A 51,598-nucleotide genomic window follows, 5' to 3' on the forward strand; every position below is an offset into this window, starting at 1 on the left:
CAGGGGAGTGGATGGAGGAGGAGGGGCATGGGGCAGGCTTGAGAGAGCAGCCATGTGCCCTCCAGTGCTGTCTTCCTCTGTGTGTCTCTGGAGACTCAATTCCCAATCTGAGAGAGGAACATGCAGTCTTATGAGGGAGGCAGGATGCGTGCAGCTCACTCGTCAAGAGACGGGGATCCGAGAGGGCATGACCCACCCCGTTCCGGCCTCCCTTTCTTGGTCCTTCCTCATTTGAACTCTAGACCCACCAACCTGCAGCAAATCCAGGTCCTACCTGGGCCAGTCGTTCTCTGAATCCCAGTTTCTTTACCTCTAAAAGGTGGGGATACCCACCTCCCAGGACGTAAGAATTTAGTACAGTGCCACCCCCACACTCAAGGCTGCCCTGTATTCTCTTCTAACAAACTCACACCAGATCGTCTTGCTCCTGCATTAGATCTCTGTGGTTCTCAATCTTGGCTGCACATTTTAATTCCCCGAAGAGCTTTTTAAAAAATATTAATGCCAGGGGCACCTGGGTAGCTCAGTTGCTTAAGGTGACTTCAGCTCAGTCATGATCTCTCAGTTCGTGAGTTAGAGCCCTACGTGGGGCTCTGTGCTGACAGCTCGGAGCCTAGAGCCTGCTTCGGATTCTGTCTCTCCCTCTTTCATGGCCCCTCCCCTGCTCGCGCTGTGTCTCAGAAATAAACATTAATTTTTTTTTTTTAATCAATGCCTGACGCCATTTCGGAATTTCCAGGGGTATGTCCTTGATCTTTATTGCAAAAATCTCCCCAGGAGGTTATGAAACACAGCAAGGGTGGCGAGCCTCCACCTTAAACCACAGATTCCCATACGTAGATAAACAGGAGAGTCACCCGGGACGCATTAACGACAACAAAAAGCAAACTTCCAGGACCGCCCCTAACATTCGGTTTCAGTCTATCCCGGGGAGGCGGATGTCCAGAAATCCGTCCGCAGCTTTGGGAAGCTCCTCGATTTGGACTGCTTACTTTTAATAAGGAGGAAAATGTCCCACCTGCAGCTGTGGAGGCAGACTGAGAGGAGTCACGTGCAGAGCGGGCACTAGGACCCTCCAGGTCGCCCAGCTGTCACCTGTGCATCGCCCCGGCTGGAACACCACGCGGCAGTACGCCCACCTGCGCGCACCCTCTCCTCACCTAGCCCTACCTGCGGGTTCCTCCCGCCCAGCCAGCCCGCACTCGGAGAGCAGAGTCTAGGTCCCCGGGTGCAGGTGGCTCGGAGCCCGTGAGCCCCCATCCCCGTCCCAGCCGGACGTCGGTCCCGGGCACGCCTCCGGAAGACCCGGGGACACCCAGCACCGGGGCAGCCAGGACTGCCGCGCGGAGGCGCCCAACTCGCGCGAGAACTCGTCCGGACGCGCCCGCACTTTCTTAGATGCCACTGTTGGCGGAGAGGAAGTTCCGGAGGACCGCAGCACGCAGACGCCAGAGCTCGGGCTCGCGCCAGCGCGCCGTAAGTGCGCAGGCGCGCCGGTCGTTCTCTTTTCGGCTCTTCCTTCTCCCGGTCTCCGGACGTCAGCGGCCGTTGGGTCCTATGTCGCGCCGGGCCCTCCGGAGGCTGAGGGGGGAACAGCGCGGCCAGGAGCCCCTCGGGCCCGGTGCCCTGCAGTTTGCCCTCCATGATGACGATGATGCGGAAGAAGAAGGTCCAAAGCGGGGAACAGGCGGCCGGCGCCCCCGGGGCGCAGGGAAGGAAGGCGTCTGCGTCAACAACCGGTTCGAGCTGGTGAGAAGAGGGGCTGCCTGGGGTGGGGGTGGTGGGAGGGGGTGCTGTGCCAGGCGGGTCGTGACGTCAGGGGGCGGGGCACACAGGTCTGTGCTGCGGTGGGGGCGGGGCCAGGGGGCCAGTGGGTGGAGCAGGCGATGGGGTGGGCGGGGCCACGGCGGGTTGGGCGGGGCTGTCGGGGGGGTCTGGGCTGCAGGGTGGGCGTGGTCTTGACGTCGAAGGGCGGGTCCGCATCACAGTGGGCGGGGCCTCACTTCCCCAGGTCTGGGCGCTGTATTTCAGGACCGAACATTGCCTACGTTAAGCTGTTGCAGGGCCATTGCTGACATTCTTGTTTACTTCTCACAACCCAGGACTTGGTGTTTTCCTCATCGCTGCATTAGCTGCGATGGTGTTTAGCTCATCTCTGCACCCACAGCAAGTGTCTGACACAGAAATGACACCGTAGATGTGAATTGAGGAGTAAACGCCCACCGGGGTTTCTTTAGCTGGCCTCAGTCTGTACTTTGGCATGTGCGCGCATCGCCTTATTCTTGCTTTCTGACCTCTGGCGGGTAACGTGTCCGTTTTGCTCACCTTGTATCCTCTCCTCGATGTGCCCGAGTGGTTGAACAAACAGCAGTAGGTCTGAAGATCATGGAGAAACCAGTGACTCTTTCTTGGTCTTGTGATTGCTGCTTGCTTTATGGAAAGTTGGCAAGTTAGACACCCATCATAAGATGGCGGGGCGTGTGGGGCGTGTGGGCTTCCAGTCTGGGAGATTGGTTTAGAGATTATTGACCTTCCCTCTTAAGGTGAGAGACAGCCTCACCCTGTAGTCTCTGGGGGAGTTGGGACGAAGCGCTTTCTTCATATTCTCCAGTCTCCCTCCACTTGTTCCGATTCCGAGATGAAAAGTAACTCCTTCCCCGCTACCTGTCTCTTCTCATTTCTTTCTTCCTTTTTGGCATTTTTATCATAAAAAATTTCAGACATGTACAAAAATAAAAGTAGTATCAACCTTCACGTGCTCATCTCCCAGCTCCCACAGTTGGAAACACGGCCAGTTGTGTCTGCCCAGTATTTCCGTCACATCACGTGTCCATAAATTTGCCACTTTTCTGACTTCTCTCAAAATACTGAAGTCTTCCTTCTCATCTCCCTTGTCCACGGGCTGAAATCAATTTGTGCTGTAGGCAGCCATTTCCACGGGCGTTTTATCTGCTTGTGCTTTCTCTTTCCCCATGTCCCCGAGATTTAGCCCTTAACACCAACAGCTGCTCTTTGGAGGACATTGAACATTGCAGGTGCTGCTCCTGCATCATATGATTCTCATAGTCTGGGAAGGAGATCGTGTAGTCCCCCCTGTGCAAATGACATGCTAAGTGACACTTGGAGAGTAAACCCAGGCTTTCTGACCTAAAATTTGTACCCTTAACCATGTCATGGTTTTTGTCTCTGAAGCAAAGTTAATGTTCCTGCTGAAGAAGAAAGGAGGGTAGATGGACGGGGGGGGCAGAGTGTTTGGGAGAAATGAAAAAAATGGCAGATGCTTGCCTGTGTGAATGGAGGAAAAGAATTCTGATGTGGACCTCCCCATGACATCATGTCAGAGGGACTCAAGGTCTGTACCTGCTCAGGACTCTGCTGTTTGTGTGTTCCCTTCCACTTTCTGACACTGGTGTCTCCAGCTCAGATGTCCTTCCTGGTCTTGGGATTCATACCTCCGACTCAACGTCTGTCACCTCTTAGACCTTTCACAGACATCTCAAACCCAGTGTGTCCAACTGTTAACTGCTCTTTCTGCCTCCTCCAGCCTTCTCTATCTCCGTTTTTCCTTTCGTCCACACCAGCAACCTGAAGGTATCCCTGATCTTTCTCTCTCTCAACAGTATACGAGACCATTCTGAAGTCCGGTAGCACCTGGGTGGGGACTGTTGCCTCTGGCCTGGATCACCGTCATCCTTTGGCCCAGTCCTTCTCTTGTCGTTCCTTTGCCACCTGTCTGAATGCAGCAGCTACAGTCACACATACGTCTGACCTCAGCCCTCCTTTCTTCGCAACCCCCCAATGATCCCACGCCGGTCCCGTTCACCCCATGAGCTCTGCCACCTCATTTCCTTACAATCTTGCTCGCTCTGCTGTAGCCATAGTGACCTGTCCCCTTTGCTGTCTCCTCTGCCTTTAACACCTTGTATTCAGATGTCCCGTGTCTCACTTCTCCTTCCTCAGGATTTGCTCAGAGGACGCCTTCTCAGTCTTGCCTACCCTTCCTACCTGCTTTCAAAGTGGAGTTATCTGCACATTCCCATTCCCCTTCTTCTGTTCTCTCTCAGTTTTCCCTGGCAGCTATCATAGAACATACCGTACAGATTCTCTGTCGGTTCTTCCTATTTGGTGTCACTTTCCTTCCTTGCTCTCTGATGAAGTAGAAGCTTTGTGGGAACAGAGACTTTGCTGCTCCCTAACATGTCCCCACCACCCTGTGTCTGGCACCCGGGTATGCAGAAAATTTACTGCATGAATTAGCATTTCCTCTAAGCGGACCAGCATGTACTGTCTCCAGCCACAATGTATGTGCATAGGCGTTGGAGTCAGAAGGACCTAGGTTTGGATCCCAGCCCCATCTCTTCATAGCTGTGAGAACGTGGACAAGATATCTAACATAAGCTTCAGTTTCCCTGTTTCTTGGCGATGATCTCACTTCATGGGATTTTCATGAGTGATAAATGAAGTAATAACGTGTGTCGCCTTTAGCCCATACTGGGCAGACGGCACTCTGCAAATGTAGGTATTAAATGAAATTGAAAACCACGGTAGGAACGTGACCTGAAGTGGTTTACTGAGAAGCCTTTCCGGGGCACTTAGAAGTGCTCTCCTGGAGAGAGGGAAGCGGAGCAGGAGACATTCTTCGTTGTTGGTTCATGGATTTATCCTCACAACTAGCCCTTGGGTGATTTTGTTGCTGTCGTTGCTGTCGTTGTTGTTGTTTTGGCTTTAGATTAGAAATCCTCTCACTCTCTTTTTTAAAATTCTGCATATAAGTGGACCGGCACATTTCAAACCTGTGTTGTTACAGGGTTAACTGTATGTGTATATATCTCTGTTTTTATGTTCAATATAGTGGTCATGCCTGGAAAGTAATTGAAATAAGCATCTAAGTTGTAAAATTAAATAAAAAAACAAACTTCTTCCAAAATAAGTTTCGGTGATTAGGCTGCTGCTGTTTGGCTGGAATAAGGACTTGAAATTGTTCAGTGATCTTTGAGTTGGTGTTTCAACACGTGTCATCTTTGATATCGAGTTGATTTTGATCCTTTGTGTTTTGGGGTTTTTTTTTTTATTTTTTTTAATGTTTATTTATTTTTGAGACAGAGACAGAGCATGAACAGGGGAGGGGCAGAGAGACAGGGAGACACAGAATCTGAAACAGGCTCCAGGCTCTGAGCTGTCAGCACAGAGCCTGACGCGGGGCTCAAACCCACGAACTGTGAGATCATAACCTGAGCCGAAGTCGGACGCTCAACCGACTGAGCCACCCAGGCACCCCACAGAAACAATACTTTTAAAGTAGTTTTTCTTAGAGAGCATGCAAGCAGGGGAGGGACAGAGAGAGAGGGGAACAGAGGATCTGAAGGGGGCTCTGCGCTGACAGCAGTGAGCCCTATGCGGGGCTCGATCTCACAAACTACAAGATCATGACCTGGGCCAAAGTTGGATGCTCAACCGACTGAGCCCCCCAGGCGCCCCTCAACATAAATCTTGTGTCTTACAACCCAGTGATTCTACCTCTGCATACTTACCCAAGAGACTTCTGCAAAAACGCTCACACAGTAGCTTTCATCCAAACAGCCGCAGATGGGAAGACCCTCAAGCGACTTCCTCTGCCTGATGGGTAAGCTAACGTAGCGCGTCCACACAAAGGAGTACTGGTGACCAATAATATGGGCACCAGCAGGATAAGCGTCAACACATTACACTGTGTGAATGGAGCTAGACACAAAAGAAGGCATACTCTGGCTCTTTCTGCACCAAGTTCTAAGACAGGCACAGGCCATCTCTGGTGGAAGAAATCTTAGCAATGTTTGCCGGAGTCATCAGGAAATGTTAGTTGGAGATGGTAGGAGGCATATATTTCTGGGGTAATGGGAGCATCTTACATCTTGGTAAGAGTGTGGGTTACATACGTATGCAGTTTCCAAAACTCATACTGTGTGTCCGTTTCAAGCCACATAAATTATACTCCAGTTCCGTGCTCCTCCCCCCAAAAAAGACGAAATTCCCACCCGGTGTTTATTGAAGTATCGATCAAGCCTTATCCCCGTGGAATAGCAGAGAATATGTGTGTAGTGAACAAGAACCTCTTGAAATTGTTACCCATTTGAGACCGTGAAACTGATGAAAGTACCAGCTTTTGGATACCAAATGAGATTTATCTCAGGATGGTGGGTGGAGAGTCCTTGAGTGATGGTGCCTGCTGATACAAATAGCAATGAATCATGCACAGTTAGCAACTCTTTCCAGTAAAGAAACAAGACTGAGTATGTATATCGTTGGAGGTTTGCACATGTGCGCACAGACCCAGAATATTTCAGGTGAAGCTTAGCTTGGCATAGAGCTTATGCATTTGAATTTCTCTGAACATCTCAAGTTTCCAGAAGGGGCTCAAAAATAATAACTTAGTGGGGCGCCTAGCTAGGTCAGTCAGTGGAGCATGTGACTTTTGATCTTGGGGCTGTGAGTTTGAGCCCCATGCTGAGTGTAGATATTGCTTAAAAATAAAATAAAAAATTCTTGGGGCACGTGGGTGGCGCAGTTGGTTAAGCGTCAAACTCTTGATTTTGGCTCAGGTCGTGATCTCACAGTAGTGAGGTCTAGCCCTGAGTCGGGCTCTGTGTTGGACACGGACCTTGCTGAAGATTCTCCCTCTCCCTCTGACCCTGCCCTGCTCTCGCGTGTGCATGCACCCTCTTTGTCTCAAAAAATTTTTTTCTTAAAAAAATTTCTTTCAGGAAGTGGACGTGACTTGAAGTAAACCAGCACCCGGCTTCACTAGAGGCATTAGGGGTAGAATTCCGTTGAATACCGGAGAAAGTGTAGGTGCCATTTCCCCAGTGCATCCCCCACTTGTTTAGAGGAAATGTCCCAGGAGGCCACGTTCTGGTTTTCTTCCTTTGCTCCAACATCCAAACCAACCAGACCACACATGGGCCTCTGGCTTTACAATGCCACCACTCAAAAGAAGGTGTCTGCAGTAGGAGTCCCCGCAGTATCGGCGACGCGGGGACAGAAACTATTGTGCTAGAAGTCGAGCATTTTTGAGTCAGATATGGATTTGTAGACAGATTGGCATCACGTACTTCTGGGTTGTGTCCTTGGTAGGCTCCGTTGGTAAAGAAAGCAAAACCAAAGGACACAAAAATTTGTTCCCGTGTTCTTTTCTTTGACACTTTCCCAGCTGAGACAGTAGGCCAAAAGAGAACCATCACTGAAAAACTCACCGGCTGCGGTGTGACCTCAAGTTTAACAAGAAATTGTCTCAGGGTTGTGGGGGTCAAAACATGTTATTTTGGGGTGCCTGGTGGTTCAGTTGGTTGAGTGTCCGGCTGTTGATTTTGGCTCGGGTCATGATCTCGCCATTCGTGGGATCCAGCCCCACATCAGGCTCTTGCTGACGATACTGAACCTGCTTGGGATTCTCTCTCTCCCTTTCTCTCTGCCCCTCCCCTGCTCGTGTTTTCTCTCTCAATAAATAAACAAACAAATAAATAAGTAAATAAAAAAATAGATGTTATTTTTATTTTTTAGCTTTATATTTTTCAGAGGTTCTAAATTGAACGTCCAGTTTTATTTTTGTGTATTTTGTGTATTTCAGTGTACTAGATTGGGTCCATCCCATCTCATCTGGTTTATGAAGCATAGTTAGTATTCCTGCTAACCTCTCTTATCTGTTTGTTCATTGACTGGCTAAAGGGCCAGAACTTCCCCTGTAGCTTGTACCCACCCCTGCCCCTGTCTCGCCTCCAGGGTGTGTGTTTAGGGCGTGCGGGAGTGTGTGCATGTGTGTATCCTTCCTTTTCGCTACTATGTAAGGTTCTGTCCTGAGTTATTTTTATTATCGTGTGTTACTTTTTATCAGGGAAGAGTTTCCAGGTAGGTCAGTCCTTGGGTACTGTTTCTTCCCCCAGGTTCTTGTCCTGTCTGCTACTGTAGATGAGCTACCTAGTGTCTCCAGTAGGAGGAAAGAATATTAATGCATCGACAGAACAAATGTATATACGAATCTTTGTGCTAGGGTTCTGTTCCATAAGGGAGGTAAGTTGTAACGTTTGGGGGTTCTTCATTATGTCCCCTCTGAAGACAGAGACCCCGTGGGGCCACGCGGTGCCCAGCATTCTCTGGAGTTTATTGACTAAAGTAACCGTGAACCAGAGCTGTTCAGGTGAGCAGTACGGCTCTGCTAGGCACACAGACTTACGTTTCTTCCTCCTGTGACCTCAGGGTGATCCTGAACGTGTCTCCCCGCCTCCCCTCCCCACCCCCGCCCTGTCCTGCTCTCTTGTCTCTAACACAGTTCAGTATCACCATGGGATCTGTGACCAGGACACCCGTAACACCCTTGTTCTCTCCCATCTGTCTTCCAGATAAACATTGAGGACCTTGAGGAGGGACCAGTGCTGAATGGGGAGAGACCCGAGTGTCTGCTCACAGGGAACAGAAGGAGATCCCAGAGTGGAGGTGCAGATGCCAAGAAAGCTGGAGAAATGGCTGGCAAGGCAGCACCCCCAGAGCAGGTGTGGGGACTAGGAGGTGCCAGCCACATACACCCTCTGCTGTCGTTTTCTGGGTCCCAGTCGTCCCCACTTTTCCTTGGGACCCCTGATAAGATTTGCATGACACCCTCAAGACGAGTTGTGGGCATCGAGGAGGCCCCACACAGCGTCCCCGAGTCAAGTTTTCTTGGCACAAGAGTGGCCTCCACACTCTGGGAGGGTCTGCTCCTCCCTCCCCAGGGGGTGTGTTTTTTGTGACTGTGTGTCTGGAGCTCTGGTCAGGTGGTCAAGACCCTGGGTGGACGTGCCTTGAAGAAGTACGTAGGTCAGGTTAGCGTTGGGGTGTGGCTGGTGTGCACGACGGCAGTGCGGGAGAGGGTCCCTCAGGAGATCTTTTGCTTGTTTACTCAGTAAGTGCTTTTTGTCAGCCTACCGGGTTCTGGGGACAGGTCTGCCTTCCTGGGGCCTCTGGTCGAGAGAGCGACAGATGAGGACAGACAAGTGCAGCTGGAGGGACCCTGACTCGTGGCGTAGAGAGGGGCACCTGCCTGAGCTTGGGGTGGTGTAGTGCTTCACGTTGCGGGGAAGGAGGTGGCCAGGTGAAGGGGCGAGAGCGATTCGGGCAGAGGCACCAAGGGTGTGGGGGAGTGCAGTGCGGGGTCCCAGTCTCCAGGGTGGCTGAGCGTGGCAGGGAGAGTGGTTGACAAAGTGAAAGATGAAGGCAGAGGGCAGGTGGGTGGATGCTTCACACCCTGTGAGCCTCTTGAGGTCCTGGGAAGCCACGAGTTCTGTCAAGAAGGAGAAACTTGGAGGGAACCAGAGTTGTGGGCCAGTGGGAGGTCTGTGTTGTTGAAGCAGGTGAGCTCACAGGACGTTCAGGGCGGGAGGGAGGGGACCCAAGCCTGTGTTCCCGTGTCCCTCTGTAGCTTGCTGCTTTAGTTGTCAGCAGGTAAGATTTTATCGTCTCTTTCATTGACTAAAATGTGCTTCTTTTGTTAGTCTAATATAAGTGGCAAACTCCGAAAGAAGAAAAAGAAACAGAAAAATAAGAAAAACACTACGGGAGAAATTCTGGTATGTGCATCTGGCTGTTTCTCAGGGCAGTTCATTTTCATTTGATATTTTGATTCCTTCCCGTTAGGAGTCTAACTCGGAGGTCAGGGAAGGTCACTTACCAAATCTCACTCGTGTTTGTTCACGTTGTTCCTTGAGGGTCAGACCTCCCTCTGTGCTTTCTGTTTGCTGGTGACATCTGAAATGATGCTCTCTGGGTGGTGCAGCCTCTGTCACTGGACTGCCCCCGTGCCCCGACCTTTCTCTAGTGCTGATGGACTGATCAGATGTCGAGGTGTGAGCCTCCAGCTCCAGTCGGTTGTCAGAAAATCCGTTCTCGTTGTCGCCTGCGGCCCTCATCACCTGATTCTGTGTGTCCTGAGGAGGCTGTGGCCCTCTGTGCCCGTCACTGGCAGCTACAGCCCCAGTCCCACCTGAAGAGCTTGGCGGGCACATCCGAAAGATGAGCAGTGTAGGCTTGTGACTTGGTCATTTCAAGAGTCCTTCTGGTTCTGTGATCTCGCCGATTCTGAGCTTCCTCTAACGAAGCCTCTCTCCTTTTTTTCTAAATATGTGTGCAGTGCGGCGTTCAGGAAGCAGACCCAATATAATGCTTCTCCTTTGTAAAAACCGTTTTATTGTTGATCTTACACTTAAAGTAAAGTCTGTGTGGTGATTAGATGTTCTTCTGGGGCTTTTAGGAAAATGGGCTGGAAGATATTGATCGCATCCTGGAGAGGATTGAGGAAGGCGGTGGTTTAAGCCGCCCAGGCCCGCCTCCCCTGAGCTCAAAGAAGCACGTCCTGTATGTGGAGCACAGGTTAGCCCGTCCCCCTCCCGGCTGACACAGAGCCTCTTTGCAAAGGGAAGGTGATATTTCAAAAAGAAGGAAACTTACTGTCTTGATCTAAAAGTGATGTAGGTTTATCGCCAAACGTTGAGGCAGCAGGGGCAAGGACAGAAGGCGAGGGAGGCCCCTCTGTTTCCAAGGACCCATCACTTAGCTTTGTAGACCTCTGGGAGTGTTTTTTTCTCGGAAGGTGCTGAAGTCAGAGGTCATCCTGGGACGGGTTATTCCTGTCCTGTCCTCATAGATGCCTATGAAAAGCCTGTCCCTACTGAAGAGATGTCGCCAGTGTTGAAAAAGCCATCTCTTTTCGTGAGTCAGTGAGCACACCTTGATCTAGTCGCAGGTCTGAGGCTGCTCTGATTTGGCCCCAGGACCGGCTGCCTCTGCTTCAGGTTAGCGTGGTTTTGAAGGAGGCGTGCCGGTTGTCTTCCTTCCAGAATGGCTGTTCCCTCTGCTGGGTTTTATGTGACCTTCCAGAATTCCCAGATTCAGTGTACAAGAACTCAATTTCCTTTCTGTTCGTGAAATTTTCACTTCTCTAGACACTTGAATCCAGACACAGAACTGAAAAGATATTTTGGTGCTCGAGCTGTCCTGGGGGAACAAAGGTAAGATCAACACTGGCTGCGTTCCCAAGGAAGGGAGGGAGGTTCTCCGGATGGGTTAGACCCTTGGGGAGGGGAAGGGGGAGGGGGTCCTCGGGGAGGGGGAGGGAGTTTCTCCAGGTAGGTTAGACCCTGGGGGAGGTTAGGCAAAGGGCCTTACAGGAGGAAACCCTAAGGACTTCTGGTTCTGAGGGATCTGAAGGGGGCTGGGGAGAAGTTGGTGTTTGACCTTTTTGATGGCCATTGGGCTCCAACCCTCACACTGCCTTTATTAGCCTGTGAGCCAGCGTTTTACAGGGATTCTGGAAGTCCTAAAATTTTGAGCTTCTAGCATGGAAATCTTGGCCAACTTCATTTTTGTTTCTTAGCAAGCAAAACCAACATGAGGTTTAGGTTCTGGGATCAGTTTGATCTTTGTTAATTTAATGGTTCTTAGTGGTAAACCCAGGGGGAAATGCTCTGTTTGCAGACCTTTCTGTAGGAGGTGTGGGTGTTCAGCTTTCCCAACGCTCCAGCACCGAGTCCGTTCTGACCAGGAGCTGTCACGCCGGCAGAGGCGTTGTCTTTTCAAGTACTGTCCGTGTGTTTTCTAAATGTAGAATGAAATGCTTTTTATAAAAGAAAAAACTGAGGCAATTCAGAATTGTCTCCTCTGACACCCCTGAAGATAACCAGTCAGGACAGCTTGCTGCCCCTCTCCGGGGCCCCTCTGCACACACTCCTCATTGCCCGGAACCACAGGGCGCTGCTGGCGTCTCACACCGCATGGTTCTTCATGGTTGGATTCCAGGCACCATTTTCACGCCCGGTGCACGAGGGGAATGCCCTCGCCCCGGGGGACAGGTGCCGGCTGGTGTGCTGGCTGCACTCGTCCTGCGTCCGTGTGGTCTTTTCTGGTGCAATTGCACAGGAATGGGTATTCCCCTGTGGTGTTAGCACCACGTCTCTCCGCTGCCTTCCAAATACCTGTGTGCCTTACCCTACCCACCGCCTGAGTGTTTCTGCCTCCTCTGACCTGTCGTAGAGTTAGGGGTTTTAGATTCTGTCATAATGTACACGTGGAGGACTTTTCTTGTTATTTGCTGGTGGTTTTTGGTTTTATCTCTGGTGTTAGGTTATTCAGGACACAGGGGTTTCTGACTTTATGTCTTCTTGTGGAATATTGATGAAAAACATTTTCCCTTAAAAATGTTCCTCTTGGGGAGCACCTGGGTGGCTCAGTTGCTTAAGCGTCCGCCTCTTGATTTCAGCTCCGGTCATGACTTCACGGTTCATGAGTTTGAGCCCAGCGTCAGGCTCTGCACTGATAGTGCCGAGCCTGCTTGGGATTCTGTCTCCCTCTCTCCCTCTCCCTCTCTCTCTCTCCCTCTCTCCGCACCCCCCCCACTTGTGCTTTCTCAAAATAAAGAAACTTAAAAAATAAATAAATACATAAAATGTTCCTCTTGGTCTGAACATCGTGCCTCTCCCCAGCCTAGCTCCATTTGTTTGCATGTGCTTGGCCTGTCTTTGCCGTTTTCTTCACACTTATGCCTGGTCTTGTTTCTGTGCAAATGATACTTAATGTAATTACATTTATTGTTTTTATAGTATTATTATACTTCTTAGGGTATTGATTTGTTTAAAAATTTAAGTCCCACCGAAGGCTTCCCTGAGAAGCCACGGTTCCCTCGTACCCCTTGTGTGCAGACGCACTCAGTGTGTTTCTGATTGTCCCTCTCCGGTGGCCGTCTCAGAACGTGCAGATGGCCTGTGCACAGCTCTTTCTCGGAAAGCTTCCTATGACAGACGCATACGGCATACTCGCCCTCCTGCTGCTCTTCTCCCCCCCCCCCCCCCGCTGCCCCCCACCTACCTCCCTGCCTCCTCTCTGTTCTGTGTGGACAGCTCACTGCAGGGCCGGGCTGTCCCTGGGCTTCCATAGACCAGGCAGTTCTGCATATCCAGTTAATTCTCCTCTTTACACCCTACCAAGCTCCCGGTCAGAACTGGGCTCCGTGCTGGAGCGTCTGGAAACTTGAACACCCACACCTCCTACAGAAAGTCCTGCCAACGGGCCTTCGTGCACAGAGCGTTTCTTACTGCATCTACCGCATGATGCCAACCGCTAAGAAGTGTTAAGTGGACAAAGATCAGACTTACCCCAGGTTCTAAACCTCACGTTGGTTTTGATGCCGGTTGAGAAGCAAAAATAAACCTGGCGAAAGTTTCAGGGCCAGACACTCAACATTTTAGAGGTAGTCATTTGAGTGTTCTTCACACTATGACTGTGCTTTTGAGGCACCGTGTTTTTTTCTCCTGCATTTTGCCTTCTTGGTGGGATAAGAAACCTGCTTTTTTATCCTGTTTGTAATGCAGGCCAGATTCTTACTCATCTTTATTTTCTTAACGAAATGGTTCATATTATCGAGAAAATACACAGAATCACATACACATGTCCACATGCTCGTTACTCAGCTCAAGAAAGAAAGCGTCAGTGACGGAGCAGAAACGCCTCCCTGCAACCACCGCTTTGCGGGGGGCGGTCTGGTACCGCCGGAGACATCCCCGCCCAGCGAGGCAGGAGCACCGGGCTGAGGGATGAGGGCAGTCTGTGGGCCACATCTCGGGGAGCTCAACCTCCCTCCCCTGCCACCCAGTGGTGCTGTCTGGCTCGTTCTCACCCAGGAGTGTGTTGGTGTCAGTGTCCTGATGCCCCCCCCCCCCCACCGGTTCCTTCCGTGGTTCCCCTTGTTCCCTTTTCAAATCCTGTTCTTGCGTCGCTGGCGTCTTGAGAGGCGAGGAGAGGACCCGCCTCAAGACAGAGCTCTGCCCTCTGCCCTCTGTGCTCAGCCAGCGGAGCATCTGTCCAGCCCGGCCCCCAGGGAATTGCGTCCACAGGCTTGCTCTCCTCCTCATCTCTGTTTTTGGTCTTCAACTTCTGTTCCCTTTTTACCTCTCTTTCCTGCCATTTTGCTAGACCCAAAAACTTCCGGCTCTTTCTGTCTCTGGTTGTTTGGTTATTTAGATGCGGCGTTTAGTTTGGCTTGGCACTGCTGACGTTCTGTGAGTGCTGTCGCATTCTGTCCTGTCCGTGCCCTTCCCTTCCCCTCCCCGCGGTTTTGCTTCCGAGCTCCCTCAGAGGTCAGGCAGCGAAGATGAAGCCGTGACCGTGTCCGTTCTCCCCAGGCCGAGGCAGCGGCAGCGTGTGTACCCCAAGTGTACGTGGTTGACGACCCCCAAGAGCACCTGGCCACGGTACACCAAACCAGGTGAGGGCCGGCACCGGGCCGCGAGGATCTGCGCCCGTTGTGCCAGGCCGCTGCCCTGTTTGTGCAGAGCCAGCGTGCGGGCGTGTGAGCGCGCGCCCCGGCCTCGTGCTGGAGGACGGAGGGCCCCCCACCCCCCAACACAGGCCAGCTGCGTGTTTTCTCAAATACGGTTCAATGCAGCTTCTGTCTACCTTTTTCTTTTTTTCTGTGAATACTGTACCACGGGAGGCAATCAAGTTCATCTTTCAAGCGTGGTATTTTATTTTCTGTTGCCATGTAATAAGTACGCGCATCTGAAGAGAAACAGCCACAGTGCAGAAAGCCTTGCTGTGTGCTTGTGGTTGGCATCATGACACCAAAAGGAGGAGCACCCTAGAGCCCTTGGGCCGGTCAGGGGGGACAGAGGGGAGGGGCCGGGGTGCCCACTGTGATGGGAGCGTGTGACAGCCACGCCCTGCTTCCGTGTCTCTGGGGTTCTGCATGATTCCTGTGTGCTGGCAGCGAGGACACCCCCACTTAGCTAGCAGAAGCCCCCGAGCCACTTTGAACAGACAAAGCTCCTGGCTCTGTGGCGGGGCCGTCAGAAGGGACTGGGTCGAGGGTAGCCTGGAACCACTCACCTGTTCTGTGGAGGTAAGTGGTTCCTCAGAAGAAACTGGGCCTCTACCCAACACGTGGTACAAAGAGAAAGGCCGTCCACTCGTGGGGTGTAGATCGCCGTTGCTTCAGAGGCCTGGCTGCAGCCCCTGCACGGTCTCCCGTGCCCACCTGGATCTGGGCTCCGACCGCTGTTTAGGCCCAGCCAGATGCCATGGGGGTGGCGCCGTGTGTGTCCTCACGTTTGTTGTCCCGGGACATTGGTGATCGATCCACACCCCCGGGGGTGGGGCGGGGGGGGGGGGGGCGGACATCTTCCTAGGAAAGGCGTAGATGGGACGTGGTGCCGGTGTGGACCGAGCCGTGGGCGGTCAGCCCCAGGCATCCCGGGGGAGCCGACGCTGTGACAGGGACTCACGCTGGGTGCACGCAGAAATTCCTGTCCAGGAACACCACGGGGCCTGATGCCGCACTCTCCCCAGGTCTGTCGATGCGGCTGCTGGAGTCCAAGAGAGGCCTGTCCTTCTTTGCGTTTGAGCACAGCGAGGAGTACCAGCAGACACAGCACAAGTTCCTTGCCGCCGTGGAGTCCATGGAGCCCAACAACATCGTGGTGCGTGTGTCCCCACGAGAGGGTCCGCGCCCAGCCCACACCCTGCCCAGTTACCCAGGGTGCCCCGGGCCTGGGGCCCAGCCTGTGCTCACTCCGCCCGGAAGCACCTTGCCCTCCTGGCCCCTCTCACGTCCGGTATGCGCCCGGGTCATGGGGGCTGAGGGCCACGGCAGGATGCTTCCGAGGACTCGCCTCATCTTCCAAGGGCTGCTTGTGTGGGGGGGGTGGCAGAGGGTAAAGACGGGGGTCCCGGGGCACAGAGGTCCCGGTTCCCACCACAGGCCTGGTTATGAGCTTGGTTTGAGGGGAGGGTATCGTGGATGCCACCGCTGGTAAAATTTTCACAAGGTTCACGTGCCTGAGAGAAAGGCCTGCCTGGGGCTGGGGCCTCGCCGGCTGCCGTCCAGGGGCACCACCTGCTGCCCCGTCAGTGTCCCCCTCCTCGCAGGTTCTGCTCCAGACCAGCCCGTACCACGTTGACTCGCTCCTGCAGCTCAGCGACGCTTGCCGCTTTCAGGAGGATCAGGAGATGGCCCGAGACCTCGTAGGTAAGGGGGCGCATGGGCACCCCGCCCTGCTGTTCCTCCGCACCCGCGCACGCCTTCGCTGGCGGAGCACAGGCGTCGTATAAAGCGATGGCAGGGACACAGGGTTTGCCAGGGTGTCTTTTAAACAGCGGCTATCTTGAGGTACGGTTCATAGACCATATGATGCTGCCATTGATGGCGTATGACTCGCTGGTGTTTAGGTTCTGGCAGAGTCGTACAGCTTTGTCACCACCGATTCTAGGTCATTTACGTGACCTCTAAAAGAACGCTTGCCCGTCACCTGACGCCTCCCCACCCCCAGCCCCTGGCCACCCGGTGCGCTTCCTGTTTCTGTGCATTTGCCTGTTCCAGACATTGCCTGTGAGTGGAGTCCTGTGACTCACGTCTTCAGAGCTCCCCTCTCGTACGGCCAAGTGATGCTCCGTAGTGTGGATAGACCCATGTTTTGTGTGCCTGCCGGCATGTGGGGGACACTCGGCGCGTTTCCACTTCCTGGATCGCGTGAACAAGCTGCTGTGGTCGTGTGCTTGTGGGTGTTGTGAGCACGTGTGCTTGTATACAACCCTGGGGCCGACAGGTGGTCTGTGGGTGAAGCAAACGCACAGAGTGGCTTCGGTGATCCCCAGGGTCACATCTGTGGCACGCCGCCTTTTCCCAAACCCTCGCCGTGTGACCTCCTCCCTCTGAGAGCTTTCTCTGTGAGCCGGGGTGGGGGGGGGGGGTGGTGAGGTTGCACTTGCCACACGGTGGCCCCGACCCCCTCCCCTGGTGTTTGTGTGGCCTGCAGAGAGAGCGCTCTACAGCATGGAGTGTGCCTTTCATCCCTTGTTCAGTCTCACCAGCGGGACCTGCCGGCTGGATTACCGCAGACCCGAGAACAGGTGGGTCTCACGGTGGCAGGTGTGTCGAAGCTGTCCTGCGACGGGAGATGGCAGAGGACTGTCCCCGAGGCGTCCCACCTGCCAGCTCACACTGGGGCGCCTCACTGTGTACAACCTGAATGCAGGATGGCTGGGCTCACGGACGCACCGATTGGGCCAGCCTGGGGTTGCTTCTGTCCTTGTTACAAGTGAGTCTGATAAGCGACTCCGCTCTGTCGGGGCTGTAATTGTGTTTTCCTCGTATGTGTGGACAATAGGATCTGTGCCACATGAGTCGAGAATGCTTTGGAATGCTTTGCGGGCAGCCATACCGTCCAGTTCCTAAGCCAGTTAGCTGCTTGCACTTGGCTTGATCCTGTTCCCGGTGTTAAGCGGTCACGATTGGTGCCAGTCTTCTCGCCAAGCCCCACTCTGGCACCAGCCCTCACTAGTGGAGCCCGAACAGCCACGGTGGCTTCCCTGTTGACCTCACCCCCTGGCTTCTCGCCCTCACGGGGCTGCGGGGGGGTGGGGGGGAGGGTCCTCTGTTGTCCGGTGCCCTCGCCCTCACGGCCTCCAGCGTCTGTGCTCATCTCCAGCACTGGACGCCCTCCGCACCTTGGCAGTCAGCCTGGGCACACTGACCCCGACTGCACAGATTGTCTGGCTTTGTTTGTGTTAGTCTTGTCTCTCCAGTTAAGTTCTTAGTTCCCAGAAACAGGTTATAAAATACTAACATCCACAGGCAGGGTGTTGGTCATTGATGCAAATAACAGCCTACCAGGATGCTTCAAGTCCCAGAACTGGATGCATCCAACAGCAGTGCCCCTAGCAACTGTTGAGGTTTGAGGGCAAATTAAGGTGGTAATTACAGTAGGAGACGTTGACCTGTCCTCTGAAGCGAACAGCAGGAAACAAAAAACACGATGGTTGCAACTCCCAGATAAGCTGGTTTTTCTCCACACGGACACACACGTAACCGCAATCAACAGGCAGAGCGTCACCTTCTCTGCAGACACAGGAACGCTTGCGAACACTCGCGGTGATTAGGCCGCGCGGGAAATGGCCAGCGCAGCCAAGGAGCAGAGGGCAGCGGCGGTGCAGGACGAGGCTTCCGGGCAGTGCGGCTCTGGCGGCTGCCGCTCTGGCTCACGAGGAACTGTCTTGGATCTAGGAGCTTCTACCTGGCCCTCTACAAGCAGATGAGCTTCCTGGAGAAGCGCGGCTGTCCCCGCACGGCGCTGGAGTTCTGCAAGCTCATCCTGAGGTGGGTGCCTGCCTCTGGCGCCCGTGTGCTCGCGGCCTGGGCCCGTGGATGTCCACGCCGGCCCACTCTGCCCCTTGTCTCCCTTCGCCTCCCCCCCCCACTCCCTGGGCCGCCTCCGCAAGCCTGGAGCCGGACGAGGACCCTCTGTGCATGCTGCTGCTCATCGACCACCTGGCCTTGCGAGCGCGCAACTACGACTACCTGATCCGCCTCTTCCAGGAGTGGGAGGTAGGCGTGCGTGTGCGCCGTGACGCGGGGCCAGGTCCCCCCCACCCCGCTTTTCCCCCCCGTCCAGGGTCTGTGCGCCCCAGGGCGGTTCCGCGAAGCAGTGGGGAGGCTCTGGCCACACCCCGCGTGCTCCTCCCTTTTTGTCTCCACTGCCGCCCGTTTCCCCTGCAGACGGGCTCTGCCTCCAGCCTGACGTCGAGGCTGAGACTGGGCACGAGACCTTCATAGTGATTTCGTGCGGAAGTGATGCTATTTTAGGAATTTGGGTTAAATAGAACATTAGTAAACGTTAACTTCACCTGTTTTCTTTTTAATTTGGCTTCTAGAGAACGAGTGTTCCTGTTGGGCATTGCTGTCCTGGGGATGTGTGAACCTGACCACCTTTAGGGGGCGGGGGTGGCGGGCAGGGAATCGACAGCTTACCTTCTTGATCTCCGAGCTGGAATCTTTTGTCACCACGCGTTCGTGCGCGATTGAAAAATGACTACGTAGATCATTTGAATTGTGTCGCTTGGCTACTTGGCCGAGGAGTCCCGCCTCTGGGGATCTAGTTTACAGAAGTTCCTGAGGAAGAAAGTTTATATAACCGTGGAGACCATGGTCCCATTTTAGCGGAGGAAACGGCACGCCACGTGTTGTCTGTTCCCTACCCATGTGGAGAAAGGCAAGGAAAGTGCTCGGCCACGAGAGCAGACTTGATCGGGTCCTGGCAGCAGGAGGGACATTCTTCGTTGCCGCCCCGACTCGCTCAGCTTTCCGCTGTGACAGAGCACAGGCTGGCTGCTTTCAGAGCCGAGCCCGTCACGAGGGCGGGCATCTGGCTGTGACCCCACCTGACTCCGCTTCCCCCCAGGCCCCTCCTCTCATCCATCCCAGGCAGTTTTCTACCCTCCCAGGGCCTTTTGCTTGTTTTCTGCCCCGAGGAAGCCCCCAGACGTAACACAAAATTCTCGTTCGTGCCAAGTGACGAGATGCCAGCCCGACACTTGTGTTCATCACGGGCGCGTCCAGTGACTTTGGAGCAGCTGTGGGTCTTGAGTCTTTTGTCTTTGGCACAGTAGAACTCCAGGTTTTGTGTTTCCGCCCCTTTCAGGCTCATCGAAACCTGTCTCAGCTCCCGAATTTTGCCTTCTCTGTGCCGTTGGCCTATTTTCTGCTGAGTCAGCAAGCAGACCTCCCTGAGCAGGAGCTCAGCTCTGCGAGGGAACAGGCCTCTCTCCTGATCCGACAGGCGCTCACCATGTTCCCTGGAGGTGGGTGCGGCGGGGCCACTGACAGAAGGGCGTGTCTTTAGGGCTTTTGGACCAGGCATAGTTACAGTTCACAAGCAGAAAATGAGTCAGAAGCGACTTTGGCGTTCAGGTGTCTTGGGGCTTCAGGATAAGTTTCTGATATTGACTGAGAAAAACTTACTTTCTGAAGGTGTGGTATTTTCTTTTTTTTAAGTTTCTTTTTAAGAGAGAAAAAGAGACAGCACGAGCGGGGGAGGGGCAGAGAGAGAGGGAGACACAGAATCCAAAGCAGGCTCCAGGCTCCGAGCTGTCGGCACAGAGCCCGACGCGGGGCTCAAGCCCACAAACCGTGAGATCATGACCTGAGCCAAAGGTGGACGCTTGACCGACTGAACCACCCAGGCGCCACCGTGTGGTATCTTCTAGAGAGATAAGTGAGCTGCTGGTTCTTAGCAGAACGTGTAGGAGGGCCCCCAGCTTCATGTTCGTGTCCTCAAATCCCATCTTTCACTGGGTTGAATAACTCGGAGACAGGGTTGTCCTGGGATTGCTCAGAGAACCTCCAGGCATCCTAGAGTAGTGGGCTGGTGTCTGTGTGGAGACGGAGCTGTGTGGTCTGTCAGGGTCCCGCTGGAGTGCAGTCCTCCTACCACGTGCATTTTCACAGAGGGCCGAGTCCCAGGGACGGGCCGTGGGGACTTACGCACGCTGTCCCCCCAGCCCCCAGCTGGAGGAGCAGCCCAGGCTCTTGAGGTGACCCCTTAACCTCAGTGAGCCTGCTGCGTCCCAGGCCGGGAGAGGAGGTGACCAGGGTCCCCGCTCCTGGGGCTCACATCCTTGGGCGGGGAGAGTGGCAGGTAGTACCAGGTGCTGGGGAGAACACAGAGAACACAAGCATGGTGAAGGTCTGAGGAGGCAGCCAGGGCAGGGCTGAGGCCCATGTTACTCGGGGCGCCCACTGGACAGTGTTCTCAAGCTCTGCCTGTGTGTCCGGGCCCCGCCCCACTCCATCCGTGCTCACACGGGGCTGCCTGGCCAGGCCGTAGGACAACCGACCCTTCCCCATCAAGGTGCGTGAAGTTACGAGGCGAGGCCCTTCGTGGGCACTGGCTGTTTGTGTGGGATCGGGGCATGAGCCGCCTGTAAAGTCACTTGGAAGACAGGGTTCTCCGGGTGACCTCCTGTGGGGAGGCCACTGCTGCTCAGGGAGAGAGACAGGCTCTGCCCCAGGCCTGAACCCTGCAGGCCGGCCTCCCCACCAGCCTGCGGAGGGAGACTGTGATGTCAGTGGTTAGAACGCCTTGTGCGTGTGCCTGGGGGGCACGGGTGCAACCCCTCAGATGCAGACTGGGCCACTGGGAGGCAGCAGGATGCACGACCCCCTCCAAGGTGGCAGAGGCTGGTGTGGGTAGACTGGCCTCACCCTGGTGTCACCGTGCCCATGGGGGCCCTGCTTTCTCTGCAGCCCTCCTCCCTTTGCTCGAGTACTGCAGCGTGCGGCCAGATGCCGCTGTCGCCACTCACAGCTTTTTCGGACCGGACGCTGAGATAAGGTAAAGACCGACGAGCCCTGGGAGGACAGTGCCCACCTGTGTGTGAGTCGTGGGGACGCTCCTGGGGGCAGACCCTGGGAGTCTGGCTGTCACTGCTCTCTCCCCGCTACTGGGAGGGGCCTGGCAGGTGCTCTCTGCTCGAGACTCCGGCGCCTGGACTGTTCTCCCACTTGGGTGGCCGGGTCCTGGGTCCAGGCGGGGCATCGCCTCAAGGGTCAGGCACAGAGCTGGCCGGTGCGTGAGCAGCCTGCGGCCTAGAGCACAAGCCTTCCTGGTGAGGAGTGAGCAGGGCACGGGGCCCACTGTGCCCGCAGCTGCTGGGTGGGGTTAGTATCATTACACTTGTTAGCGTGGTTCATGCGTCTGCATGGCACGTACTACGTTTTCCAAATTTCTCATTAGAAAACGACAGAAAAACGTGCAGTAAGGGAGCCAGCCACCCTCAGACCCTGTTTGTAAACCACAGCGGTTCTTGCGGTGTCTCTGTGCGTGCATGTGCATGTTCTTTTTCTATTTTATGTTGCTATTAAAAAACTCATACTTTTTATTTATTTATTTTTTTATTTTCATATATTTAAAAGTAAATATTTTGAGAGAGTGAGAGACAGACAGAATCTGAAGCAGGCTCCAGGTTCTGAGCTGTCAGCACACCGAGTGTGACGTGGGGCTCGAACCCACAAACTGTGAGATCACGACCTGAGCCAAAGTCGGACGTTCAACCGACTGAGCCACTCAGGCTCCCCAAAGAACTTGTGCGTCTTAAAAAACACGTACCCTGGATAGAAGTAACCGCTGTCTGTGCCCCCGCCCCACTCCGGGTGATTGCCTGCCCCGGTCGGCAGCCCCTCCGGGCGGTCTCCTGTCACCCCCGGCTGCTGGACGGAGCCGGACGCTGCCCATAGGCGCCGGCAGGTGCACGCAGGCCTCGCCCTGGTGGATTCTGCTCACGGGCTCCGCTCTCCCGCAGCCAGCCCCCTGCCCTGAGCCAGCTGGTGAGCCTGTACCTCGGAAGGTCGCACTTCCTCTGGAAGGAGCCGGCCACCATGAGCTGGCTGGAGGAGAACGTCCGCGAGGTTCTGCGGGCTGTGGACTCCGGGGACCCTGCGGTGGAAGCATGTGAGAGCAGGTGGGCTTGGGGCCAGGGGTGACAGGGCGGCAGGTGGCCTCATGATCCTCGTGGGACGAGGCCCACCTGCTCGGGTGCTGCCATCACAAACGGGGCAGCAGGGCCGGTGCGGGCTCCATTCCACGTGCTGCCGCTTTACTCCCGGCCCTAGGCGGAAGGTGCTGTACCAGCGTGCGCCCAGAAACATCCACCGCCACGTGGTCCTGTCTGAGGTCAAGGAAGCCGTTGCCGCCCTCCCCCCGGTAAGGCAGAGGGGATGGGGGTGGGAGCTTTGTCACATGCCGGGCCCTTCCCCTCACAGCCAAGGATTTGAGAGGTGGAGTTGTGACCTCACAGGGCTCAGAGCAGTGACCCAGCCGTTCGGGGCCCTGGAGCCTGCGTCCCGTAGCGCTAAAGTGGGGCTCCTGACACAAGTGACCATATGATTCTGTCCCTTCCCTACAGCACACACACTTTTGCCCACGGGTGTCCTCTGTAGCCCTCTGAGCGGGCAGAGTGAGTGTCCCCGTGGAAGAAAGGCTCTCCCTGCCCGTTCACCCGGTGGCTTAGGACGGTACGCATAGCCTCGCGGCCGGGGACCGTTTCTGTGTGACCGATAGACTCTTAGCAGAGAGGCCGGTCCGGGCTGGAATTGGCTGAAAGTCTGCAGAGGGGAAGGCAGGGGCTCACGGCAGGTCTGCTTCCCTTTGAAGGATGTGACCACGCAGTCTGTGATGGGCTTTGACCCTCTGCCTCCTTTGGACACCATCTACTCCTACGTCAGGCCAGAGAGGTACGTCTCCGCCTCCTGCTTTGCTCCTTTGCTCGTACAGCTCTGAGGTCAGTGCTTTAGGGCTCACTGCCTCCCGCAGACACAGGCCTGCAGAGGACGGTGCGGTTTGGGGTCACGGGTCAGCTCTGCCAGGCGTGTGCTTCCACTCCTTTGTCGACAGCGGGAGCATTTTTGGGTCAGCTTCTAGAGCAGGTGTTGGAGGTAACAGTGGGAAGCAAGAGTAAGGCATTCCCCGTGTCCTCATGGAGTGTTCACAGGGCAGTGGGGAAACATGTTCGTTACGGAATCGAGGCTTAAATGTGGAGTCAGAACTGCAGTGAGAAACTTCTGGTGCACATGACTCTCCGAGAAGGCCGTGGTCATTGCTGTGTGAAGGAATAATAGACCTTCGACAAGTAAAGGGGGAGGGAATGTCGCTGGTACATGAGAAGAGTCAGCGCGTGCAAAGGCCCTATGCAAGGAGCACGGCACAGGGCACGTTCCAAGAAGTAAAGAAGACCCACACAGCCAAGCCAGGAGGGCTGCAGTGAGAGCACAGCGGAGCCCAAGTCTACAGTGGATTTGTGGACAGTGGTTAGCCTTGAATCGTGGACTAGCTTCTTTTTCCTCTCCTCTAGTCTTTAAAGCTCTGAGTGATTGACTTACCAAGAGCCTTGAGCACAGTCCTGTAGATCTGGAAGTCACAGACAGATTTGCCCATTTCGGGAAAGCGTGTGGTTTCCAGATCTCAGTAGAGCACATTATGTAGGGTGAAGGATTTTTTTTTTTTTTTTAATGTTTAATTCTGAGAGCGGGAGAGAGAGAGAGCAAGCAGGGGAGGGGCAGAGAGAGAGGGAGACACAGAGTCCAAAGCAGGCTCCAGGCTCTGAGCCGTCAGCAAAGAGCCCGACGTGGGGCTCGAACTCACGGACTGTGAGATCATGACCTGAGCCGAAGTCAGACGCTTAACCGACTGAGCCACCCAGGTGCTCCTGAAGGACTTTTTCTTAACTGAATTGTGCTATAACAGTTAGACTACGTGCTTCTAGGGAAGTAGTTCCCAGTTGAATTTATGAGTAAGATGACAGTCAGGAATTTGTGACACTGTAAGGTTCAGAAAGAAAGCGGACTGGCTGGACATTGTCGCCCCGACCTGAGGAGTGCCGAAGGGCTCTGCCCAGCAGAGGCTGCCGGTCCTTAAAAGTCCGGCTGCAGCTGCTTACAGCGTGGCGTCTTCTCAGGGGGGCACTCTCCAGCACACCCTGGAATCTTCCCTTGATGTGACCCCTTTGCACCCCTGCACAGCTCTCCTCAAGAGTGACCCTCCTCCCTGCTCGGCTCAACCAGCCGGGCCCTGAAGGGCCCACCGCCTCTGGACGCCATTCCCCGTGAGGCCTAAGCAGCCCTCACCGGTACCTCTGGGCGCCCACTGCCCACCCAGAGCTGAGCGGGAGTCTTGGTGGTCCAACCCCGTGTCCCAGCTGGGGCTCGGGCTGCCTTCCTGTCCCTCCCCTCCCTCGGGGGCACTTTCTGACCTTCCTTCCTCCTCTTCCAGGCTGAGTCCTGTCAGCCACGGAAACACAATTGCCCTCTTCTTCCGGTCGTTGTTGCCCAACTACACCATGGAGGTACGTGGGCACGTGTCGGCCGGGTGGGTTCAGGCAGGGCCACTGATTGTGCACGGGTAGAGAGCCTTGCTGGAGCCAGCGGCCGGCCTGCTCGGGAGGCTGGGACGTGCCCGCCTGACGATAACCACCACCTCGGCCCCTCCACCGGACGCGGCTCCCTGACCCCGCGCTGGGGCCTGGTCTTGTTAGACACGCGCGTTTGGGTCTGGGGGCTTCCTCTTCTCGACAGGGTCCTGGGCAGGCCGGGTTGGGAGCACTGGGCCTCAGGGCCCGGGACAACCCCTGCTCAGACGAGTCTCCTTGCCGCAGGGGGAGAGGCTGGAGGCTGGAGGGGCTGGGGGTCTGAACCACAACCAAGGCTTGAACAGGCTGATGCTGGCCGTGCGAGACATGATGGCCAACTTTCACTTCCACGACGTGGAGGCGGCTCGTGAGGACAACCCCGAGGGGGACGGGGAGTGGGACTAAGCCCGCGTAGATGCCGCACCCCAACGCTGTACAATTATGTTCCCGATTGCTGTTCTGGTCGGAATTGGCCGGTTCCCTGGAGTGGAAATGCTGATGTGTTGTCCGCCTTCCTCCTTTGTGTCTCCTATAAATGTGAGTGGGTTACGCTGTGTGTGGCCTGGGCTCTTCTTTTCCGGGGCTGGGGTCAGTGCCCAGTGTGAGGCAGGTGGGTCCTGGATCCGCACAGCCCCCGAGGTTTCCCAGGAGAGAACATGACCCACGGTCACACACAGCCACGCCCAGGCTCCGTGTGAGCTCTCTCCGTTGCCACCCTGCCCCTCCACGATTTGGGGCACAGAGCAGAGACGAGGTCCCGCAGGCTTCAGTGCAGCATCCCTGCTGAGAACGCCCCGGTGTTTGACCCGACCCCCCCCCCACCCCTCCCCCGGGAACGTGGAACAGGCTGGCTGGGAGCCGGAGGGGCTGACACCGGAGTCCTTGGGCTGGGCTCCACAGGTGCGGAATCTGCTCACGCCGACAGAGTGGTTTTATTAGGACGCTTCAGGGCAGCCCCGAGCTGGAGGGAGGCTGAGACGCAGGCTTTGGAAAGGCTGTCCTGGCCGCTCTGGAGAACGTCATGGCGGAGACTAGGGGGCATTTGATTAGGGAGTGAGCACGGCATGGGGGAGGGCTCATCACCGGGGCGAGTCCTGGCCCTGGCCCTGGCCCGCCTGACAGCTTGCCACCAAATAGGGCTGCCTCTGACTCAGGAGCCTGACTGGCTGTGGAAGGGCCAAGGGCACTGAGCTGGGTGCTCTTGGCTGCTGGGTGCCCTCCCAGCCCTGATCCCCACCCTTGTAGGCAGCAGACGAGGCGGGTGGGCGGGGTGCTGCTGGCGTGCTCTGGGTGGGCCAGGATCGGTGTCTTCTGAGCCCTGGTCCGGAGGCCTGCCTCCTAGGAAGTCCCTCTTCCTCGGAAGTGTTCTTCCTGGCCTCGCTGTGCAGTCACCTGTTGGGGACGTCCGTGAGGTTATCCTGTCAGGAGGTCCCAGCATCTGTGGGTGAACAGAAGCCTCTGCTTTGAACACCCCTGGCCAGGGCATGTGTCCCACAGATGTGTTGGTGTCTTCATTCCTTGTCCCCATAACTGGATTCGGTAGGTGGGATTGAGTGTGAGATCATCCCAGACTGTCCTGGACGCACAGGTCTCCTGTTAGGGTGTCCTGCGGTAAGCTTCAGCCTATAGGACAAGAGTCTACTGGGTTCCTCCACGAAGGGGTTTGTTCTCTGAAAATGACAGGCAAGCAAGGAGAACTTGGCACCCTGCCTCTTCCAGCCTTAAATACATCCAGATGGGGAGGTGATGTCCAGAGCTGCAGCAGCCATTTTGCAACCAGGAGTCGGTGGCCTCCAAAATGAAGAGCCAGTGTCCTAGGGGTAGTGAAGCAGAGAGAGGCTGGCCCCAGCCCGTGATGAAACTGCTCACCTCTGGGCCTGCTGTCCTGAGAGACTAACAGCTCATCAGTGCTCAGCCAGGCTGGTTGGGTTTAGGTTATTACTTGCAGTTCTTTGTTTCTATTGGAGACAAGAAGACAGCCAGGTCCCACGTCTGAACATCCGCTCTGACTCGACCTGCCACCCCGTGTCCAGGTGAGCGTGAATCGGCTCCTCCCGGGGCTGATGCGTTGTGCCCTCTCCCACCAAGCGAGACCCTACCTCAGGGTCTCTGGCGCGGACACTGCAGGGTGGGCGCAGAAGCCGTTCCCCTCCCTGAGTTCAAAGAACCCACTGTGACCCAGCCCTGAGCCAGGCCTTCCCGAGATCCTCCCCCCACCCCCACAGCCCCCCCTCGCCGTGTCCAGAGTCAGGGGGACCGGGCCGCACGCCCCACATGTCTGCACATGCGGCCGTGTCCCCCGGCTGGCCCTCGGGGGGTAACCTCTGTGAAGGAAGCAGGGCCTGGGCCCGGTGGTCAGTGACCCACCCCTGCCTCCTGCTGTGGCCACGGCTAGGCACAGGTATCCCACCGGACTTTGCACCCCAGCCCCCACACGGAGCTCCTCGACCCATCGAATGCTCGCGTGTTGTCGGCCTGCGTGCGCCTGGCACTGCGCTTGGTGCTGGGGACACGACGACTGAGGGGTTCCTGCTCTTAACAGCCTCCTCACGTGTGGGTCAGGCACGTTGTCTCATGTTGACACGTGCTCTGAGGGGACAGTTGTGTCCACCACCTGTCCCCTGGCCGTCCCTCAGTTTCCCTTAGGGGCACTGGAGGTCGGAGTTGCTATAAGAGGCCTTGGGGATTATCTGTGATTTCCTTTAGACCCTTCCCCTCACAACCGTAACTAATCACAACGCTGACTGTCTCCCTCCCGTGAAGTCCTCAACAGGCACATCAGAACCAGATGGGGAGTCTCGAGGCCTCACCAGGAAGAAGACTGGTTGTCCGCCAGAGGCTGTCCAGTTCTCAGGCCCTTTGAAGTCTCAGGCCGGGGGTGGGTGGGGGTGGGGAGGGCGCGTCCATCTCAAAGGCCTCATTTGTGGAGCTGGAAATACTAACAGCCCTGAAGTGTGACGGCACAGAGGCGGGGGACAAGGCTGCTCCCACGACAGACTCTTGGTCGGTGCCCCCACATGTGGAGGGTGGTCAAGAAGCTGGTCCCTGGTGATGGACAGCCGCAGTGTGAGTCCTGGGGCCACCCCCACTGGCCGTGGCACCACCCTGTGGTCCTGGGAGCCTTTGCTCCCTTTGGAGTTCTCCATCAGGCGGAGAGAGTGGGAGGTGGAGTCCACAGAAGGCATAAAGCTGGGACGGGCCGGGGTGGGGGGGGGGGGGTTGGTGTGTTCCATCATGTGTCTGGTTCCTGGGGGGTTTGGGCTTTTCGTCTTCTATGGTGGGGGGGGGGGCGGTGCTCGTGCCAGAAACAGACACGTGCGTTGCTAGGCGTTGCCCCGCGGGAGCCCTTCCCTGTGTCCACCAGAAGATGGGACAGGAACGCCTGGCGGGTCTGGGGAGACGTCCAGGGTGCTCTGTACGCCAAGGACCGCTGCTCGCACCCGCACGCGTGTCTGAGCGCGAAGCAGAGGAAAGCGGGAAAGCACACACGCAGAATTCACTGGTGGTCATGGGGTGGCTCCCAGGGCAGGGGGGATGCCCCAAGGGTTCTGGTGCAGTTCATGTTTGATGGCTTGATCTGGGTGCTGCTTTCCTGGCTGTGTGGAGGTTGGGGCACCCACTCACCTGCACTTTTTATGATTTGTGTACTTCTTACGTATGAGGTACTTCAATAAAGAGCACAAACCAAAGGGGGTAAAGGAGCTTTGTGAGTTGTGTGATGAGTAATACAAGCGGGTACTGACGTGTGGTCACACGTGTGGGCCCTGCCATCAGAGGCCACCTGGCTTCAACGGGAACGTCACAGATACGCTCGAAACACCGAGACCTCCCTCCCGGTCCCCTCCTGGCCCCACCACCACCACAGAACGAGCCACTCCCCTTTCTCGCTCCGGATTTTCTCTGCCTGTCAACCAACAGTTCGATTCCCCCGCCCACCCTCGCCCTTTAGAGGAGAGATTGCAGTCTTCGGTGAGAAAGCGCTGGGAGCGCTCTGGGGCGAGGTGCCCGCAGGCTGCGCGGTGGCTCGGGCAGCGCACCACGTGGTCGCAGACCGAGGTCTGCCCTTGAAGTGGTTTCTTCCGCAGAGGAAATGGGGGCTTGCCCCTCCCCCAGTGGAGGATGAGGCCGAGCAAAAGGCTGTTGTGACCAGGATGCCCTGCAGCAGGTCTCAGTGAAGGGGGTGGGGTTCTCGGGGGCAGGGGCTGCCCTTCGCATTTAACGTGGGGTGTTGCAGGCCGGGGGTGGTCAACAGCCAATGGCTGTTCCCAAGGCAGAGTGGTATCAGGTGGGTGTCCGGGATCAGAGATGGCTCCAGGAAGGAGGTGGTGTTTGCAGCGGGCCTGGAGGAGGGTTAGAAGTCTTGGGGTAGATTTAGAGGAGAACACCCCCCCCCCCACCCGTCCCCGCGCCACACGCAAACAGATGCCGGGAGCAGAGCCAGGCTGGGAGTGATGGTGGAGCACAGGTGACGGGAGATCCCCAGCCGAGCCCTGAAGGGGCCCTTGAAGGTCCAGGGCCCTTGGAGTGAGGACGGCCCTGGATGCCATTTGTGTTGCCTGGCAGCAGGCCGGGGTACCATGGGTGCTCTCTGATGGTGCGTCCAGGGTGCACGCCCATCATGTGGCCGCCCTCAGGAGGAGGGGCTCCGGGGACTTGGAAGAACCGGAGAAAGGCTTCATTCTTTCTGGGACCTCAGCCCACCCCGGGCCTGGGGAAGCAGGAGGCCTGGCCGGCCACGAGGGAGCAAGAGGCACAGAAAAACGTATGTCCGGACCCGAGCCACCGCACCTCCACGGAAGAGGTGGGGAGGTGGGCCGAGGGTCCAGAGAGACTAGAGGGTTGGTACAAGGGAGCTTGGGGTCCTGGCCGAGAAGTGACCGCTCTGGTGGGAGGCTGGGGTCTTTCCAGCTGCATTGTGCCTGAGCTGACATTTGTCCGGACGGGGAGAGGGTGACTGCGAGGGCGGCCCCGGGGAGACCGACGAAGCCTGCGGGAAGCGCCATTGCTGAGCAGGACGCCGCAGAGTGAGGCCCCGTTCCTGTTCCCTGGCGGGACCATGTCCGTGCAGGGCCCCCCGAGGAGGCTGCTGGGCTCCCTCAACTCCACCTCCCCAGTCGCCCCGCGCCTCGGGCTGGCCGCCAACCAGACAGGGCCCCGGTGCCTGGAGGTGTCCGTTCCCGACGGACTCTTTCTCAGCCTGGGGCTGGTGAGCGTGGTGGAGAACGTGCTGGTGGTGGCCGCCATTGCCAAGAACCGCAACCTGCACTCGCCCATGTATTACTTCATCTGCTGCCTGGCCGTGTCCGACCTGCTGGTGAGCGTGAGCAGTGTGCTGGAGACGGCCGTCATGCTGCTGCTGGAGGCAGGCACCCTGGCCGGCCGGGCCGCCGTGGTGCAGCAGCTGGACGACGTCATTGACGTGCTGGTCTGTGGCGCCATGGTGTCGAGCCTCTGCTTCCTGGGCGCCATCGCCGTGGACCGCTACATTTCCATCTTCTACGCGCTGCGGTACCACAGCATCGTCACGCTGCCCCGGGCGTGGCGGGCTATCTCAGCCATCTGGGTGGCTAGCGTCCTCTCCAGCACGCTCTTCATCGCCTACTACCATCACACGGCCGTCCTGCTCTGTCTCGTCAGCTTCTTTGTAGCCATGCTGGTGCTCATGGCCGTGCTGTACGTCCACATGCTCGCCCGGGCGTGCCAGCACGCGCGGGGCATCGCCCGGCTCCATAAGCGGCAGCGCCCCGTCCACCAGGGCTTGGGCCTCAAGGGCGCGGCCACGCTCACCATCCTGCTGGGCATTTTCTTTCTCTGCTGGGGCCCCTTCTTCCTGCACCTCTCGCTCATGGTCCTCTGCCCTCGACACCCCATCTGTGGCTGCGTCTTCAAGAACTTCAACCTCTTCCTCACCCTCATCATCTGCAACTCCATCGTCGACCCCCTCATCTACGCCTTCCGCAGCCAGGAGCTCCGGAAGACGCTCCAAGAGGTGCTGCTGTGCTCATGGTGAGGCTGCGGGCTCGGGGCCAGGGTGCCGGGCAGGGGGAGGTGGGGATATCCTATGGCCTGATTCCTGTGCGACAGGGGCAGGCACTTGCCAAAGGGGACGGACGAGCCGATCTCTGGCGGTGCGGAGGCATGGACCCTCTGGGGCCCGAGAAGGGAGAGAGCACAGACCTCCAGGAGTTGCTGTGGAGACTGGAGGCTGGGGAGATGGCGGGGCCGCAGGCACTAGAGGTGGGTCCTGGGCCCCTGGACGGGGACTCTGCCCACCCCTGGAGCGCTCCACCTCCAGCCAGGCACCAGGCGAGGACACCCACCTTTGCTGCCAAGTCTTTGGATCTGTGCCCCTTGGCCTGTCGGGATGCGAAGTCTCTGTGTGGGCCGAATGACAAGCGCTGCTCCCCGGGAGGGCCTCTGGAAAAGGGACTCTGTGACCAGCCGGACCTGGCTTCACAGGCCTGCTTCAGGAAGAAGTGAGCTGCTGTTTCAGGCAGAGGGACCGTGTCTGCACGGGCTCCAGCGGAGGGCGGGGCTGATCCAAGGCTCAGCGGTGACCAGAGAGCATGGGGGCTGGGGGGTGGCCATCTGTGTGCACCCCACGTATCTGGCAGACGGCGCCGGCCAGTGCCTGCTCAGGCCAAGGCGGGGGTTGTCGGCCTGAAGCAGTGAGCCAGTGTCAGCCCAGGGTCTCAGGGCTGGGAAGTGGCCTGGTAATAAATGCTGTGCTCGCTGCATCACCTCCACCATCCGTCTTGCCTCTTTCTGGAAATTGCTTGAAGCCAGAGGGAGGAGGAAGGGGGAGGGGCAGGGGTGGGGTTGAGGGTGATGAACAGGGTGAAGTGAGTCCCAGAAACCAGCCAGAAACCGTGGCTGGCCTGCCCAGGTGAAGAAGCCACAGCCCTGAGTGACTCAGTCAGCTAAGCATCACCACTCCTGATTTCGGCACAGGTCACGATCTCACCCTTCCTGGGACGGAGCCCTGCACCGGGCTCCGCGCTGACAGCACAGCGCCTGCTTGGGATTCTTCCTCCCTCTCTCTCCACCCCTCCCCTGCTCATTCCCTCTCTCTCTCTCTCTCTCTCTCTGTCAAAATAAATAAATATGTTTTTAAAAAAAAGGCATAAACATAAGAGACTCTTAAATATGGAGAACAAACAGTTACGGGAGGGGTTGTGGGAGGGGGGATGGGCTGAATGGGGAAGGGGCACTAAGGAATGTACTCCTGAAATCATTGTTGCACTATATGCTAACTAACTTGGATATAAATTAAAAAAAAGAAAAAGAAAGAAAGAAGAAAAAAGCCATAGCCCCAAAGGACCCAGAGTGCCTGAAGCCCGGCCCAGGGGGAGAGTGTGGCGGGGGGGGGGGGGGGGGGGGCACTCACACCTGCTCTGAGCCCGTGTCCGGTTTTCTCTTCATGGCGCAAACCCCCAGCTCAGAGCAACCAGAGTAAAGAGACAGCAGGAGCAGCAGCTGCACCACCCCAGACACCTCCATGGTGACACGACTCGACACTGTCCAGGCTGCAGCCAAAGCTGGACCCCCGTGACGCATCTGTGACCTCAGCCCGAGCACACCCCTCTCTCGGCCCGGTCATGGCACCCCTCCTCCGTGTCTGCTCTGAACAACATGGAGGGGCCCACAGTGTAGAGTGGGCTGCGGGCTGGGGTCTGCTCTCCCCCCAGCACTGCCCTTCTGGAAGGCGGGTTAGGACTCAGCCAGCTCTGGGAAGCGTTTGAGGCAAGGCCTCCCCGAATGGAGTAAGTCTGTCCAAGGCCTGTCCAAGTCCACACCCCAAGGGAGTGGACATCTGGGGTGAACCATGCTGCCTGGTGCCAGAAAGCCTTGGGTCCCCCCTCTGTTGCGGTCCTGGGTTTCTCACTGAAGAGCCCACCTGGTTTGCTCCGCACATACCGAGCGCACAGACGACCCCCTCCTCATACAGGTTCGGCGGAGGCCAAAGTGACGGTACCAGCCAGTTTGAAGGCAGGTCTAGTAACGCTGAGGGCTCCTGCAGCCCCCGGCCAGCCGCCCCGCAGCGCTGCCCCAGCCAGCCCCCACCCATGCTGGCAGCTTCAGCCCAGACCGCTGGCCTCAAGGCCAGGAGCTGGTTCCCGGCAGGGCCAGCCTTTGCTGGGAGAAAGGATGGTGAGTCAGCTTTGAACCTGGCACCAGAGCCCTCTGGGGATGGAGGGAGAGCTGGCCTGGCCTGATGCCATCACTCAGGGAGGCAGGGCATGTGGGTAATGGGTCCTGGCCAGCAGGGTGCCGCAAAGCTGCTTCCTTCGCTCAGACGGGGAGGTGCAGCCAGCTCCGGGGAAGAGCCAGACGCTCACCAACGACCCCCTGAACAGGGTGTGGGGGGGGGCGAGGGGGGGGAGGCAGGGAGGGGCCCCAGGCAGCCAGAAGCCAAGGCTCACCAACGACCCCCTGAACAGGGGGTGTGGTGGTGGAGGGGGGAGGCAGGGAGGGGCCCCAGGCAGCCAGAAGCCAAGGCTCACCAACGACCCCCTGAACAGGGGGTGTGGTGGTGGAGGGGGGAGGCAGGGAGGGGCCCCAGGCAGCCAGAAGCCAAGGCTCACCAACGACCCCCTGAACAGGGTGTGTGTGTGTGGGGTGGGGGGGGAGAGGCAGGGAGGGGCCCCAGGCAGCCAGAAGCCAAGGCTCACCAACGACCCCCTGAACAGGGTGTGTGTGTGGGGGGGGGGGGAGAGGCAGGGAGGGGCCCCAGGCAGCCAGAAGCCAAGGCTCACCAACGACCCCCTGAACAGGGTGTGTGTGTGTGGGGTGGGGGGGGAGAGGCAGGGAGGGGCCCCAGGCAGCCAGAAGCCAAGGCTCACCAACGACCCCCTGAACAGGGTGTGTGTGTGTGGGGGGGGGGGAGGCAGGGAGGGGCCCCAGGCAGCCAGAAGCCAAGGCTCACCAATGACCCCCTGAACAGGGGGTGTGGTGGTGGAGGGGGGAGGCAGGGAGGGGCCCCAGGCAGCCAGAAGCCAACCACGGAAAGCCACATCGTGGACGTGTTGTGGGGGAGGGGTGTCTCTGGAGAACAAAAGACCCATTTCTGGACTAGCCAAACTGGAGAGCTTCAGGAGGGAAAGAGGGGCTTGTGCACAGCCACACCCAGGGAACACACAGGCGCACCGCCGGCTGCTTGTGGAACCTCCGGGCACTGTGACTGAGGCCCTGGAACATTTTCTTACTGAAACATCAGAAGGACCTTATCATAAGGTGGTTTCAGTACGATGTCTGACCCCAGGGGAACATCGAGACAGTGGCACAACGTCCGCACGGCTCGTCTGCCTCTTTCTCTCCCTTCTTTTCTGACCAGGGGACCCCCTCCCAGTTTTTCCCCCAAGAGCCCCACCCCCTCTGCCTTAGGCACACACCATCTCACCACATAGACCCCCCCCCCCCACCACCACGTTGTGCTGGCCTCACTTGGACCAAGGGTCTAGGGGTACAAGTGAAGTCAGGAGGTGAACCAGACAGAACCCACTGCCCACCACCCCCCACCCTGTCAGTCCCTGGACTGGCTTGTGTCCTTGTGACCGTTCCTGACACCGGTATTCACTGAGCAGCGGACCTATGGCAGGCGCTGTGACATGTGCAAGGTCCGTCTGGAATCGCGTGGCAGGCCCCTGGGGGAGGAGGAGGCAGGATCGCAACCCCCACTGCAGAAGCTGCCACCCTCTCCCACCGCCCTTCTGACTCGGCGTTTCTGAGCCCTGCCCCCTGCTCTCTTCTGGAGGGTTCGGTGACTGCTGCAGACTTTCCCCGCGTCCCCCACCCCTAAGGGATCCGGCAAAGCTCCGAGTACCTTGTTTGTCCCTTCCTGCCACGCGACAGGGAGCTGAGAGGCGTCCATCTCGGTCTTTTGGGGTGGGAACGTGGGGGTGGTCCCTGAACGGGTGTGGGGGAGAAAGGCTGTCCTTGCAAAGCCTCAGGGTGGGGCTGCCGCTGCGCTGGGACCGGGGAGGGCGGCCCAGGCGGCGTCCGAGAGCCGAGAGGGGCCTCTATTGTCCTCCCCGGAGCCCGCCAGCCCCTCCTTTCAGTGTGCGGCCCACCCCACCCCCCCGCCCCCCGCGGGCCCCCAGACCCCGGCGGCGGCGGGAGGAGGCGCCGCAGCGCGCGGCCGAGTGGGGATGCGCGGTGCTGATGGTGCAGGCCGGTGCCGCATTCTGCGGCGGCGCCCTCCGATTGGCCGCGCCCGGTGACGCCAGGCCGGGCGCGGCGGGCGGGGCCCGGCCTATAAGAGCGGGCGGCGGGGACGCCCGAGCCTCCGCAGCCAGCCCCGGCCTGTACGCGCGTGTCCCGCAGCCGCCCGCCGCCCGCACCGAGCATGAGGGAGATCGTGCACATCCAGGCCGGCCAGTGCGGCAACCAGATCGGGGCCAAGGTGAGGAGGCGCGCCGCCGCACCCCCCGCCCCGCTCCGGGCCCCGAGACCCGCGCGCCCCCCGCACCCCCACCCCGCGCCGGGCCCCGGAGGGAGGGAAGCAGGGAGGCGCCCGGGCCCCGCGAGCCGCACCCCGCGTCGCACTCGCCCCTGCGAAGCCGAGAGAGAACAAAGGGACGAGCCGGGCCCCGCGGCGGGCGGGCGACCGGGGCATCGGGATCCCCGCCCTGCCACCTGCACGCCGTGTGTCCTCTGTCCCTGCCCGGGCACCTCTGGCCTGCCGGAGCACGGCTCGAGTCAGCGGCTGCGGCTGCGGGGACTGTCTGGGCGTGGCCCTCTTCTCCGGGGTCCCTACGCAGCCTTGAGCCTGATGGATGGGTGGGCAGGTTTGGGTGGGGCGTCACCCTTCAAAGCCGTAACGATTCTGTCGGCCGTGCTCCCACTCCGCCCGCCCCCCCCCACCCAACCCCCCCAGCAACAGGATGTCCTCCCAGCGGCCAGGCCACCCCCGTGTCCCTAACCTCCCTCTTACAGCCCTGGGCTTCCTGACCCCACCCTGTTCCTTTGTTGGGGGGAAGGGTTGGGCACAAAGTCGGGGTGACCTTGGTCCGGGCCGGGACTCTCCTTCGGCTCAGCCCAGCCTGGTCAGAGCACCCGGTGGAGCTGGGTGGGCAGTACCCACCCCGGGACCGCGGAGTCTGGGGGTAGGACGCGGGAACAAAGCCCGGCTCCCGGGATGGACAGCTGCATCACCGCCCGGCGCCTCCCCTCCACTGTTGTTAGCCCACCTCACAGATGTTGGGACTGAGGGGAAGAAGAGGTCCTATATTCCCCGCTGGAACCCAGGAGACAGGTGTCACATCCTGGAGATTGTCCCTTGGCCAAGGTCACACAGCAAGTGCGAGACAGAGCCACGCTCTGCAGACGGCCAGCCTAGGGCTCAGGCTGGGTGGGTGGGGCCTGCTGCCCACTGGGGCACCCCTCGGAACAAAACGGGGCCGCAGGAGCGGCTTTGTCAGGACCAAGGCCAGGGACGCGGGGTGGGAACGGTGGAGGGCGGGTTTCCCGAAGCCGGTGGAAGGCTGTGGGAGGAGACAGGTCTTGGAGGGGAAGGGGCCTAGGAAAAGGTTCCTCTGGAGGCTGTTGCCATGGAAACCAGGCAAGAACAAAAAGCTAATTACGACAGGGCTGGGGCAGCCTCGTGGCTGACATGTAAATTGCAACTTCTCTAGGGTGGAGGCGACTTGGATGGGGTGGAGGGGTGGAACCAGGGAGACTCCCTAATCACCCAAGGAGACAGCTGTGTCTGCCCCAGGAAGGGGACTGGGGGAGGGGGAGGCCCCGGGGATGATGGCCTCAAATCAAATCAGGGCTCCTGGGGCAGTCACTGACAGCTGCCCTGGCCAGGTGGGAGGGGCGGAGGGCTCACTAATGTGGTCACAGGGGCCAGGCCTGCCCTGAACATCTGCTTGGGGGGGGGGGTGGTGTCAAGGGTCACTGGGGGGAGGGAGGGCAGTCCCCAGTCCTGCCTGAGCCTGGGGGTGTAGTGAGTCCAGTTATGCACCCCTCCCTTCTGTGACCGGGACAGACATGTACCAGGCAAAGGCAAGTCCACGCCAGAGGTATTGCTGAGGTGGGGGGACGGCCAGGAGGGCAGGGGTGGGAGGAAGAAAGGCAGAGGCAGTAGCCTGAGTGCCAGACAGTGTCCTCCGGGGAGATTTTTTTTTTTCCTGCTTCTTAGAGATTGCTCATTACTTTTTATTCCTTTTGGGTTGATTTTCTTACTGTATGTTGTTTTAAACATTAATATCTGATCCTTTCTAACAGTTCAAACCAGGGAGAGATGGGTTTTGCAGGGAGGGGGATTGCTTCTCCCTTTCCCACCGCTGCCTTTCTTTGGTGACCAGTGGCAGCTGTCAAGCCCTTTCCTTCTGGCCTCCTTGTCTCGGAAAGTATTCAAAGCCCCCTGGGCTAGGCCCCATGTACCGGCTTAGTGGATGCTGCCATCTGCCCTGTGGACAGGCAGTGCACTGGCCGTTTCAGTCTCCTAATCCCATACTAGTTTGGGGGTTTGGGGCTCCCTGGTGAGGGGAGAGAGCAAACTTTTCCTTTCCATCACGATCAGCAGGCTTGCAGGTCCTTGGGTGGTGCTTGACTCAGCTTGGGTCCCTGCTCTAGGGAGGGGCCTGGCTGTGGGGGATCTAGGGCAGTCAGGGAGACTGGGGCCAGGAGAGAACACATCTGTCCTGAGGGTGAGCTTGGCGCATTACTGACTCATGACAATGGCCGCTGCGTATTGAGCGCTGTGCCAGGTGCTCTAGGCGCACCACCTCGCAGGTATGTGGTGAGATGGGGTATCGCCCTCCTCCCAAGGGTCGCTCCAGGAAGTTGAGGCACCCGCCCAGGGGGGACACGGCGGGAGTTTTGAGTTTAGGTCTACATGGATATATCGGGATGCCCACCCCCCCCTCCACCGCGTCCATTCAACAGGCGGATGAATCTGGGGGCCTCGCCCTCCTCCCCTGGGGTGCAGGGCCGGCCAGGAGCCTTTGTCTGCACCCCCTTCTCTCGGCCGCTGGGCGGAGCCTGGGAGGGGCGGGCCCGGACCCTGGCCCTGACGGCCAGTGGGGGGAGGGATTTCCGGTTTCCTCGCACCCGCCTCCTCTCCCAGCGCCTCCTAAATGGGTCAGGGTAACGCTCTCTGTGCTCGAAGCGGGGAAAGACATCGAGGACCTAAAAGGGTTTAACGCCCCTGAATCGGCTAGCCCTCCCTCTGGCGGAGCTGCTGCGCCCCACTTGCCTGGGGCTCCTGTGCCCGCCCAGACACTTGGCCGGCCCCTGGGCGCGGACGCGGCAACGGATCAGCACCACGGACAGCGCCGCGGGGGCGGAGGTGGGGGGTGGTGACGGTGTCTTGAGGTAGGAAATGCGGCCTGGACCCTGGGGTCCACACACCATCTGGCAGTTTTCTCAACTGTAGTGATGGTCGTAATTTTTTATTTAACTTACAAAATTATATTTCATTTTATATTACATATTTTACTAATAAGATACTTATTTTTCTGAAGATTTTTCAGAAGTTTATTTTTTTGAGGGAGAGAGCACGCTCCAGCAGGGTAGGAGCAGAGAGAGAGGGAGAGAGAATCCCAGACAGGCTCCACGCTGTCAGCGCAGAGCCTCAGACGGGGCTCGATCTCACTGACCGTGAGATCATGAGCCGAAATCCAGAGTCCGATGCTTAACTGACTAAGCCACCCAGGAGCCCCAAGATCCTTATTTTAAATCACATTTTATTAGTTTTAACTTCAAAAGCAATTCTTAATATATTCTTCTAAAAAGTGGAGATACTGCAGATGAGGCCAAAGTGCCTACCACCTCCTTCCTGCCTCCACATTCTGCTCTCCTTGGGGGACAATTTTGTTTCCATTCTTCCAGCCTGTTTCCTGTGCATGTTATCTGTGTATCTTTGTAGAGAGATACAGCATCTTTTGTGAGGTTTGCTTTTTTACTCCATGCATCATTATGCAATATGCCTTTCCCTCAAAGATGCGTCTTGGAGATCGGCTTCTATCAGTGGTGTTATTTTACTGCACCACACTATCTCAAAGTATATTGATTTTTTTAACTTTTATTTTTATTTATTTTTTCTACATATGACTTTACAAATTTAAATAGCGTCTAAGGGGGGCGGCTGGCTGGCTCAGTCAGTTAAGTGTCTACTTGGCTCAGGTAATTATCTTGTGGTTTGTGGGTTCAAGCCCCACGTCAAGCTCTGTGCTGACAGCTCAGATCCTGGAGCCTGCTTCGGATTCTGTGTCTCCCTCTCTCTCTGCCCCTCCTTTGCTCTCTCTCTCTCAAAAATAAATAAACATTAAAAAAATTTTTTAAATAGCATCTAGGGGCACCAGGATGGCTCAGTCACTTAAGTGTCTGACTTCGGCTCAGGTCATGATCTCACAGCTTGTGGGTTCGAGCCCTGTGTCGGGCTCTGTGCTGACAGCTCAGAGCCTGGAGCCTGCTTCGGATTCTGTGTCTCCCTCTCTCTCTCCTCCCCTCCCCTGCTCACGCTCTGTCTCTTTCTCTCTCTCAAAAATAAATAAACATTAAAAAAAAATTTTTTTAAATGGCATCCAAGGGGCATCAGGGTGGCTCAGTTGGTTAGGCAACCGACTCTTGATTCCAGCTCAGGGCATGATCTCAGGGTTCCTGAGTTTGAGCCCCACTCAGGCTCTGCACTGACCCTGTGGGGCCTGCTTAGGATTCTTTCTCTCCTCTTCCCTCTCTCTGCCACTCCCTCACTCACTCCCCCCCACATACACCTCTCAAAATAAAGAAATACAACTTAAAATTTCTTAAAACATAAATAGCATCTAAGACCTTTTAACTCACTGAAGCCAACATTTGCTGAATGCATCAGGCCTTGTGCTAAGCATGTGATGTGGGTACTATTATCGTGTCCACTTTACAGTTGAGAAAACTGAGGTCCCAAAAGCTGGGGTCACTGGCACACACTGACTGGTGCTGGATGGATCTGGTCCGTCTTCTCCTGGAAGACCGTGCTTCTCACAGATGCATTTTCAACAACTTTCTGTAGATATGTTGATGGCAGGGTGACTGAATCACTCTCTGCTGGCCCCACACTTGTTGTCTTGAGCTCATCACTCCTCTACAGGGGCTGCGGGTGTCCCTGAAACCAGAGGTTTGAGGTGTCTTGGAGCCCTGGGGACCAAGGCCCTGGCTCAGGCTCTCACAAAGGCCTGGGACTGAGGAGGGCAGTGGTAGGAAGCTCTGATCAGGCCCCAAATACCTCAGTGACATTTCTGTGTGTTTGTTTCTAATTACAAAATTAACAGACACAGTGTAAAAAGAACAGTTAACAATGACAAAACGGGGAATAAGTCCAGCCCCTGTCCTCACTGAGGGATGACCTCCAAACACACCTTCTCTGGACGAACTACCAAGACTTCTCATGCATTTTATAATAATAACACTGTTGATAATGATCAGGGTTTTAAATTTTTTAATGTTTATTTTTGAGAGAGAGACCAAGCAAGAGAGAGGGAGAGAGAGAGAACATGAGCGGGGAGGGGCAGAGAGCGAGGGAGACACAGAATCCGAAGCAGGCTCCAGGCTCCAAGCTGTCAGCACAGAGCCCGACGCGGGGCTCAAACCCACAGATCCTGAGATCGGGGCCTGAGGGGAAATTGGACGCTTAACCCAGGCGTCCCATAATTATCAGGGTTTTCAAAATGTTTTTTAAACTAATCTTTTGTTGTTTAGAAATTAACACATGACAAAGAATTCCACAAACCCCAAGGGTATCCAGTGAAAAGAACTCTTCCCCAGCCCAGAACCACACTGCCAGGCACAGCTCTCTGGAGCAGACTTCTGTGTGCCTGTTAGAGACCTCTACATATAGATGAGGACGAGCACACTGGTTTCTTGCTGCTTTTTTCACTGAGCCGTCTTTTTGCCAGCACATGACTCACGTGTAGAGGTCTGTTATTTCTTGAGCCCTTCATCCCATTCATCTTCTGAAAGTCACTCCAACCCTGGGGAGCAAAGGGGAGGGGCACCGGGAAGTCCCACAGCGTGTGACCAGTGACCCTCCCTGAGTGGGCCCACGGTATCCACAAAAGCTTGGAGATGCCCTTGGGGTGAGAGCAGAGCTCTGGGCAGCCTTCCCTCCCCCCGGCGAGTGTGTCTTTGTGTGCTCACTTACAAGCCCCCACTCACACGCTCCACACAGATTAACTCGCTTTACTCCTAGGAAGCCTTGTTTCCCCCATCCCGCCTACCGAACGGATGAGGGCCCCGAGGCACAGAGAATCCTCAGGACCCGCCCAGGGTCACACAGCTGGAAAGAGGTGGTGCTGTTCCTGAATGCAGGCCCCGCTCTAGGCTTTTGGGCCCTGCTACAGCTGCAGGAGTGGAGTCGGAGGAGGGCAGTGTGGACGGCAGGAGGCAGTGGAGGAAGGAAGCCCTGGGGGTTGGGGCCGGGCCGGTCTTTGAGAACTGGCTGGGGGGCCCCAGGCAAGTCAGTCCCCACTCGGGGCCCCTGTGGTTCCTGGTGGCTGAGGCTGATGGTGTCCTGGGCACTGCCGGACCCTGTCTCTGGACAGCCTTTGCCCTGACACCGAAGGGCACACATATCCTGGACCCTGTCACTTGCTGTGGGCAGTTCTTGATCTCTGTGCCTCAGTTTCTTCATCTGAAAAGAGAAATAACGAAAACCGCTCCGCGAGGGTGATTATTACTACCCCTTCATGGAGGAGTGGCTGCCCCAGGCCCCTGGTTAGCAAGTGCAGGGCTGAGTCTGGGGGCCCGGGTCTGTGTCAGCTGAGCCCGGAACCACCCTGAGGGCTGCAGGCCGCGCCCACCGTGCAGACAGTGGACGTGCATATTTGCTAGGACAATCTTCTGGTAGATGACAGAGCTTGGGATCTCTGCTCCAAAGTCACCGAAAGGAGTGAGTGCAAGCTCTGCATCCAGGCCCCTTAATTTATACCCAGGGCTGAGTCCGTGGGAGGGGAAGGGCCTGGTGGGGGCCGCAAGCACCTGCTGACCCTTCCTTTCCCCCTGCAGTTCTGGGAGGTGATCAGCGACGAGCACGGTATAGACCCCAGTGGCAACTATGTGGGGGACTCGGACCTTCAGCTGGAGCGCATCAGCGTCTACTACAACGAGGCCTCTTGTGAGCTCCCGCCTTGCCCCGTGCTCGACCTGGGAGGAGTGGGGAGAGGGCTTCTTGCCTGCCGGGTCTCGGCATCTCTGCCCGCCTAGCAGCAGCTTGGCAGATGCAACCCGAGACTCACAAAACAAAGACAAGGGACCCTGGAAACTGCCACCCTAGTGAGATTCAAATACGTGTAATGGTCACACGACACATACACAGTCCAGGGGAATGGACAGGGCTGGGCAGGGTCCTGGAAGTCCCGCAGGAGGCCCCTGGGAGGGTCCAGAGCAGGGGCTATTTAGCAACTGGTGTAAAATGATGTCCACGGCGAACTGGAGAAATGTCAGCCTGCCCACGTTGACGTAGGATGAGGTCCCGGCTGTCTGAGGTGTTGACCACGATCCCCGTTTCACACGTGGTTCCCACCTCTCTGGTCCCAGAGAGTCTGAGCACTCATGGTGACGGCATGACTCTGGCGGGACAGGGCGGTAGGCGTCCCTTCCCCTGTGTGACCCACATAACCCACCCCTTTCCTCCTCAGCTCATAAGTATGTGCCTCGGGCCATTCTCGTGGACCTTGAGCCTGGGACCATGGACAGTGTCCGGTCTGGGGCCTTTGGGCACCTCTTCAGGCCTGACAACTTCATCTTCGGTAAGTTTCCCCTGTCCCACACTCTGATGCAGACCCCCACCACGGGCAGATCCAGATCAGGGAAACAACAGAGCAAAGTCGCCGCTTAGCAGGACAGAAATGACCTTCCCGTGTTGCAGTGGGCCCAGAGAAAAGGCTCTGTGCAGAGAATAGAAACCACTTGTGTATTTCAGGCAGAACAATGTGCAAGGCAGAGAATTAAGCTTACGAGACTGTTACAGAGCTGGCAGGACACGAGTCAGTCTCCAGAGGATTCAGGTTCATGGGCAGGCAGCATTGCTGTGATCCAGAGACCCTCACCCCACTTCTGTCTTCCGGAGCTCAACACCCCAGCTGAGGGGCTCGAATCCACATTCAGACCCCAAGCCGTGAGGGATTCTGGGGTTCTGGAGGCCACCGCTTACACTGCCAGCATGGCCAGCCAGAGGGTGGGTGGGCTGCGGGGGGTGGGGGTGGGAGGGGGACAGGTAGATTCACCCAGGACCCCCGAGGGAGGCAGAGCGAGAGCTGCAAGCCCAGGTCCTCAATTCCTGTCTCGAGCCCTTGACACGGGGCACCAGGCAGTGGGGTCCCCGGCACACAGCATGGAGGGCCACGGAGGGAGCGTGCGGGTGTGGGCACCCCCCACTGCACGGAGGGAGACGGGCACAGGGTGTCCCCAGTGGTGCTCTGAGTGGCCTGTTCAGGCAGCCACCGGAGGCCTGACTAGTCTCGTGCTCCCCCTGCCCCCTCTCCCCCTCACCCACAGGTCAGAGCGGGGCTGGCAACAACTGGGCCAAGGGTCACTACACGGAGGGCGCCGAGCTGGTGGACTCGGTCCTGGACGTGGTGCGGAAGGAATGTGAGAATTGCGACTGCCTGCAGGGCTTCCAGCTGACCCACTCGCTGGGCGGGGGCACGGGCTCGGGCATGGGCACCCTCCTCATCAGCAAGGTGCGCGAGGAGTACCCGGACCGCATCATGAACACCTTCAGCGTGGTGCCCTCGCCCAAGGTGTCGGACACGGTGGTGGAGCCCTACAACGCCACGCTGTCCATCCACCAGCTGGTGGAGAACACGGACGAGACCTACTGCATCGACAACGAGGCCCTGTACGACATCTGCTTCCGCACCCTCAAACTGGCCACGCCCACCTACGGCGACCTCAACCACCTGGTGTCGGCCACCATGAGCGGCGTCACCACGTCCCTGCGCTTCCCGGGCCAGCTGAACGCCGACCTGCGCAAGCTGGCCGTGAACATGGTGCCCTTCCCGCGCCTGCACTTCTTCATGCCCGGCTTCGCCCCGCTCACCGCCAGGGGCAGCCAGCAGTACCGCGCGCTCACGGTGCCCGAGCTCACGCAGCAGATGTTCGACGCCAAGAACATGATGGCCGCGTGCGACCCGCGCCACGGCCGCTACCTGACGGTGGCCACCGTGTTCCGCGGCCGCATGTCCATGAAGGAGGTGGACGAGCAGATGCTGGCCATCCAGAGCAAGAACAGCAGCTACTTCGTCGAGTGGATCCCCAACAACGTCAAGGTGGCCGTGTGCGACATCCCGCCACGCGGCCTCAAGATGTCCTCCACCTTCATCGGCAACAGCACGGCCATCCAGGAGCTGTTCAAGCGCATCTCCGAGCAGTTCACGGCCATGTTCCGGCGCAAGGCCTTCCTGCACTGGTACACGGGCGAGGGCATGGACGAGATGGAGTTCACCGAGGCCGAGAGCAACATGAATGACCTGGTGTCCGAGTACCAGCAGTACCAGGACGCCACGGCCGAGGAGGAGGGCGAGATGTACGAAGACGATGAGGAGGAGTCCGAGGCTCAGGGCCCCAAGTGAAGCGGCTGGAGGGGCGAGCCGGGCTGCGGCCAGGGCCACGAGGCCTGTCCCCTGGCGCCACGTCGCTACTGACACCACCCCCAGGCTTGCCCCCACCAGCTCTGCTCACAGCACCCTAGGGCCCCCGAGAGCTTGTCCTCCAGTATTTACGGCATCCCCACCCCACGTGAGTCCTGTCTTCCCGCCATAGGTCACCTCCATTTTTGTGTCTGCTTTATTGTCAGCTGCAGGCCTGATGTTTTATGGCTTATTTTGTTTCTTTTGTTTTTGTTTTTTTGGTTTTTTACTGGTTTGTGTTTATATTTTTGGGGGAGGGGATACTTAATAAATTTATTGCTGTCAGATATCCCTGCCCGGTGCTGGAGATTTCATTTTGTTCTGGAAAGTTGGGTCTGAAGGGGTGAGGAGGGGCAGACGGGGAGGTCTGTGTGGGAGCAGGGCAAAGAGGCATCGTCTCCCAGGCCGGTGGCTGAGAAGGGCTATGCTCAGAGGCTGCCGGTGCGTCAAGGCTCAGCCCCTGGGGAGCTTCTGGAAGGGGGGTCCTGGAGACGGAGGCTCATCCCGAACACCAGGCGCAGCTCACCCTAGATTGAGAACTATCTCTAGTCTCCCACCGGGAGACGCACTCCGGAGCCTCTGTCTGGTTTACCTGTGTGCTGGAAGTTAGGGTGCAGACAGCCAGAGACCCCAGTGGGGGTTGGAAGGGAGGACTTTGAACAAACCACCCCCCCCCGCCCCCACCGCCCGGAAAACTATGGCGTGTTGGAGGATTGTGTCTTGGGCCCCGGGAAGGGGCTGGTGGGGGTTAGGGAGCCGTGGCCACCGCACCCAGGCACACCCCTGGCAGGGAGCAATGTGCTGGCCCTAGGCGCCCCCTGGTGGCACTCCTGTGGCTGTAGGGCGACCAGTGTCCAACTACAAGGGTTTTGGACCCAAAAAGAGTTGAGACACCTGCCCAGTGTTGAGAAAAGTCCTTCTGGCTCCTGACATTCACAGATGATCCTGCTGGGCCCCAGGTCCACTGTCTTACTGGGGCTCCTCCTGAGAGCTCAACACAGACACCTCAGGGAACCTTCACGATGATGCTACGAGGAACATGTCATTCTTACCACATTTCACAGGCCAATAAATGGAGGCTCCGAGAAGTGAGGGCACTTGCCAGCTGGCAAGTTGCAGAGCCACGTGTCTGGCCCAAGGCTGTGCACGTCTCCACTTAGCTTAAAACGGCCCCAAACTGCCCTTCCCTCCCGAGCACCTGCACCCACAAGAACTTTCTCTTCCTCCACATCTCTCCGATGAGCCTGGCCTGCTTGGGTCACCCTGCCTTTGTGGGGCTGGCTCTCGGGCCAATCCCTTCCTTCCTTCTCCCAAGGCCCACAACCCGGCTTAGTGCCAGTGTGCAGGGCCAGTTTGTGAGGACTGTGGTGGTGGGGGTGTGGGGAGGTGAAGGCGTGGGAGCCCATCGCTTCCGGCCCCCTAGCACATCTCTGCTTCTCCGCAGACTTCTTCTGTGGGAGGGGCTTCGTGCTTCCTTTTTTCCAGCCCTCTCCCCTCTCCTTCAACTGACTCTCCCCCATGAACCTCTAGCTTTAGTTTCTTATGAGGAGTAATTTAGGTCTCTGCTGTTTTCCTACACTGCAGACATGGGGCAGAGACCAGCCAGCCCTGTGCTCTACGTGAGTTCCTGACTCACAAATTCCCGAAGCATAATGAAATGGCTGATGCTTTATGCCACTGAGTTTCCGAGGGGTTTATTACACAACAGAAAGCAGGAACACGCGTGGGGAGTGGCCAGAACAGCATGTGGCCCATAATAAAGGCCACAAATGTAAGCTCTTAAGTGTATCTGTTATTGTTAGTAAAGGGAATTTGTCTCCAGAGGGGCACCGGCATGAGGGCGCAGGAGAGGCCAGCTCAGTGGCTGCCCAGTCTTGCAGACCCTCCTACGAGAGCTCTGATTGGCCCAGCTCCCTTCAGTGGGAATGACCCTATTGGCTGGCATTTGGGACGGCCACTTCATTGGCTGCCTCACCCTTAGGTCCGCCTGTCTATTTCAGCCTAGGTGAAGGACCGGGGTGGGGGGGTGTCCGGACCTGGGCACACTGCCAGCCCTCATGGGGGAGAAGCCTCAACCCTCCCTAACCCTCTGCCTGGTCCCCTGCAGGAGGTACTCGGGCCAGGAGATTAGTTCACACTTGGAGAGGGCGGCCAGGACAGATACAGGACACCCAGTTAGTTAAATTGGAATTTCAGACAAACAACAAACAACCTTCCACTTGAGGGCATGATTATGCCGAGCAATTATGCCTCAGTTGCTAAATCCAGTAATCCTAGCCTAGGACTCTTCAGCAGCCCTGCAATTGGGCCAGGCAGGGTCAGGCAATCTTGAGCTCTTCACCTCCTCGTGTGCTCCTCGCGTGACCCTGGGAAGCAGACGAAGAAACTGAGGCAGGAGACAAGCAGAACTGTCCCAGGGTGTCCAGCTGCCAGTGGCAGGGCCACAGTTTGAACGCAGGAGGCTGGGGGCTGAGTCGTCACCGTTCCCACCACCCCTGGGGACAGCAGCAACCTGAGGAGAGGAAGGTGAGTGCACCAAACGGAGGTGACCTCGGCTGCTGCCCCGCTCCTTATAGCCAGGCCATCTCCCCTCTTAAGAGCACTTTTCCCAGCCGCAAAGATCAGGTGCCTGCTTGGACTTTAGATTCATTGTGCTCGCACAAGTCTTTGAAAACGACTTGCTTGGATAATAACAAACATGAGTGGGGCGCCTGGGTGGTGCAGTCGGTTAAGCGTCCGACTTCAGCCAGGTCACGATCTCGCACTCCGTGAGTTCGAGCCCCGCGTCAGGCTCTGGGCTGATGGCTCAGAGCCTGTTTCTGATTCTGTGTCTCCCTCTCTCTCTGCCCCTCCCCCGTTCATGCTCTGTCTCTCTCTGTCCCAAAAATAAATAAACGTTGAAAAAAAAAATTTTAATAACAAACATGAGTGTATGCCCTGGAGGCTGCTGAGATCCAGCCTTTAGAGACTGCCAGACGCAGCCGTCGCGGCCGCCGCAAGTGGGGCGTGGGGCAGGGTGGGAGTTCTCCCACGTAAAGAATGAGCCAGGCTTCCGTGGGATTTGGAGGGATGGCAGGCTCAGACAACACTGAACGAACTGAAGTCGAGTCGTTGTGGCCCAGTGTGAAGATATGGGCCTCTGACCAGGACTTGGAACCTGACCAGAATCCCATTTCCTGGGGAAGTACAGAGTTAAAGTAGATATGGGGTGTTGGGGAGCAGCTCACACTGGGGCTCCCCTGAGTCGGTGGCCAGTGTGACTTTCAATACCCCAGGCGGGAGCTGGACACCCGTTGCCACTATTATGATCGCAAACAGTGTTCCTCAGCCTGTGAGTTTCAAAAGCAGGGTTTCTCAGCATTGCACCTGCTATGGAATGAATGCTTGTGCCCCCCCCCCCAAATTCGTATGTTGAGGCCCTAACCCTTATGTAATGGTACTTGGAAGTGGGGTGTTTGGGTCATAAGGGTAGAGCCAGCACGAATGGGATTAGTGCCCTTTTAAAGAGATCCCAGAGACTTCTGTCATCCTTTCCACCTTGTGAGGGCACCAGGAGATAGCAGCGGTCTGCAAACCAGAATAGCACCCTCACCGGCACCCAGCTGTTCTCGTGCTCCAACCTCAGACTTCCAGCCTCCAGAGCTGTGAGCAATAAATTGTTTATAAGTCACCCAGCCTGTGGTGCTCTGTTATAGCAGCTTGAACAAACTCAGAGCAACCTTAATGCTAATTCACAAAAGCCATTTTTACAGGTGTACCACGCTTGGTCTGTGACAAGTGCTCGACTGAGATGGTGTCATTTACCGCTCCCGGCAGGGTCATAATTCATACCCGGTCTTCATCTCTGAGCCCACCAGCCAAGAAGCTCATCACCAGGGGCCCTAAGGTGTGTGCAGGAGGGCATCACACAGCAGGACTCTGGTGGCAACATTCAAGGTTCTGAAGTTGAAGACGCCAGCCCAGCAAAGCTGCTGCTGCTCCGCGGAGGCCAAACATGAGTGGTCAGATGTGGAGTGGGACTTCCTGGTCCCGGAGCCAATATGGAATGCTTCCATGTGGTTCCTGTCTCCTTCTCTGAGGGTGTTTGGTGGAGGACTGGATTCGTTGCCAGCAGAAACCATTTGTGACAGTCTTGGAGTCTTAGAGTCTCTCTCCAGGATCCCTCCACTTTCCAGCACCCGTCATATGTGTAATAACCTTCAGTTTTCCAGGATGGCTGAATGTCACAGGAAAATTATAGAACAAAAATTAATAAAGAGAGAAAATGCGAGAGTCGCCCGTGGTTGCAGTGACGCTGGAAACTCGCCAGCATACCCCAGAGAGGGGAGCGGGGGAATGTCCAGACCCTCCCTGGAGCCCTGGCCTGGCCTCTGGCTGTGCTCCTGGCCAAGTCTCTGGCTGCAGGGGGTTAGGGGTGAGGCAATAGTGGATTTTCTTATATGGCCTTTATTATGTTGAGCTAAGTTGCATCTATTCCTAACTTTTGAGAGTTTTAATATGATGGGGTATTGAGCCTTATAAAATACTTTCTCTACATCTATTGAGATGATCCTGTGATTTTTATCCTTCAACAAATGGCATTTGGAAATTGGATATCCATATGCCGAGTATTAAAATTGGACACTTACTGGGGCAGCTGGGTGGCTCAGTTGGTTAAGCGTCCAACTTTGGCTTGGGTCATGATCTCACAGCTCGAAGGCTTGTAAGTTCGAGCCCTGCATGGGGCTCTGTGCTGACAGCTCGGAGCCTGGAGCCTGCTTCAGAGTCCGTGTCTCCCTCTTTCTCTGCCCGTCCCCTGCTCTCACTCTGTCTCTCTCTCAAAAATAAACATTAAAAAATTTTTAAAAATTAGACACTTATCTTACACCATACACACAAAAACTCAACACAAAATGAATTAAACACTTAATATAAGACCTGAAACTATAAAACTCCTAGAGGAAAACATAGGGGAGAAGCTTCATGACATTGGCCTTGACAGTGATTTCATGGATGTAACTCCCAAAGCACAGGCAATGAAAGTAAAAAGAGACAGGTTTTCATCAAACTAAAAAGCTTCTGCACAACAAAGGAAATAACGAAGTAGAAAGTCAGCCTGTGGGATTGAAGAAAATATTTGCAAACTGTATATCCATAACTGGTTTGTTTCCAAAATGTATAAGGAATTCCAACAATTCAATAGTAAAAAAACAACCTGATTACAAGATAGATACATGAATAGATAGACAAGATAGACATGAATAGACATTTCTCCAAAGGAGATATACAAATGGCCAAGATGTATAGAAAAAGATACTCAATGTTGGGGCGTTTGGCTGGCTCAGTTGGAGGACCATGTGGCTCTTGATTTCAAGGTCATGAGTTTGAGCCCCACGTTGGGTGTAGAGATTACTAAATAAATAAATAAATAAATAAACTTAAAAAAAAGATGCTCAGTGTTACTAATCATCGGGGAAATGCAAATCAAAACCACAGTGAGATATCATTTCGTACCTGTTAGGATGGCTATTACCAGAAAAATAAAAGACGACAAGTGTTGGTAAGGATGTGGAGACAATGGAACTTTTGCACACTGTTCATGGGGATGCAAAATGGTGCAACCACGAGGGAGAGCCGTGTGGAGCTTATGCCAGCAGTTACAAGGAGAGCTACCACATGACCCAGAAATCCCACTTCTGGGTATTTATCTACAAGACCTCGATTTATACTTGAATAAAGCTGTTAAGAAAAAAGAACCCTCCAGTGGCTCCTGTCTTCGCACAAATCAAAGCCGATGTGGGTACAAATGCTACAGCTTTGCTTCTCACTTCACCTTTCACCAGGCTTCCCATTTTACCAATCTCTGGCCACACTGACCTGCTTTCTTGTCCACGGGCACACTGGATCTTTCGGTTCCTCGAGTGTTTTGCACTGTGCTTTTCCCCAGTCCTTCAGTGGTTCTCACCATCCTACCCTTTGGGTCTTACCCGGAGCCTACTGTCCTCCTCCCCTGGCCCTTTCCACCGTCTGGTCACCCTGTTTATTTCCTTTTTGGTGCTTATCCTATCTCTTATTAATTTGTATCTTTGCATATTGTCTGTCTGGCTCCTTGAGTGCTAGGACCTTGTCTGTCTTTTCTCTGCTGTGTCGCAGTACCTCAGCCAAGGCCTGGTTTACCAGACACTGATTCAGTTCAACAGCTGGTGCTAACACACCTTTGTGGAAGCCTCTCTCACTCAAGGCTGACCTCACTCGCGGACTTATTCCTTCCTCAGCCCATGTAAGGAAGCACCTCCTGTGTCCAGCCACTGTTCTGGGCAAGCAGCCCTGAAGAAAGTAAACAGAACGCTTGTCCATAACCCTTGGTTTCTGGCGGGGGGAGGGGTGATGGTAGAGACAGACAGTAAGCAAAAAGGTGTGAGGCAGGGGTGCCTGGGTGGCTCAGTTGGTTGGGTATCTGAGTCTCAGTTTTGGCTCAGGTCATGATCTCACTGTTTGTGAGTTCAAGCCCCGCATTGGGCTCTCCATTGTCAGTGCAGAGCCTGCTTTGGATTCTCTGCTCCCTTCTCTTTCTGCCCCTCTCCTGCTCATTCTCTCTCTCTCTCTCTCTCTCAAAAAAACAAACAACCACACATTAAATACTACTACTAAGTATATGAGACCGAGGACATCCGACAGTGGTGAGGATTATAGAGAGAAATGAAGCAAGGGCACGGCAAACCTAGAAAGCAGTAATAATACCAGCTACTTCAGATCTAGGCTTCACCAACGTCCCTTAACCCATCCTCCACCGATTCTCCCCCTGGCCTCACTGTGCCTCAGTTTCCTCTTCTGTAAGACGGAACAGAACGCAGCGCTTCCCTTCCCCCTCCCTCAGCAGCGGTGAACACAGCCCAGGGTCGTGCAGGTGCCCTCCAGCAGCGGCTGTTCACACAGTGATTCCCACTTCCCTTTTCCCTTCAACCACTGGGCTTTGTTTTTGTTTTTTTTTTTTTAAAGAAATTAAATACCACCATTTTTTCCTTAAGTGTTGTGGTTTCGATTTAAACCATGACTTTTCTGGGGAGCCCTGGTGGCTCAGTCGGTTAAGCACCTGACTTGGGCTCAGGTCACCATCTCACAGTTTGTGGGTTCCAGCCCTGCGTGGGGCTCTGTGCTGACAGCTCCGAGCCTGGAGCTGCTTCGATTCTGCGTCTCCCTCTCTCCCTCCTCCTCCCCCCTCCCCCTCCCCCCCTGAAAAATAAATAAACATTTAAAAAACGTATATGAGGGGCGCCTGGGTG

General features: G+C 56.6%; 2 protein-coding genes and 1 long non-coding RNA gene across 5 annotated transcripts; 2 read left to right on the forward strand and 1 right to left on the reverse strand.

Annotated features, from left to right (window-relative positions):
- Positions 1 to 1,385: 1,385 nt before the first annotated feature.
- On the forward strand, positions 1,386 to 27,932 carry TCF25 (transcription factor 25). 3 transcript variants are annotated; one of them, XR_006961945.1, is made up of 19 exons: positions 1,386 to 1,749; positions 8,373 to 8,522; positions 9,501 to 9,575; positions 10,256 to 10,374; positions 10,947 to 11,012; positions 14,178 to 14,260; positions 15,340 to 15,470; positions 15,919 to 16,018; positions 16,806 to 16,899; positions 18,053 to 18,145; positions 18,268 to 18,373; positions 19,467 to 19,626; positions 21,071 to 21,158; positions 22,126 to 22,284; positions 22,436 to 22,526; positions 22,977 to 23,056; positions 24,591 to 24,663; positions 24,973 to 25,263; positions 26,410 to 27,932. XR_006961945.1 is itself a non-coding variant. In XM_047078993.1 (18 exons), exons 1-18 carry the CDS (start codon positions 1,399 to 1,401, stop codon positions 25,129 to 25,131), a joined length of 2,178 nt encoding a protein of 725 aa, XP_046934949.1. In that variant the 5' UTR covers positions 1,386 to 1,398; the 3' UTR covers positions 25,132 to 25,275. The 3 variants fall into 3 exon arrangements, 1 of the variants encoding a protein (XP_046934949.1); XR_006961946.1 differs by having other exon boundaries at positions 26,446 to 27,932; XM_047078993.1 differs by lacking the exon at positions 26,410 to 27,932 and having other exon boundaries at positions 24,973 to 25,275.
- Positions 27,933 to 29,306: 1,374 nt separating this feature from the next.
- On the forward strand, positions 29,307 to 44,596 carry LOC124510783 (uncharacterized). Its single transcript, XM_047077427.1, has 8 exons — positions 29,307 to 30,732; positions 32,675 to 32,877; positions 33,023 to 33,086; positions 34,827 to 34,952; positions 35,050 to 35,128; positions 41,713 to 41,821; positions 42,345 to 42,455; positions 43,204 to 44,596. Exons 1-8 carry the CDS (start codon positions 29,783 to 29,785, stop codon positions 44,277 to 44,279), a joined length of 2,718 nt encoding a protein of 905 aa, XP_046933383.1. The 5' UTR covers positions 29,307 to 29,782; the 3' UTR covers positions 44,280 to 44,596.
- Positions 44,597 to 47,979: 3,383 nt separating this feature from the next.
- LOC124511891 (uncharacterized) lies at positions 47,980 to 49,002 on the reverse strand. The gene is made up of 2 exons (XR_006961984.1): positions 48,965 to 49,002; positions 47,980 to 48,552 (listed from the first exon to the last, which is right to left on the reverse strand). It is a non-coding gene; the product is annotated as an uncharacterized LOC124511891 (long non-coding RNA).
- Positions 49,003 to 51,598: the final 2,596 nt, after the last annotated feature.

Source organism: Lynx rufus, unplaced genomic scaffold (assembly GCF_022079265.1).
Source record: "Lynx rufus isolate CCGP_SWC_20201006 ecotype Redwood Valley unplaced genomic scaffold, mLynRuf1.p SCAF_16, whole genome shotgun sequence".
NCBI lineage: Eukaryota > Metazoa > Chordata > Mammalia > Carnivora > Felidae > Lynx > Lynx rufus.

Coding starts and splice junctions, on each gene's coding strand:
- TCF25 (XM_047078993.1), top strand. CDS start 1,399: ATGCCACTGTTGGCGGAGAGGAAGTTCCGGAGGACCGCAGCACGCAGA. Junction 11,013..14,177: donor GCTGTCCTGGGGGAACAAAG/GTAAGATCAACA, acceptor CGTTCTCCCCAG/GCCGAGGCAGCGGCAGCGTG. Junction 14,261..15,339: donor GCCACGGTACACCAAACCAG/GTGAGGGCCGGC, acceptor CACTCTCCCCAG/GTCTGTCGATGCGGCTGCTG.
- LOC124510783 (XM_047077427.1), top strand. CDS start 29,783: ATGTCCGTGCAGGGCCCCCCGAGGAGGCTGCTGGGCTCCCTCAACTCC. Junction 34,953..35,049: donor GCCGCGCCCGGTGACGCCAG/GCCGGGCGCGGC, acceptor CGTGTCCCGCAG/CCGCCCGCCGCCCGCACCGA. Junction 42,456..43,203: donor GCCTGACAACTTCATCTTCG/GTAAGTTTCCCC, acceptor CCTCACCCACAG/GTCAGAGCGGGGCTGGCAAC.